This window comes from Triticum aestivum, chromosome 5A (assembly GCF_018294505.1).
Source record: "Triticum aestivum cultivar Chinese Spring chromosome 5A, IWGSC CS RefSeq v2.1, whole genome shotgun sequence".
In the NCBI taxonomy this organism is placed as follows: domain Eukaryota; kingdom Viridiplantae; phylum Streptophyta; class Magnoliopsida; order Poales; family Poaceae; genus Triticum; species Triticum aestivum.
Window position 1 is genome coordinate 545,601,581 of NC_057806.1, and position 71,826 is coordinate 545,673,406.

At 47.1% G+C, this 71,826-nt stretch overlaps 4 protein-coding genes across 5 annotated transcripts; 3 read left to right on the forward strand and 1 right to left on the reverse strand.

The window, feature by feature from the left end:
* Window positions 1-34,652: 34,652 nt before the first annotated feature.
* Window positions 34,653-35,929, reverse strand: LOC123107578 (uncharacterized). Its single transcript, XM_044529550.1, has one exon. It carries the CDS (start codon window positions 35,849-35,851, stop codon window positions 34,898-34,900), a length of 954 nt encoding a protein of 317 aa, XP_044385485.1. The 5' UTR covers window positions 35,852-35,929; the 3' UTR covers window positions 34,653-34,897.
* Window positions 35,930-39,410: 3,481 nt separating this feature from the next.
* LOC123107579 (uncharacterized) lies at window positions 39,411-41,130 on the forward strand. Its single transcript, XM_044529551.1, has 2 exons — window positions 39,411-40,155; window positions 40,810-41,130. Exons 1-2 carry the CDS (start codon window positions 39,457-39,459, stop codon window positions 40,888-40,890), a joined length of 780 nt encoding a protein of 259 aa, XP_044385486.1. The 5' UTR covers window positions 39,411-39,456; the 3' UTR covers window positions 40,891-41,130.
* Window positions 41,131-45,553: 4,423 nt separating this feature from the next.
* Window positions 45,554-46,573, forward strand: LOC123107580 (putative zinc finger protein CONSTANS-LIKE 11). The gene is made up of 2 exons (XM_044529552.1): window positions 45,554-46,168; window positions 46,305-46,573. The coding sequence occupies exons 1-2, from the start codon at window positions 45,704-45,706 to the stop codon at window positions 46,377-46,379; spliced, it is 540 nt and encodes a 179-aa protein (XP_044385487.1). The 5' UTR covers window positions 45,554-45,703; the 3' UTR covers window positions 46,380-46,573.
* Window positions 46,574-60,609: 14,036 nt separating this feature from the next.
* LOC123107581 (zinc finger protein CONSTANS-LIKE 15-like) lies at window positions 60,610-63,481 on the forward strand. 2 transcript variants are annotated; one of them, XM_044529553.1, is made up of 4 exons: window positions 60,610-61,127; window positions 62,211-62,408; window positions 62,524-62,882; window positions 62,978-63,481. In XM_044529553.1, exons 1-4 carry the CDS (start codon window positions 60,714-60,716, stop codon window positions 63,099-63,101), a joined length of 1,095 nt encoding a protein of 364 aa, XP_044385488.1. In that variant the 5' UTR covers window positions 60,610-60,713; the 3' UTR covers window positions 63,102-63,481. The 2 variants fall into 2 exon arrangements, with proteins under 2 accessions (XP_044385488.1, XP_044385489.1); XM_044529554.1 differs by having other exon boundaries at window positions 62,223-62,408.
* Window positions 63,482-71,826: the final 8,345 nt, after the last annotated feature.

The following is a 71,826-nucleotide window of genomic DNA, read 5'->3' on the forward strand; positions in this document are numbered from 1 at the left end:
CTGTTTTGTTTTATTTTTCTATTTTTATGTAACTTTAGGGCTTTATTAAAATACTTAGGCACTTACTAAAATCCTGAAAATAATTGTGGGCTCTGTTGGGATTATTCCTAACAGCCCTCACTTAAATCCAGAATTATTTGGGCATTTAAAATATTTTATAGCATTTAAATGCCCAAATTCAAATACTTATGATTTAATTCAAAGAATCCAGAATGTCCTAGAAAAAAGTGCACCATTTTTGCTAGGGGTTTTAACCCAATCTAGAAATGATGAACATTTTGTGAAGGGCATTTTGGGTTCATTGAAAATAATTTTAGTAAACCCTAGTTGTTTCCAGGGGGTGCTGGGGGTTCGGTCATCCCCATTTCAAGTTTCTGTAAAAGTAGACATGATGCAACACTCTAATGCATGAACCAGCTAGGGTGTGACATGGGGGCTGAAGCCGACGACTGCCATCTTTCAGGTTATATACATATATACATAAACGGCTGCACAGGAGGCATCATAGTACTTTCGGGCAAAAGTATAAAGACAGCCTTAATAAACTCAATAAAACATTGTTTTTACAATGGGAATACATCTCACTTAAACATAATATTCTTCGAGCACTGAGCCTCTATCAAATGAGCGCCTTCAAGAACTTCTTCGAAGTAGTGCTCGGCAGCCACTTGGCCCATGGCCGAACCCTGTGCCGCAACAGTGGTGGCATCCATCTCCGCCCAGTATGTTTTGACACGGGCAAGGGCCATCCGCGAGCCTTCTATGCAAGCCGACCTCTTTACAGCATCGATGCGTGGCACAGCACCAAGGAATTGTTGCACTAAGCTAAAGTAGCTATTCGGCCTTGGCCCTCCTGGCCACAGATGATCCACAACGGACCTCATGGCAAGTCCGGATAATCTATGGAGCTCTGCCCAACCGGTCAATCGCTCATTTAGCAACAACGGACGGACTGGAGCATGAAACTGTGACCAGAACAGCTTCTCCACTTCAGGACCTTTCTGATCCTTGAAGTACTCGGCCGCATCAGTAGCACTTGCACCCAAATCCATGTACTCGTCCGTAGAACTCCATAGCCGGTCTAGAGGAGCATATTTCGGATCTCCGAACTTAGTCCGCAACTAGAAGGGCTTCCCAGAAACGATATTCGCAGCTTGATTCAGCTCCTCCTTCGTCGCTCTAATTTTGGAGCGGGCTTCCTTGGCACCCACCCGAGCCTTCTCCAGGTCCGTCGCCTTCACCCGGTTTTCTTCTTCAAGAAGCCGGTAACGGTCAGCAGCATCTTTTAACTCCACGACCATCTTGGCAATTTTTTCTTTGCTCTCGCTATGTGCGGCCTGTTCGGCCCTCAACTCTTCGGCCGCCTTTAAAGCGGCCGCATTGCTACTCCTTGCTTGCTCCTTGGCTCAGGCAAGCTCCGCTCGAAGGGTCTCCACGGTGGAAGCTCCATCTGCAGTCACAACTTATTAAAGACACTGGCATCATGCTGCTCTTATTATGTGACAATCACCAGAAAAATCACTTACCCTGTGCCTCGTCAAGCCGCTTGTTAACAAGCACGATGTCGGCATCTGCCGCATCCAGTTGCCGCCTTAGTTCGGCAAACACATCAGTCCGGCTAGCCACCAAAGCTTCAACCACCTGCACATAAAGGCGGTCTGGTTATTACCTGGGACTGTGATCCTCTATTTGCCGCCGTTTTCGACGACAACCAGAGTCTCAGGGGCTACTATCTACATAGGGCACATCTAAAAATGTGCGGTACTGTCAAAAATGTGCATCACTTCACGTACCTCAAAACCCGTCAGTAGACTCATAAAGGCTTCATGCAATCCGCTTTCGGCAGACGAAATCCTTTCAATCACCGTACCCATCAACGTGCGGTGCTCTTCTGAGATAGCCGCTTGCTCTAGCAGATCCTTCAATATGTCCGACAGCACACTAGACGGTGCCGGACTCTTTCGATTGCTCTCTTTAAGAGCCGGATACTGAGGACTTCGGGTGGCCATAGGATTGCCTTCAGGCCTTGGATCAGGAGAAACCCTCCGCGACGACACCTCGGGGTCACCCGCCTTATGAGGCGGTATGGCAGGGGGAGGTGTTTCGCTCTCCATCATCTCTAGAAGAAGATCCCCTGAAGATGAGCTCTGCTGAGAAGGGCTAAGATCCGAACTGCAAGATAAATGCTTTGGTTATTTTCCTCGAAGGTAAAGCGAGGTATTTTTATTATTAAGTGCCCTTTTACTTACAGCTCGGTGGAGGGCTGGTCCCCTTGAGGGCATAGTGCGGCCAGGGTAGCCCCCAGGGCAGGACCTTCCGGCGAAGATTTCTTCCCCCGTTTGGAGACCATTGTCTCCGGGTCCTCAGAGGCAGTCCTCTTCCTTCTCTGGGGAGAGGAAGTTTCAGTCCCTACTCCCCGGCTAACCTCCTTCACGGAGGCGCTAGCCTCCTTGTTCCCCCCTTTATCTTCTCTTGAGGGCGCTTGATAAGGCGTGATCTCCAGCATCCTGGTTAGCATGGGATTTGGTGAGGTCTCAGGGAGGGGGGCGGACACCTGATCAACTTTGCCTTCGCTATCCAATCCTGGTCAAAAAGCGCCTTTTTAGGGCGACGTTGCGATAAATAAACGGACAGTGTGTTCGGATGCGGGGCTACTTACTTGGGTATCCAGGCGATTGCAGCTCAGACCTGCATCCTCAGTGATGTCCGGACACATTATTTATGGTCCGAAGAACAATTTGTACATCTCTTCGTGCGTCATGCCGAGGAAATGTTGAATAGCTCGCGGTCCTTCTGGGTTGAATTCCCACATGCGAAGGGGCCGGTGTTTGCAAGGCTGAACTTGACGAACTAGCATAACTTGCACTACCGTAACTAGACTGAAATCTCTCTCAAAGAGATCTTGGATACGGCTTTGCAGTATTGGCACGTCCTTGGCTGGACCCCAGCTCAGCCCCCTGCTGATCCATGACATCAGTTGCGGTGGGGGTCGAGAGCGAAAGGTGGGGGAAGCTACCCACTTGGCACTTCAGGGAGCTGTGATGTAGAACCACTCCCGCTGCCACAATCCGGACACCTCTGGGAAACAACCCTCAAGCCATGGAGCGTCAGCGATTTTGCTTATTGAAGCGCCTCCGCACGCTGCGTGTTGCCCCTCGATCATCTTCGGCTTCACATCGAAGGTCTTGGGCCATAGGCTGAAGTGAGGGGTAATGCGGAGGAAGGCCTCACATACGACAATAAATGTCGAGATGTGAAGAAGGGAATCCAGGGCCAGATCATGAAAATCTAGCCCATAGTAGAACATAAGACCCCTAACAAAGGGATCCAGAGTGAGGCCTAGTCCTCGGAGGAAGTGGGAGACGAACACGACGCTCCCGTTGGGTTCGGGAGTAGGGACGACTTGCCCTCGGGCAGGCAGCCGATGCGAAATTTTGGCGGTCAGACATCTGGCCTCTCTCAACTTCTTGATGTCCTCCTCCGTGACGGAGGAAGGCATCCACCGACCTTGAAGGTTGGATCCGGATATAGTTGAAGGTCCGAAGTGCCTAAACCTGAGCTTTGGGTGTTGGAACTCGAGGCGGGAGGAGGATTCGATTAAGATCGAGAGGAAAAAGCCTTGTCCCCTTTATAAAGAGGGTGAATATCAAGCGTCCTCCTCATAGCCGTTTGGGACATACCTAAGATCTAGGAGTCCTACCAATAGGCACGGTCGGGTTACCCACGTTCGTATTGATGAGAATCTCGTAATAAAGGGGACACGATCTCTGCTTCGACAAGATGTGCCAAGGAAACCGCCTCGCGAAACATGTTGAGATTGGTTATGAAAAACGATTCGAATAAAGACCTGGCTGTGGTGTGATGTCACGCTACGGGGTACGTCAGCAGATTAGATTTGTGAAAATATTATTCTCTCTACGGTTGTATGTGGAACTTGTTTTGCAGAGCCGGACACGATCCTCGTGTTCAAAATCTTCTATGAAGTATTCGGAGGAGGAACCCGCCTTGCAATGCCGAAGACAATCTACGCGTTGGACTCATCGTCATTGAAGCCTGGTTCAGGAGCTACTGAGGGAGTCCTGGATTAGGGGGTATCCGGACAGCCGGACTATATCCTTTGGCCGGACTTTTGGACTATGAAGATACAAGATTGAAGACTTCGTTTCGTGTCCGGATGGGAATCTCTTTGGCGTGGAAGGCACGCTTGGCAGTACGGATATGTAGATTTCCTTCCTTGTAACCGACTCTGTGTAACCCTAGCCCCCTCCGGTGTCTATATAAACTGGAGGGTTTTAGTCCATAGGACAACATACAATCATACCATAGGCTAGCTTCTAGGGTTTAGCCTCTCTGATCTCGTGGTAGATCAACTCTTGTACTACTCATATTACCAAGAACAATCAAGCAGGACGTAGGGTATTACCTCCATCAAGAGGGCCCGAACCTGGGTAAAACATCGTGTCCCCTGCCTCCTGTTACCATCTGCCTAGACACACAGTTCGGGACCCCCTACCCGAGATCCGCCGGTTTTGACACCGACACAGGGAGACATGAATAGAGCGCTCGATGTATCGGTGTGTGGGGGGGGAGGGGGGTGGGGGGAGGGGTAGGCAGAGGCCTAACTATAGAGGTAGAACGACTCGTATATGTGTTGAGAAGGAGAGACCCAGCTATGTCTTGAGGGAGATCGGTCGACATCCATACATAACTGAAGGACGGGAAATATGATGGGACAGAGAGAGAGGAGAGAGAGGGAGGGAGAGGGGTAGAGTGTTGGATGGGTGATGGAGGTGCTTCTCGAAGATGGTGGGAGAGGCCTACTAGACAAACTGAGGGTGGAACTGCAATGTTATCAATAAGAGTGGGGATGTGTTTCTGTGCGTGATAGATCTGTCGGGATGCATCCATGGATGATGAAGGGGAACCATGTGTTTGGTAAGCAAACCTAACTAGATCGGTAGATCAATTGTTGTTTGTCGGAGGAAGGGAGAGACACAACTAATGAGGTAGATCGATTGACGTGTGGGTAAAAACGAGTTATAAGGACCTAGCTAGCTATATGTATAGCGAGAGATCGGTCGGTGCACATCCATTTGTTAGAGGCAAATAAGGCCCAGCGAGACGGATAGACAGAGAGAATGGAGCTAGGAGGTGGTGGGAGAGGCCCAACTACTAGCTAGATAGGGGGAGGAGTGTGTGGTTGTGAGATCGATGAAAAGAGGGGCGAGATTTTACACGTGTGTCTGACCGTATGATAGACACGAGGCAAGGACACATAAAGGAGGAGATTGAAGGTGTGTGTGTGTGTATGTTGTAGGCAGGCATCACTGGAGAGGTTTATCGATCGGTGTGTGTCGGAAAGGAGTTGTGGAGACTCTGGGAGAACGACCTAAAGAAAAAAATGAATGTGCCCGGTGGATAGAATGCCGAGGGAGGGGGAGGGCGAGGAGGGCGTGTGCATGCATGAGAGAAAGTTAGTGGTAGCTACAAAGGTTAGAGGATTGTGTGGGTGTAAGAGACTAACAAAGATCATAATTTGATATGAAAGCGGATTCATATATTTGAATAGGAGATCATAGTGTTATAACATTGCATGCATGAATATAGCGGTGATACACGTGTTGTGCACATGTTATACCATAATGTGATAATGCATGGCGTTTGCAACTCACAGCTAAATGCCGAACAATCTAAACCATACTATACATCAAGAAATCTCACATTGTATTTGAATTTGTGATAATGTGTGGCGTTTGCAGCTTACAACTAAATATCGAACAATCTAAACAATACTATATATCGAACATTCTCACATTTTATTTGAATTTGTGGCAATGTGTGGTGTTTGCAACTCACATCTAAATACTTGTAGGCGTAGGGGGCGGGGCACCATACATAATGTGATAAACACATTATACATATGAGACATGGTTTAGATTATGAAGATCTAGCTAGAGCTACAAATGTAATGTGATTTGAAATCAAAATAAAGTGGATTCAAAAAATCTAGTTCGAGTTCATATAGTACACATAGTTCATATGTAACTGGAGACTAATCATGTGGTGTGCTGTGAAGATAATACACAAACAATGGTTTAACTTGACAATAATGATGATTGTAGATCTTATTAAAACAGAGAAACGAATTCAAATGCTTTGACTTCACAACAATCATTACTATAGATCTTATTCAAATAGAGAAACGAATTCAAATTTAGTTCATATTGAAGCGGTAGTATATACGTTTGGAATGCACTAAAACGTTCATTTGAGTAGTAGGTTGCATGCATTATACACGTAGCGAAATATTTTAATTGAACATAACATGAATTCAAAGTTTTGAATGACATTTGTAGTGCGCATTGATTTGGTACAGTACACGTTAGGCTTGTCTGGAAATTTCAACCAGCACGTTGTTAGCCCGAAATATTTAAGATATATCTTTGTCTCGTTGTGCTCTGACAACTCCCTCCATCTCAACCCGCGCCTTGCTATTCCTAAATTACAACGCGCGCGAAAACTCCCACCTCCTGTGAAATCCCGACACGCGAAATGCCCGTGGTACCCCTGAACCGAAAGAACCGCCTCAAATCGGTGGGGGTACTTTCGTAACTTACCCCACATTTCGGACAAGCGCGTCTCTAAGCCATGGTTCCCCACTGCCATCCCATCCGCCCACCCATTCGTACACCGAGGCCGCAAAACCTCGCGATGAAACCCCACACCCTGCTCTGTCCGCCACCCAGCCGGAGCCTCTTCCCCGACGACGTCGTCCACAGCAACACCTCGACGTCCCTCATCCACCGTACCGGATGAGGATCCGTCGTTGATCTCATCGTTCCGCCGATTCAGCCACCCCGTCCTCCACCTCCAAGGAGCTGCCCCGACGTTCCCCTCGTCTTTCGCGCCACCTCCATTCCCACACCGCCGTCTTCACCTACACCACCGGAAGAGCATCATCATCACCGTTTCCTCGGATGAAGTTGTGTCCTAATCGGCGCCACCAAAGAGGTTGTACACTAATTGCCGCATTTTCTTCTTGATTCGATCTCATGGTGCTGCCGGCGCTCGGTCCCGAGCCGACACGGCACGGCTCCATCCACTTCCTCCACGGTGTCGCTCCCTCGGCGGCGACGTCCACATCAGTAGGAGTTCTTGTTGCTTTAGCTCTCGCTCGCGCTGCTGCTCTGCTCTTGCTCTCGGTCCCCTGCCTAGTCTGCTCTTGCTATTGTTGTTGCTCGCGCTGCTGCTCTCGCTCTTGCTCTTTCTTGCGATGCTGCTCCGATATAGCTACACTTCAATCGACTGAATCGACTTTTGGGTCAGTCGATTTTCAGGGGGTGGGGGGCTCGCCGGGGTGAAGGAAGAACCAGCCACAACGGGGAGGGGGCTCACCGGAGAGGTACCCCACTATCTATCTTAGGGTTCAGGATGGGGGCGGTGGTCGCCGGCGGTGGCGGGGAGTTGGCGGGGCGGCGGCATGGGGATCGCCGGAGAAAAAGCTCGGCACGGGGGGCCTAGAGGGATGGTCGGGGCGGCGGCGGACCGGCGGTGGGGAGTGTTTTTGGGGCGGGCGGGGCGGCGCACCGCCGGCCGCGGGCGGCAGGGGGCTACTGTTTGGCCGGTGGTGGCTGGCGGCTCAGGGGGGTGGAGGTTGAAGATGAACCGCAGGCCCTTGATTTCATATCCAATGGCTGCAAAATCAACTGACCAGAGATGAAAAAGTCAGTCAACTGATGTGTAGCCTCACCTTGCTAGTGCGTTCAGTTTCGACAGCAAAACTCAATTTCGACAGTTAAGTTCAGTTTCGACAGTTAAGTTCAGTTTCGACAGTTAAGTTCAGAGATGAGCGGCTGATGTATTTTACATCTAGCACTTTGTGGTTATGTATTGTACGTCATGTATTGGAGATGCTATTAGAATTCCACTCAGGTTAACGTTGTTCGTTGTCTCTCTTATCCTGCTTCAGCCTCGGCGTCGTACAACTCACCGGAGCTGCTCCAACGACGAAACACTCCATCATAGCGGAGCAGTACCTCAGGCTCCATCTCAAGACGACTAAGATCTTCTTCCCCTCCTCCGACAGCAAAGTCAGCCGGAGCATCCTCACCGACCAACCCAATCATGCTGAGATCGACATGGCTTCGCCAAAGAGGTTGTACACTTGTTGCATCTCTTTTTTACTCTACATGTTATATATATTGTCCACTGAGCACACGGATTTGTTCCTTTAGTGTCTCCTTGAAAGAAAAAATGTAGGAATTTTAATTTTCACTTGGTATCCTTTTCAAATTCCTATTCATGAAGCACAAGACTAAGAGATAGTAGCATAATAGCATTATAACCGTACATTTTCTTGTGGTTTGACTTAATCTCACCATGCTTCTTTGCATCCTGTGATCTTGCAATTGTTGTGAATCAAACACCCAGAATGGCAGAAAACCTGTGTTTTTAAATTCTCTGTTTTGCACGTGCATTCCTATCCTATTCTTGTCTATTTCCTATCCCTGCATTGTTGGAATCCTCCAATTCAAACGAGCCCTTACAGAATTACTTCTCTTACAGATAGTTGTCAAAGAAAACCTTGTGTGGTTTGTCCCGCTCCTGCTGCGCCGTCGTCCACCCCAGCTCAGCTGCTCCAATGACACAAGGGTCCAGCACAGCAGGGATCCGGCCTCCAGACTGTCTTTCGCCGCCTTAGATCTTCTTCCCCGCCGCTGGCAGCCATGAAAACTGCATTACCATCATCAACCGAGCAGATGACCTCGAGGACTACACGGGTCCGCAAGAGAGGTCGCACTCTTTCGTGTCTGCTTACATTATGCATCGCTTAATATTACATGCTACTTTATCGTCCTGTTCATCGATTAGACTCTGAGTTAGCTCCAAACTAATGGTCAAACTTGAGTTTTTAAATGGTTGTGGGGTACATATCAGGGCCTCTATCAATAGTATATATATACTATCTGGTTAATCTCCGGTGTCTACTATGAGTTTCATGTTGGGTGGGAAACAAACAGTAAAGAAGCCATTATCTGTATTTTTTAACTGAAGCCACTATCTGCCTGCTATTATTGGTTTTGGGTCTATCCACAGGTTCCTACCATCACTCTGGATTTCTGCATGCACTCCTTACATAATCTCACTATGTTTTATTCCTATGCATGATAGTTATTGTAAACAATGGAACTAAACATGTAGAGCAAAAGAGACGAGCCTTGCATGGCAATAAAATTTCATGCAGACGTCGCTCCATGGTAGGCGCAAAGGCAGCCCCCTCCATGGATTTCGGATTGTAATCGAGAGGAAGATATTTGTTCTGAGGGGGATTCAGAAGGAGAAGACAACTCCTATTTACCCCTGAGGTGTTTGCTCTAACTTGGCATGCTGATGTTGGTTATATCATGCATATGGTGTCTTGCATTGCTTACTTTATACATCAAATATGTCATCTGCTTAGTTTAGACATCCTTTGTGCAAATGCCATCTGTTTAGTTTATTCATCGTTTATGTGAATTATGCAACGCCATCTTGTTTAGCCAGGCATCATATATGTGAATTTTGCAATGCCATCCTGCTTAGCCAGTCATCTTATATGTAAATTATATCAGGCCATCCTTTTTTTCGTTACATATTACATTTGTCAACAATGTTAGTACATTCAACTGCTCTTCGTGTGCATCAGCCATTTGACACGGTGATGGCAAATTCTGGAGTGAAAACAAGGTCTTCATAGCAGACTATGCTATCTGACGAAGCGCATATCTCATTGGTTACGGATAGCTCCCCAGAGGAGGATTCAGAGACAGATGACCAGTCCTATTCCCCCCCCCCAAGGTGTATGCTCTAACTTGGCAGGGTTATGTTGCTCATATCGTGCGTATGGTGTCTCGCATTGCTATGTCATTTGATTAGTTCAGACATGATTTGTATGAATGCCACCTGTTCAGTGTCTAATTACCATATATGTGAATTATGCATTGCCATCTTGTTGCAAGACATTATATATGTGAATTATACAATGTTATCTTGTTGCAAAGGCATTATATATGTGAATTATGCAATGCCATGCTGTTTAGCCAATCATCATGTATGTGAATTATATCATGCTATCATTTTTTTGTATTACGTGTTCCATTTGTCGACGACGTTTGTATATTCAACTACTCTTCTTGTGCATCAGCCATTTGAAGTGGTGATGGAAGTATCTGGAGTGGAAACAAGGTATTCAGAGCAGACAATGCTACCTGCTAAAGCAGACATCTTGCTGGTTACAGAGAGCTCCTCAGAGGAGGATTCAGAGACTGATGACCAGTCCTATTTCCCCCCTGAGGTCTATGCTCAAACTTGGCAGGGCTATATTACCCATGTCATGCATGTTGTCTTGCATTGCTTAGTTTTTACATCATATATGGATTGCCATCTGCTTACTTGCTTACTATATAAATCATATATTTGAATTATATCATGCCATCATGTTTACATAGTACATACACATCATATATCTGAATTATGGCATGGCGACCCATTTAATAAAGACATCATATAGTTATATCATCTCATCCTGTTTAGTGTTTACAGTCATCATATTTTGAATTATGGCATTCTATCCGTGAATGTATGTGAATTATGGCATGCCAACCTATTTAATAAACACATTATATAGTTATGTCATGTCATCCTGTTTACATAGTCTCATATTTTGAACTATGTCTTTCCATCTTTTTTAGTTAGCCATCATAATGTGAAATTGTGTCATGCTATCTTGTTTAGTTAGCCATCATATATGTGAAATTGTGTCATGCTATCATGTTTGGTTAGACAACATAAATATGAATTATTTCATGCCCTCTTTTATTCCCCACTGTCCATTGCACCTGTCTATCATGCAATGTCTATACTTTCAATTAATTTTCTTGTTTATCATCCATTTGAATTGGAGAGCGTGATGGCAGTATCTAAGGGAGTAACAACACGGTCTTCAAAAAAGATAGTGCTACCAGTTGATGCAGATAGAACCACGGTTGTACTTGCCCAAGGACCAGATCCACCACACATAACCCAGACTCTCGCAGATTGTACCCCTACCCAGTTGGACAGAGAACCAGCTACACCCCTTCTAACCCCAACCCCGGCAGATAGTAACCCAGTTCCAGTTGACACAGCACCCTCTCCACCACAAAGCACCCAAACACGAGCACTTAGTAAGGGAACTGCAGTGCCCAAAGCACGAGGACCACCACTCCGAATCCCAACTCAACGCTTAAAGGAGAAGAAGATTTTTTTTCTCAGGCCAGGTTTTGTAGCTATGGTTCATAATCCTTTGCTCTTGCATTACTATATTTACTCATACCAACTATTTTCAAATTTGAAGGATGGAATTGAAACTCCAATGGCGCAACAGGTATGTTTTAAACATGTTTCTTTAACTGGTTTGCTGTTGTAACCTGCTCTATGTTGATTTCAGTTTCAATTGAATAAACAGTTATGTTCTCATGTCATGCACATTACAAGTGTTGTTATTGCTCTATAGTTACCCACACTTATATTCTGTCTATTCTGCTTTGTCTTGAACAAATATTATTTGAACTGTGTCTCTATCTTGATTTGGCAACAAAAACTAGAATGATATAGACCATAAAGTGACCATGGTACATAGATATATGTTTGTTTCATGCTGTTATCTTGTCCACTTTACTATTGAACTCATTTACCAAAATGAGTTTCATATACAACATGGTAAACATGTGATGTGTCTGCTTGTTTCTCTTTTAGAATGCGGACAAAATATTGGAGAACAGTACCGTGTTATCCAATGGTAAAGGAAGTAATGCAGATAAGGTTCAAGATAGTGAGACATCCCTGTTGGTCTCCAAGAAAGCTGATAAAAACTATCTTGACGACAGTGAGGGAACCCAAAAGTCTTGTCTTGATGTAGTGTTCGAGTTACTGGCCACTACTGCTGGCACAAGCTCTTCGAACTCGCTGCCTGAATCAGTTCGTCTTCTTGAGTCTCAACTTCAAGTTGAAAGACATCGATCAAATGTGCTACGACAGGAAGCTGGAGGACTGAGGAAGTCCCTGCAGAATTCAGATGCATATTTTCTGGTGCAACAGCAAGCGCTGGAGGATTTAAGCGCCAAACAAGAGAAAGTTAATAAGCTTGCTAAGCATCTTGACAACATTATGGGTACCCAGGATATTGTTTCTTGAGATCTTCTGAAGTGGTTTCAGTTCTGGATTTGTTTTGTTGTGGCGTTTATTTGTGCTGGTCGCCAACTTTGACAACCAGTGTATATGATATGCTGCTTTGTTCCCTATATTTGCACTGGTGGCGAACTTTGATGCCCAGTGGATGTAATATGTGTAATAGCCGTGATAGCCTAGCGTTAGTTGCTTGCTTATTTATTTCCTTGTTGTCTTGTTTATTTGTTTGCTTGTAGTCATTGCAGTTCTTTTTTCGGGGTTAGCTAGTGGCTGCAATAACCTATTTTTTAAAACTAGGCCACAATAACCATGGGCTAATATTTACTGTAGTGACACTAGGCCTCCTACTGGTCGTAGAAACAATGGGCCTTCTGCGAGCCATAGAAACAATGGGCCTTCTGCGGGCCGTATCATCAATGGGCCTTATACGGGCCGTATGATCGATTGGCCAAACATGGGCCAAACAGACCGCATTATGGCCGTAAACGGGCTAGAGTTGGAATTGTCTGTTCACGGGCCAACCATAACGGGCCATCTTTAATAGGCCGTATTTTATGACGCTATGAAAACGGCCCAACGTATTAACGGACCACAAACGGGCCGACTGTAACCACGGGCTGAATTTGGCCCACAAGCAGAAAATGACAGTAATGGGTCGTAAGTAAATGAATGCTGGAAATGAGCCCAAGAATAAATGGGCTATGAGAAGGCCGAAAGATAACATGGGCTGGAAACGGCCCAACGGAATAACGGGCCATTAATGGGTATAAAGTGATACACTGTTCATTACGGGCCAGTTTCACCACGGGCCGTTAATGGGTGTAAAGTGATACACTGTTCATTACGGGCCAGTTTCACCACGCGTCGTTAATAGGCCAAGAGTTACATAGGGCCTCATATGGGCCGAAAGAAGTCATGGGCCAGAAGTGAAAACGGACTGGAATCATATTGGGTGGCCTAGATGACACTACTGGGCCTAATTTGGATAGGGCGTAACGGGCCTTGGGTTAGCGGGCTGTAAATGGGCTATATGAGAACAAGCCGTTAATAGGCTTTACATGGGCCGGCCCGCCACCTTTTGACCAAGTCAAACGGGCTAGCTTTTTCACAGGAATGGGCCTCTCTTGGGCCGTGCCACGTGTCGGCGTATCATAGGCGCCTTCTGTCCAATGAGTGGATGACATCTGTCCCAACGATGAGCCGACATGTGTTTCCTCCAGCCAATGATGATTTTACACATGGAAAATCCCCATTGGTTGGGGTTCTTAATGGGTTATCAGATCCAAAACCCGACCCGATAGCTTAACGGCATTCCGTTACGGTGGATGCCACGTGTCGGTCACCCTTGACGAAAGCATTTCTGTGATGCGGGATTTATCGTCATGGAAGTGGACACTTTCGTGAGGATAATTTTGGTAATGTCATGGAACACTTCTACGACAGCACAGGTATGACTATCTTGATTCTGTCATAAAATCGTCATGGATGTACATGCATGACAGAAAATGCGACCTGTTGTGACAAACACGTATCATCACGCAAGTGTATTTTTTTTGTAGTGTTGTTTGCTGTCTTGGTAGGCAAATTTTGAGATGAACACGGACTCGGAGACCATCAAGACCACGTGCAAAGATATTCTGCAGAAAAATTCAAAGAATAGACGCCATTAGATCAAGAAGAAGTATTTTGATATCGTAGCCGCAAACAAAGTCAGCATCAAGTCTCCGGTGCCAGATCTGACGGAAGATGAATGGAAATCTCTGGTGGAGATGTGGTCTACCCCAAGACACAAGGTTTGTCTCTGCTTTCTTTGCTGCTTTATGTTCTGCACATGATATGATAGTGCTAGATCATGCTGACAATGTGCATTTTGTTAGGAAACCTATGTGTCGAACAACATGAATCGAGAAAAAGTCATGTACAATCAAAGAACTGGTTCCAGGCACTACACAGCACACATTTTTGCCACTTTGAGAACTTTTCTCTAGAGACCTTACCGTTTGATCCTCGTTGAATAACATTTTTGATTCTTATCGAATAACATTTTGATTTTTGTTGAAAAACGTTTCAGAAAGAAGAGCGTAAGCGTGAGGAGCTGTCTGCGATTAACTTTTTCAAGGCCACCCACAACAGCAAGAAGCACGGGTTTTCGGAGCCAGTCAAGACTGCTATAGTAAGTCACTCCATGCTTTGTCTAGCCAGTTCAAACTTTTGTCTAGAAACCCAAGTCCTGTTTGATTCACAGCCAGCTTTCATGATGTTTGATTCTTTGATGTTGTTTGATTCAGAGCCAGTTGAGGGAGTCTTGGATTAGGGGGTCCTCAGACAGCCGGACTATATACTTTGGCCAGACTGTTGGACTATGAAGATACAAGATTGAAGACTGCGTCCCATGTCCGGGTGGGACTCTCCTTTGCATGGAAGGCAAGCTTGGCAATTCGGATATGTAGATCTCCTCCCTTGTAACCGACTCTGTGTAACCCTAGCCCCCTCCGGTGTCTATATAAACCGGAGGGTTTAGTCCGTAGGACAAGAACAATCATAATCATAGGCTAGCTTCTAGGGTTTAGCCTCTACGATCTCGTGGTAGATCAACTCTTGTAATACTCATATCATCAAGATAAATCAAGCAGGACGTAGGGTATTACCTCCATCGAGAGGGCCCGAACCTGGGTAAACATTGTGTCCCCTGCCTCCTATTACCATCCGCCTTAGATGCATAGTTCGGGACCCCCTACCCGAGATCCGCCGGTTTTGACACCGACATTGGTGCTTTCATTGAGAGTTCCACTGTGTCGTCACCATAAGGCTTGATGGCTCCTTCGATCATCGGCAATGATGCGGTCCATGGTGAGGTTTTTCTCCCTGGACAGATCTTCGTATTCGGCGGCTTCGTACTGCGGGCCAACTCGCTTGGCCATCTGGAGCAGATCGATAGCTACGCCCCTGGCCATCAGGTCAGGTTTGGAAGCTTGAACTATACTTCCGACATCCGCGGAGACTTTATCTTCGACGGATTCGAGCCCATGTCAGGTGCGCCACACAGTCGCGATGAGCATGATTTAGCTCTACCGCTGGACGGTGTTCAGGAGATCACACATGTGGCTACTCCGGTCCTCAATCCGGAGCAGATCGTGCCGTCCGAGGACGGGTGTATGGACCCCGCCACAGAGGCCGCACACCCAGCGGTAATAGAGCCGAATACTAACTTCACCTCCTGTGAGACCTGTGTTGCCGGACCCTTGGATTCGTCCCCGTCCACAGGCTCCGAGCCGCCTGCGTCCGTGCCTATCGAATCTGATTGGGCACCGAACATGGAGTTCACCTCCACGGATATCTTTCAGCACTCGCCCTTGGGCGACATGCTAAATTCATTAAGGTCTCTCTCCTTATCAGGAGGCCCTTGGCCAAACTATGTCCGGCTCGAGCGGGAAGCGGGCAACGAAGAAATTCGTCCCCCGCCCACCACCCACTTAATAGCCACTGTCGACGACTTAACCGACATGCTTGATTTCGGCTTCGAAGACATCGATGGTATGGACAACGATGCAGGAGAAGAACAGGAACCACTGGCCACAGGGCGCTGGAAAGCCACCTCATCATATGATATGTACATGGTGGACACCCCCAAAGAAAGCGATGGCAATAAGGCAACGGAGGATAATCCCCTCGAGAAGCAATCTAAGCACCAGCGTCATTGGCGCCTCTCTAAGCCCCGCCATAGCAAAAGCAGCGATAGCGGCACAAGAGACAATAACGCTATGCACAGTGTCGAAGACAATCCCCTCCAGCCAGGCTTCGAGCGGGAGGATGGGCAAGCTAGCCCTAAGGAACAGGCGACAGACAGAGAATAATAGGTTGACAATTACATGCCTCTCTCCGATGACGAGGTGAGCCTCGGCGATGAAGAATTTATCGTGCGTGAGGATCCCGTCGAGCAGGAGCGCTTCAAGCGCCGGCTTATAGCCACAGCAAAAAGCCTAAAGAAAAAGTAACAACGGCTTCAAGCTGATCAAGATCTGCTAGCGGATAGATGGACCGAAGTGCTGGCAGCCGAGGAATACAAACTCGAGCGCCCAACCAAAAGTTACCCAAAGTGCAGGTTGCTACCCCAACTCGAGGAGGAAGCATTAAAGCCTACACTACCAGCGTATGATGCGGCTGACCGGCCACCTCGTGGCCGAGACAAAGCGGCGTATCATCCCGAAGTCCAGCCCGCACCCCGTCGCCAATCAAACAAAGCGGGACATACAAGATCGATCTACGGATCACGGGGGCGCGCCCCAACGAGTGACGACGACCGTCACGCCGGATAAACTAAAAGCAAATCCGGCCAGGCCGAATATAGCAGACAAGACTCGTATGAACTGCGTCGTGATATAGCCCAGCACAGAGGCGCCGCACACCCCCTATGCTTCACGGATGAAGTAATGGATCACGAATTCCCAGAAGGTTTTAAACCCGTGAATAATTAATCATATGATGGCACAACAGACCCCGCGGTATGGATCGAAGATTTCCTCCTCCACATCCACATGGACCGCGGTAACGATCTACATGCCATCAAGTACCTCCCATTAAAACTCAAAGGTCCTGCTCGGCATTGGCTCAATAGCCTGCCAGCAAACTCCATTGGCAGTTGGGAGAACTTGGAAGACACATTCCTTGATAACTTCCAGGGCACTTATGTGCCACCACCGGATGCCGATGACTTGAGTCACATAACCCAACAGCCAGGGGAATCAGCCAGGAAATTCTGGACTCGGTTCCTAACTAAAAAAACCAAATTGTCGATTGTCCAGATGCCGAGGCCTTAGCGGCATTTAAGCATAACATCCGCGACGAGTGGCTCGCCCGACACCTCGGCCAAGAAAAGCCGAAGTCCATGGCAGCCCTCACGACACTCATGACCCGCTTTTGTGCGAGCGAGGATAGCTGGCTGGCTCGCAGCAACAACACTTCAAGATACCTTGGCAATTCAAATGCCAAAGATAGCAACAGCAGGCCACGTCGCAACAGACACAAGCACCGCAACAACGGCGACAACGCCGAAGACACGGCAGTCAATGCCGGATTCAGTGGCTCTAAATCCGGTCAGTGGAAGAGCCGTTCAAAAGAAGCAATCTGGGCCCGTCCAGCTTGGACCGCATACTCGATCATTCGTGTCAAATTCACGGCACCCCAATAAACCAGCCAACCACACCAACAGAGAATGCTGGGTGTTCAAATAGGCCGGCAAGTTAAATGCCGAAAACAAGGAAAAGGGGCTACATAGCGACGATGAGGAGGAGCCCCGGCCGCCTAACACAGGAGGACAGAAGAAATTCCCTCCCGAAGTGAAAACGGTAAACATGATATACGCAACCCATATTCCCAAGCGGGAACGGAAGCGTGCACTGAGGGACGTCTATGCGATGGAACCAGTCGCCCCAAAGTTCAACCCATGGTCTTCTTGTCCAATCACCTTCGATCGCAGGGACCACCCCACCAGTATCCATCATGGCGGTTCTTCCGCACTGGTCCTTGACCCCATCATTGATGGATTTCACCTCACTCGAGTCCTTATGGACGGTGGCAACAGTGTGAACCTGCTCTATCAGGATAGAGTGCATAAAATGGGCATAGACCCCTCGAGGATCAAACCCACCAAAACCACCTTTAAAGGTGGCATCCCAGGTGTAGAGGCCTGTTGTACGGGCTCAATAAAACTGGAAGTAGTCATTGGATCCCCGGACAACTTCCGAAGCGAGGAGTTAATCTTCGATATCGTCCCCTTCCGCAGTGGCTATCATGCACTGCTCGGACAAACCGCATTTGCCAGATTCAATGTGGCACTGCATTATGCATACCTCAAGCTCAAAATGCAAGGACCTCGCGGGGTTATAACAATTAATGGAAACACAGAACGCTCGCTCCGCACGGAGGATCACACTGCGGCCCTCGCAGTAGAAGCGCAAAGCAGCCTTATGAGGCAAACCGCCAATTCGGCGAAAAAGACCCCGGACACCTTCAAGCGAGTCCGGAGTACCCTGCAAGAGGATCGCTAGGCACATTTAGAGCTTTCCTAGCAATTCGGCCTCCGTCCTAGTCCCAGTCAAACGGCGAAATTTGCGCCACGCGTACATAATTACGCACTCAAGATACCATGGGCATAGGCGGAGGCACGGCCATGGCACGGCCCACAATGTGGCTCAACCGCTTCAGGACCCATATACCTTTAACATTTTCTTCCTTTCAGGCCCCTATTCTCTGAAGGCCCTCTCCGACCGTGTGATTATCGGACACGCCACGGGAAAGAAACACCAAGGAAGCAAGAAGCTTTGGCGTACAAGGGAATCCTCAGGTGGTCTCTGATAACGAACGATATACCTGTTTTGCATACCCACACGCAGCTTGACCTTGGATAGGACATAGTCCTATTTTTACTTATTGCACTACATGTATGCATACGCTTTGAAGTATCATTTAAATAACAATATACAGCATTAGCTCATTATTGCATTCCTTTATCTTTTTTTCCTGTCTGTTTACTTACGACAAGTCGCACCCGTACATTCTGATACGACCAGTGCGCCAGGGGCTTTAGTTTACCCCATAACGCGGCATGAAAAGTCCGAACACTTTCGACAGTGCGGCACCCCGAACTTATAGCATTATATGCATGAGCTCCGAATCATGTCTTGGGTCAATAGTTGGGTTTGCCCGGCTCCCATGTTTTGGTACCTTACGTTCCGCTATATCGGTTAAGGTAGCACTGGGAGAACTACTGCGATTGTGTCCCGGTTCTTCCGGACGAGCACTTCAGTAGAGAAGCCGAAAAGTGACTGTCATGATGCGGCGAGAGCTGGTCGCTGTTCTAGAGGTGTCAAATCCTTAAAGATTTTTTCCTCTTCGGGCGAGGAGTCGGCCTTGTCCGATTTAGGCGTGCATAGCGCCCCAAGTTCGGCCTTCCAAATACTAGGGGCTTCACCAAAATTTAAAATTGTAAACTTCTATGGCTAAGTGAGAGTGATAAAGCTTTATAGTCCGATTGCCTGGTTCGTTGCGCTGAACACCTCCTTTGAAGGACCCAAAACTGGGATAAAAAGTGATCAGGTTTATCCCGAACACCTCAGTACTAGTTACATGGGGGCAGAAGCCGACGACTGGCCAACTCTCAAATTTTATAAACGGTCACACAGAAGGTAATATTTTAAATTAACAAGCGTTACATAGCACACATGAACTCGTTTCACATTACTGGATCACATGAGTACATTCATTCAAATTTTACATCCTTAGCACATTCCTCTGCCACAAGGCGAGCACCCTTCAAGACACTGTCAGAATACTTTTCGGGATGGCGATGCTCCTTGCCCTCCGGCGGCCCCTCCTTCACCAGCTTTTCGGCGTCCATCTTTGCCCAGTGCACTTTCACCCAGGCAAAAGCCCTGCGCGCACCCTCAATGCAGACGGGCAGCTTTATGACTTCAAGCCGGGGGCAGGCATTCACAAGCCGCCTTACCAGGCCGAAATAGTTGCTGGGCAGGGTCTCATCGGGCCACATCCGGACTATGAGGCCCTTCATGGCCAGTTCGGTCGCCTTGTGAAGCTCGGCTAGTTGCTTCAACTGGTCGCTCAAGGGCATCGAATGTTCGGTCCTAGTATATTGATACCAGAACAACCTCTCCGTCGAGCTCCCTTCCTCGGCCCGGTAGAACTCTGCGGCATCCGACACACTGCGGGGTAGATCTGTGAACCATCCTGGAGAGCTCCGAATTCGGGTAAGTAAAAGGAAAGTTTCCTTCACATGCTTGCTTTGCATAAAGAATGCCTTACCCGCCGCTATCTTCCTGACCGCCTCAATTTCCTGGAGGGCCTTTTGGGCTTCGATCTTGGCATTTTGTGCGTTCTCAAGGGCCTTTGTAAGCTCAGACCCTTGCGTCTTAGAGTCACGCTCCAAGGACTCGTACTTCTTGACAAACTCCTAGAGCTCTTGCTGAACCTCGCCGACTCGGGCCTCTTGCTTCTCGCGCTCGGTGCGCTCCTTGGCCGCTTTGCCTTCGGCCTCGGACAACGCCTTCTTCAGGGCCGCCACTTTGGTCGTGGCCCCTAGCAAAATTCATGACGATCCTGTGATCTAACAACCAGTTTCCTTTTTCTTTACCAATAAACAGACGAGGTATCACTTACCTTATTTCTCTTCGAGCTGCCTCTTAGTAAGGCCGAGCTCTTCCTCGGACCGCTCAAGGTCCCGCTTCAGTGCGGAGACCTCCGCCATGTGAGCGGCAGCAGCCAGCAGTGAAGCCTGCTTATTCACATAGACATATTCTAATTAGACTCCTGTGATTATTATTTGATCCTCTGTTCGGCCTTTCTTCCGAACACCAAACAGAGCATCAGGGGCTACTGTCTATGCTGTAACATTTTCTCACAATTTTATTACTTACCTCAAAATCCTGTTAGGAGGCTAGCACAGGCTTCAGTCAGTCCGCTTTTGGCGGACTAAATCTTCTTGACCACCGCACTCATGATAGTGTGGTGCTCTTCGTCAATGGAAGCGTCGCGAAGCGCTTCCAGCAAATTGTCCAATGACCCTGGATGGACAGAGGCCATCGGCACAGACTTGCTGCCCCCGGCATTAGAGCCCATGGGAGTCTTGCCCCTCGTGCGCCTAGCATCCGGAATGTCGCCTTGGGGCGCTTTCGGAGCTGTCTCCCCTTGGTTCGGTACCCTTTGAGATAGAACCTCAACATCATCCGTAGGGCGGGGGGAGGAGGCGGTCGGGAGTGAATCGCTGTTCATCTCCGATGGGCCCAAAGACTCATCCGAAGAGGATACGTAGATACGGGCTTTGGAGGGGCTGCATGATCATGTTCGGCATGATAAGAAGTAACAAAATAAAACATACCAAGAATTATTACGGTATCCGGACACTTACGACTTCGCCAGGGGCTTGTCCCTGGGTAACCACTCCTCGTCACTAAAAGAGGCCACCATGGAGCAGTCCGGAAGGAGAGTCCTTCCCTTCTTGGACCCTTCGGCTTCCCCTGACGGGGCGGCCTTCCTTTTCTTGTCTCCCCTGCTGGGGGAGAACTTTCCTCTTCCTCCTCCTTGTTTCCCTAGGAGGAGGGCGCCTTGGTGTTATCATACGATGATTCCGATACGACCTTGCGCCAGAGACCTGTCATGGTCCCCGTGGCCTTCTTCTTGGCCTTCTTCTCCGGTGCCTCATAGGGCACCAGAACCAGCATCTCCGTTAAGAGAGCACTTGCTAGATCCTTGGGCAGTGGGGCTGGACAATCAATCCGCTGCACTATCGCGACCCATTCCTGTTAAATGGCGTGGAGGCTTAGATCCCCCACATGATTATACTGGGGAAAGAAACGTCTTATGAGATATAAGAAGCTTAGCGGATTGGCAGGGCGCTTTGCGTTGAGTCCACGATCCTCGGTAAGGGGAGGAGGTACCTCCGTGGACTTGAACATCACCCTCCAGATGTCCTAGTGTGTCGTGTCGAAGAGCTCTCGCAGTGTCTGGTGCTTAGCCAGGTCGAACTCCCACATATTGAATGCCCGTCTTTGACACGGGAGGATCCAGTGGAAGAGCATGACCTGGACCATGTTGACAAGCTTGATTTTCTTGCTTATCATGTTTTTAACACAGTTCTGGAGTCCGGTCAACTCCACTGATGAACCCCAGGATAGGCCCTTCTCTTTCCAGGAGGTGAGCCGCCTGGGGATGCCAGATCGAAATTCGGGGGCCGCCACCCAGTTGGTGTCACGCGGCTCGGTGATGTAGAACCACCCCGATTGCCACCTCTTCACTGTCTCCACATAGGAGCCTTCGAGCCAGGTGACATTGGGCATTTTTCCCACCATGGCGCCTCTGCACTCCGCTTGCTGGCCGACCACCACCTTCGGTTTAACATTGAAGGTCTTCAGCCACAGACCGAAGTGGGGCTTGATGCGGAGGAAGGCCTCGCACACGACGATAAACGCCGAGATGTTGAGGATGAAATTGGGGGCCAGATCATGGGAGTCCAGCCCGTAGTAGAACATGAGCCCACGAACAAATGGGTGGAGGGAAAATCCCAGCCCGCAGACGAAATGGGTAAGGAATACAACCCTTTTGTGGGATTCAGGGGTAGGGACGATCTGCCCCGCATCTGGGAGCCGGTGCGCGATGTCTGCGGCCAGGTATCCAGCTTCCCGGAGCTTCGTAATGTTATCCTCCATAACAGAGGAGACCATCCACTTGCCTCCCGCTCCGGACATGTTTGGAGTGGTTTTACAAAGAAAATTCGAACTTGGGCGCTGGAGCTCGAGTGCGCAAGAATGGATGGGCTGGGAAGAAGAAGGCGTGGACGAAAAGGAGAAGTCCTTGTCCCTTTATAAGGGCAGAAGAAGCTATGCGCCTCCCCACCTGCCTGGTAAACTCGCTTATTCCCCAAGCGCCGTAATTGATGGCACGGTTGGGTTATCCACACCTGTATTGATGAGAATCCCGTGATAAGGGGACACGATCTCTGCTTCGACAAGACGTGCCAAGAAAACCGCCTCGCAATGTGTGTAGTAGCTGGTTGAGAAAAACGGTTCGAATAATGAATGGGCCATAGCCTGATGTCACGTCATAAAAAGTTGTCAGCAGATTAGATTAGTGGAAATATTATAATCTCTACGGTGGTATGTGGAATTTGTTTTGCAGAGTCAGACACAATCCTTGTGTTCCAAATCTTCTATGGAGTATTCGGAGAAGGAACTGCCTTGCAATGCCGAAGACAATCTGTGCGCGGGACTCATCGTCATTGAAGCATGGTTCAGGGGCTACTGAGGGAGTCCTAGATTAGGGGGTCCTCGGACAGCCAGACTATATACTTTGGCCGGACTGTTGGACTATGAAGATACAAGATTGAAGACTTCGTCCCGTGTCCGGGTGGGACTCTCCTTTGCGTGGAAGGCAAGCTTGGCAATTCGGATATGTAGATATCCTCCCTTGTAACCGACTCTGTGTAACCCTAGCCCCCTCCGGTGTCTATATAAACCGGAGGGTTTAGTCCGTAGGACAAGAACAATCATAATCATAGGCTAGCTTCTAGGGTTTAGCCTCTACGATCTCGTGGTAGATCAACTCTTGTAATACTCATATCATTAAGATCAATCAAGCAGGACGTAGGGTATTACCTCCATCGAGAGGGCCCGAACCTGCGTAAACATTGTGTCCCCTGCCTCGTGTTACCATCCGCCTAGACGCACAGTTCGGGACCCCCTACCCGAGATCTGTCGGTTTTGACACCGACACCAGTCAAGAACACACACTATGTTCCATGCTTTGATGCTGTTTGCTAGAGCCTAAGATAGTTCAACAAAGATATCAGAACTTGTTGTAGCTATTTGTTGCATTTTTTATGATATGATGAAATTTGATCTGAATGTTAGTTTGATGATCGGCTCACTCGAGAAGCCATCTTATATAGAACCACCATTCTAGGCTTAATGAAGCGATCATATTGTTCCAATTGAATGTCTCCAGATCACATAAGTGTGTCCACTTACTATAATGAATCTGTTATTGGTAATATCTACGTGCAGATTCAAATAATGTTGTCAAGTTACTAGTCATCATCTTCTTCTGATTGAGTTTGAGTAAAATATCTATGTATAGATTTTGTGTGCTAGTTTGGTTACTTCAAATAATCCATTTCGTGTGCTGGTTTGGTTTCTCTTGCTTGTTTTTTTGCAAAATGTGAAATAGATCTGCCACTAATGCCTATTATTTTCCTCCATATGCTAGCTTGAGATGGAAAAAATGAAGGACGCGCTGGTACTAGAAGGTGAAGAGCCAAAGTCTGCTGCTGAAATTGTTGACGAAGTGCTCAAGACCGGAGTCAAGCAAAGCACATTCCTCAAGAATGTTGGGCTCCAGCCATCTAGGAACAACCCCGGCAAAGCAACTGCTGATGTGGCTGCTCATGTTCGTAATCTTGAGCAGAAGCTGGAGGGGTTGGAGCTTCAAGAAGAAGTGATGAAAGATGAATTGGCGGCAATCATGATGAAGGCTGAAGAAGCTAAAGCTGCACGCTACAAGGAACTTGATCTGTGGCGCAAGAAGTCTCAAGAGCAGGATGAGAAGTTAGCCCACTTGATGGCTCTCTTTGGAGCTAAGGTAGTTTGATGCAGTTTGTCTCTGGAGCTAAGTTAGCCCACTTGAGTTGCTGCTGCAGTTTGTCTTTGAATGTGAAGTTATGTCGTAGTAGGTCGTGAACTTATGTAGTTTGTTGCATTTTGCACTTGGCAAGTGAACCTGGGAGCACTTGTTGTTGAACCAGTGAATTTGTGATGGCTCATTTTGGAAGCTATGAAGTTATGCCACTTTGGAAGCTATGTGGTTATGAACCTCTGAAGTTGTGAAATTCTGAAGTTGTGTAGTTATGCATTTTTTGAATTATTTGTGTTTTGTTTGGATCACAGAATATTATTTGGATTAATTGGGTTCTAAACTTAGTTGGGTTGCAAAAAGGCCGAGGCCCAAACAAGAATTAGACTAAAAAGGCTTGGGGCTAAAAAAGAGTTGACTGTAAAAAAGATTGTAAAAGGCTACATCCCAGAAAATAAAAAGGCCAAGGTCCAAATTAGACCTAGACTAAAAAGGTTGTGGCCCAAAACAATAGTTGGCTATAAAAAAATTGATCAAAAAAAGGCTCCATCCTAGAAAATAAAAGGCCAAATTATTTGGTGAGGCCCAAGCAGATAAGCAAAATAAAGAGAAAAAACATTAAATGGGCTGAATTATTGGGCTTGGCCCATGAAGATGGTTGAAATGGACCAGGCTTATTCTATTTTACGACCTTTTCATTTGGTCATAATTCTGCCACGCCAGCTTGACACGGTGGATCTGACGTGGTGTGGGCGGATTGCTAGTGACCAAAATAATTGGTTGTTAAACCTACGACCTATTTTTAGTCATAAACGTCTACGACCATTCCAGAAGAAAGGTCGTTAATTTCAGTTTACGACGACCAGCTTTTGACCATCTGTTTTTGGTCACAAAATGGTCACAAATGAAAAAAAAATACCATTCAGTGACCAATAGTGATGGTCACAAGTTGACCTATTTCTTGTAGTGTGGTCGCGTGGCCATCGCTTGTTCTCCCCCATGACTCCCTCCCCCGCGACTTTCATGGCTTCTCCCACGAGCGAGGCCATGCGCACGAACATCCGCACTAACGGGGAAACCCGACGGGCGTGTTTGTGCCAGGGTCGCGCTGCGGTGGCCTCGCGAAGGCAACCGTGTATTTTCTTCTGCGGGAACAACTCCGGTTCCGCCTGAGGAGCCCTTCCCTTCTCAGCGGCCGAGAACCTCCTCACTGGCGCCATGGATATGCCCTGGCGAGATGGCGGCGTGGCGAAGAAGAAGGAGCGAGCAGCAAGGAGATGAAGATGGCTGCCCCCTCCCCCATTTATAGGCGAAGGAAGGCTAACCACCGGCCTCTCACGTTCCAAGCAATGATGGCCCCGCTGCATGCACCGGCCTCTCACGTTCCACTCAACCTCATGAGGCTACCATGACGCAAGCCATGACGACCAAGGCAGGCGGGCACCAGCAGGCGCAGAGAAGGCAGTTTCCTCTTTGGTGCTAAGGAGCCAAGGACAGGTGTGGGTTCCTGAGGAATCTGACAAAGGTTTCCATTCTAGTGCAACGAGACCAAGACCGCCAGCACGGTAGGACGGATGTCATCGCCGAGCCCACCGCTACGTCGCGACCAGAAGCTTTGTAGGCAAAGACCACCTTTCGTCAGGATAAGATGTACTACTTGTCCCCCTTCAAATTGGCCATTGTGCGAACCCTTCCCGCCTACATTTTGGGGGAAGAGGACCGAGGCCACTATAAATATAGGTTAGCCACCACCATAGAAAGGATCCAATCTGATCCGGTCCGGTCCGACTCTGGTGGACTCATTCCCTTACCCATAGACCTCGCTAGGTTGTTTACCCCTTGTACTAGTTCATCCTCAGCCCTCGTGAGGCCAATCCACCACAAAGCAGGAGTAGGGTCTTACATCGCAAGGTGGCCCGAACCTGGGTAAACTGTCGTGTTCATCTCCTTCCTTGCTCACGCGAATCGAGCTAGTCCATGGGGCGACGGGCTGGTAGGCTGGATAGGTTGAGTTCTTCACACACATCCCAGAGTTCGAACCTTTCTTGGGTCTGTGGAGCCCTGAATCCGACAGTGTGTATGAGAGTTGTCTCATCTCTCAAATGTGTTTCATCAACTAGCACTACAAGAAATACGGTCAATTATGACTCCCCATTTTGGTCGTTGATTCGTCATATTTATCGTTTATTGACCTTTTTTGACCAAATTCAGAAGGTCAACAGTTGGTCGTCAAGAACGAACAAACTTGACCTTTTTGAAATTTTGGTCATAGCTAGACTAGAGACCAAAATTTTAGAAAGGTCACTACCCATTTGCCTGAGCCACATATGATCTGACGTGGCTGCACTAACGTGGCATTTCTAGTGACCAAATGGAATCATCATAAATTTCATAGCCTAGTCCACCAATCTAGCCTACATGGGCCTGGCCCAATCATCGTAAATTTCATAGCCCAATCCACCAATCTAGCCAACATGGGCCCAGCCCAATACCTATTTTCTTAATTGAATTGGTTCGATTTATTTGGGATGATGCATTATTTTGTCAAAAGCATGCACATTTAAGGGTAGGACCATTAGAAAACAAATACAACATAATACAATATTTCATATATTTCATTTCAGTAACACATCACATGAAATACAATACATCATTAATCGACTCCTCTACACAACAAGGTTCAAGGCCCAACAAGTGCACAAGCGCACATCAACATAGATTGGACGAGAAGCACAAATTCTAGCTGATCACACATAACATCAATGAGAAGCACGAATATCGTGTACCATCACTAGTACACATACTTCGCCCCATCACCCAAGCACCAATGTTGTGTCAATCTACTGGATTTGCCACATGGTGATGTTACTGCATTAGGGCTGTCACAGCTTCTCCCTGCCCAAATGGCAGGATGATCTGTTGATCGATGTACTGCTCCGGCATCACCTACTGCTACCACTGGTGGAAGAAGATCAGCTCATCAGTCATCTGCACGCGAACAAACCAAGAAGATTAACCTATTTAGCCTGTTGTAATTTGTTTCTAAACATGGGCATCAAATCAACACCAACACTGAATTAAAATGCACAAAAGAATTGATCATAGCCAAATGTACAGCCTAAGAACTTCAGGTTTGAGCCATTCCCGATACTACAATAAATACATAACAACCAAAATTTTGATCCATGGACACCAGAGATGGAAAAGGTACTAAGGCACTACTTGCTACTGAAAACCAAAGCAAGGTATGAAGCACAGGCCAGGCCAAAACTGGTACCAAATCCAGAAATAACCATCTGATGCAATATAGCACTAGTTTCACTTTAGCATATGTGCCTAATTATGCAGGTATGTAGGATGACTTCAAGAAAAAACGGAACTGCAGGGGAATGGAGGATGGAGAGGGACAGGGGGTGCTACCTGCAGGAAGACATTGGCAGTTCCAAAGATGGCTTCGAAGTGTTCCACAGGCTGGCAATAGATGCCGCGGGAGGCCGATGCAACCAGCAGCTCACCGATGACGGCCGTCGTTGGTGAGAGGTTTAACCTTCCGAGGTTAAAAGATCGTACCAGATCGAGCACCTTGAAGATGGCCTTGTCTTACCATGCCTTGGCCTCCTCCGCGAGCACCTAGCAGGGGCAGAGCAGAGCAAGGAACTAGTTATCAAACCTGGATGAGCAGAAAATACACACTACTCAACGAAAGAACTAACGTGCAGATAATACTCAAACAAATCAAAGAGGCAGGAAACCAGATATATTCATTGCATGTACCATTTAATTAATAGGAAACCAGAGAATAAGTTGTCAAGTGCTAGCTAGGAGTTCAGCTATGCATAAACAAAATATTTGCATTGTATACATAAACAAGTATTTATATTATAAGCAAATATAGGAGTGCCACTTCAAGTGAATGCCAGACATCACATTACACACACTCAAAATTAAAAGCCAGGCATCCAATGTACATCAGTACACAAATAGAGTGTTCGCAGATCATAAGCATGGGTTGTTGAAGGAAATTTACTAATTAAGGGCATAGTTGTATCTGGTATCCAAGAATTTCTAGATGTGGCAGACTGTACATGCTCTGGGTAGAGTACATGCCCTGGATCACAGTTCATGGTTATGTTCATTTGAATGCTAAAGTAGCTCAAAACACATAGCACCGTTTCATGCTAAATAGACCTACAGAAAAACTTGAATGCATGCACACTGAATCACATGAGAACAGGTAGGCAAATTCACAAACAAATGGAGTGACAACGGCATTTCATTAACATATCATGGGTGACCAAAGGAATGAAGCTTCAAGATTTTAGATTTATATATTAGATTAGATGGAGTATGCACACATAATGTGGTGGGGAAGAGCTTTGAGGTTTATATTTGCTATTACTTTTGCATGCTTTGTTCTGGAGTAAAACTACAAAAGCAAGTTGTAGAGAATTTAAGAAATCAAAGAAGATTGATCTTTGGTTCCATCTCATCTGAAAAAATATCCATCAAAATTGCATCAAAATATCACCTAACTAATCCATCAAAACTGCATTCAAATAATATTGCTGACTACTGTAATATACAGATGCAAACTGATGAACATGTGAATGTACGGAAGATGGGTGGAGGGACGTGGGGAGGGGAACAGAGAACAAATTGGCCCGGTGGTCGCTGGAGGAGCTGAGCACCTTGTGTCCAGGTCAAGTTCCCGTGTCCTTCTCCTCGCCGAGCACTTTGCAGCGGGAGGAGCTGAACCTGGTGCAGAGAACACGGCTGGTCAGAGAGAGAGAGAGAGAGAGCGAGAGAGAGACGTGTCTGCCGGTGGAGGGACGGTGGTGCGGCGGAGATGGCCCGACAATGGCCGATGGGAGGGCCTGCTCGGGAGATCTCATGCTCGGCGGGGGTGGGGTCCGTGGATGATGACGAGGACGCCCCGGAGATCCCCTGGCCACCGCGGATGATGACGAGGACGTCGTGGAGATCCTCTGGCCACTGCAGACGGCGACGAGGAGGGCGCGAACTCGGATGGCGCGGGGTCCGTGGCGAAGAGGGAGCCCCGCTCGTCTGCGGGGACCACCGCGGGGGTGGCGGGGGTCGAGTCGGACGAGGCCTTGGATGAGGCGAGGAGGGCGGCAAGCGGGAAGGAGGTCGCGGCACCCTGAGTGCGGCGGCGGCGGCGATCGTGGTGGCGGCGAGCATGCGCGAGCGGGACAGGATGGAGTGGCAGCGAGATTGGATCTGGGGGCGGCGACGATGGAGTGGGAGGGGATAGGGTTTGGGTGGTTGGGCTGCCCGGGGGGTGGGGGTTCTTTTTCTTTCTTTCTTTCTTTTTCTTTAGATAAATGGGATGGATGGATGGATGGATGCCATGTCATCAATCCATGACACAAACATTTCAATCAATAAGAACAAGGCTTTTTTAGGGATGAAAAACTGCTTTATTCATCAAACTCCACATGGAGTGGGATACAAACTTGGTCGTGGGGAACACCAAACCAGACATGGTGACCCAGACCTCTAAATAGTGCGAACTTTGCTAAACGATGTGCTTCATAATTTGCAGCACGGTTTTCAAAAGAAAAATTACAAGATAATGTATCGGCTTTGATATTGATCTCGCTAATGACAGCGCCATACACACCTCTTGCCCTTCTGTTGATGCCCGTCGTTTTGACCGCATTTTGAAACGGGCATGAAAAATTCAAAAAAAATAAAAAAAAAATTGGAAAACCTTCGCATTATGTCATTATATGTGACCTAGTTTTCATCGTATTGAAGGGGCTCAGTTGCAACTTGTTTCCTGCTACTCATTGGAAAGTACAAACAAATGATATCTTAAGCGGCATATAGTTCAGAACCTAAAGTAAAAAACATTTCTAGCTATGAACGGCCATACCCGTCATTTGAATGCATTTTGAAATTGGCATAAGAAAATAAAAAACAGAAATATGTAAAATATTTGCATTGTGTCACCTAGTTTTCATCCTATATTTTCCGTATACGTCGAGAACATTTTTCTTTCTTTCTGTTGGTTTTCATTCTACATTTTTCATATACGTCAAGAACATTTTTAATGCATGTTTAATATCTTTTATATACTTGTTTAATATTTTTTTCAAATGCTTGCTTTAACACTTTCTAAATACAAGATTGACTTTGTTCACACACATTATATATTTTCTGTAAACATTTTTCTTATACATCAGACACAAATTTTTTATACACAATTAACAATTTCAAGTGCTTGGTTAGAACTTTTTTAATACATAGTTAACATTTTTATATATAACATTTAAATATTTTTTAAAATACAAGACTAATATTTTTAATAAATGGTTAATATCTTTTTATTTACGCATTTTAACATTTTCAAATGCTTGATTTACATTTTTAAATACAAGAATAGTTGGAAGTATAAATAATAAACAAAAATAAAAAAAGAATGAACGAACAAACAAAAAACAGACCAAAAATGAGCCGCGGCCCACGGGCTGGTAGCTAGTTCGAATCACGTGGTGTGGTTTCTTTTTTGCTTTATTCACCTTTGTGGAATGGGTTCTTTTTTTTCTTTGAGAGTGACGTTTTGGATCTTAGATATAGATACACCTATTATGAAATATGTATAGAAAAAATCATGTGTGTACATCTGGACATCCTATGTTCGCACACAAAATTTTGGTGAACAAGGGCATTTTTGTTGCATCTGTAAAAAAGATTAAAAATGGCTTGTGAATAGCTGTAATCAAGCATCGAAAATTGTCTTTTTTACACAAGCCACAAAAATGTCATTTTTCATCGAAACTTGGTGCACACACATATAGTGTCTGGATTTACACGGGGGATCTTTCCTCGAATTTTTTTTAACTTTTTAAAATATGTATTTAGACAATGGGTGAGCCAAAGTGAATTTTCGCCTTTTTTGCTTCATTCACCTTTGTGGGACGGGTCCGACATGTCATTTGTATTGTGTTAGTTGGCCCCGTTTGTAAATGTAGACCCAGTTTAGTCAACAAGTCAATCTTTGGGCGGACTGACGCTACAACCGACACATAGGCCAAAATGACACAACACATAGGTAAAATTGATGATGTGGACGTCCAGTCATCCATGTTACAACACCATGACCATCTGGATTGGTCGTAATCAGCAACAAATAAGGTTGTCGATCATTGTTGTCTGTTTATGACCATTTTAAGTAAGGCAATTATGACCTTTTTGACCAAAATAGTAACTAATGTTTATGGTTTCGACTCTCCTAAACAGGCCACGACCAATTGGATCAAAATGGTCATAGATTTATGACGATTTCTTCCACAGTCACTACCAGAAGGTCACAATTGAACATATTTTTTATAGTGTAGCCTGGCCTCGGTTTATATAATGTACTTGATGCCTAGAACAACAGGAGTCCTAGTCGGCTACGTCGGTGGAGAGGATTCCTTGTCTTGTATGTCAAGTCTTGTCGAATCTTTCTTGTATGCATCATGGGCTACCCGAAGTGACCCAGGACGGAACCGACAAAGGGTTCCTCACCCTGTCCTTCCTGGATGGGATCTGACAAGGTAAGTACCCCCTGGTCCAGGACACCGTCAAGATGGTGCTCATGCTGACCCTGGGTCTCGTTTAAAACCAGACCTGGGACCAATGGCTCATGTTGTTCATTGACTCGGCGTGACACCAAGTTCATGAAAATCAGCTCTCGACGTTAACCCGTGGTGTATCCATGCTGCCGAACCTAACGGTTTGACCTCGAGCAAAGAATTCAGCCTGACTGAGGTGGCCAGCCGAGTTGGCCATGAGGGTAAGGTCGTCGAAGATGAACAATTGGCCCGACATGAAGAGTGCGCCGGGTTTGATCTGAGTGTTGATCTTGACTCCCATCGATTCACGACGATCGCCTAGCAGGACCCGTATGGGCCACCACTAACGGAACTAAATCCAGCGGATCTCGGGATAGGGGATCTTAAGCTAGGCGTCTTGGAATAATGGTAACAAGGACACAATGTTTTACCCACATTCGGGCTCCTTGAGGAGATAATACCCTACGTCCTACTTATTGTATTATTGCGTTGGGGTGTACAAAGTACAGGTACGGTGATCTACCATGAGATTGTAATGTGTCTACTACGGGCCCGACCCCTCAGTTTATATTGGTACCAGGGGTTCCTAGAGTTACAGGATCCTAGTCGGCTACGTATGAGGAGACAAAATTCTCCATAAGTCCAAAATCTAGGAGAATACGTCACGTCTTCCTGACCTTCCTTGGGATCATCATGGGCCACCAAGAAGTGACCCAGGACGGAACACACATGAGGGTTCTCAGCCGGGCTCACCATGTCGGGAGTCGGTATGGCGAGAGGGAAAACCGTATAGGACGCGCGTTGCGTCAAACTATCGAGGATTCGCACAGAGAGCTAGCCACCAACGAATCAGGTGGGTCGTCCCAGTTACGAGATAAAACGCACTACAGTTTCCAGTTTTGGGAACCTCCTAGAAGTTTTCTGATCGGTTTTGGGAAGCTTCTAGAAGGTTCCTGAACTGGTTTTTATTGGTTTTCACTTTTTTATTTATAGTTTTTTATTAACCTGTTTTTCTCTTTTTCTTATCTTCCTTTTTCTTTTTTCCGTTACATTTTTTTCTTTTTTCGTATTTCTCTTTCTTTTTCCCGTTTTCTATTTTTTTGTAGTTCCCTTTTCTACTTGTGTTTTTGTTCCTATTTTTCTTTCTTTCCCTTTTTTCAGTTTTCTATCTGTTTTTTCATTTCTTTTGAAAGTTGGTCGGGAAGTTCAAAATTTGTTCGTGTTAAAACATTCAAACTTCCAAAAAATGTTCATGTTTTAAAAAATTGTTCATAAATTAAATAATGTTCCCATTTTTCAAAAATTGTCCCGACATTTCGGAAAATGTTCTTGTTTTACAAATATTGTTTGGAATGTTTTTGTTCAGCTTTTCTACAATTTTTGAAAAATGTTCCCGTTTTAAAAAATGTTCTTGTTTTCATTTTTCAGTAGTTTCACAAAATATTCCAGTTTTAAAAAAAATTCACGATTTTTATAAAATCATGTTTGCAAAAAAAATTCAGGAATTTAAAAATATGTTCACGTTTCTTTTTTTTTTTGAAATTTGAAAAAAAATCTCGTTTAAAAAAATCAAGATTTTCAAAAAATGTTCTTGTTTTTTGAAATGTTATAGTTTTAAAAATTTTGTTCACAAATTTAGAAAGTGCTTGCGTTTCACAGAACATTCCGTTTTTCGAAAAAACTATTGCTTCCGAAATTCCTAAACTGATTCAGAGCTGCGCAGCATGTATGGTTCTTTAGGTCTAATCAGTATAGCGGTGCGTCATGTGTTCGAATCCCTGCTACCACATATATACTTTTTTAGCCTCAGTGCGCGTTCGATTTCGGTTTGCTGTCTTCATGGGCCGGCACAGTCGAAGCCCCGCCTGTGCGAAACGGCAGCAATTTGACGCAGAGAGCGTCACATAGGAGGTCTCTGGCGAGAGGCCCACTAGTCGAGACACCGTCAGCTATCACCCATCACCCAAGAGAGTTGCTGAGCGCACCTGGAGCACGCCCATGGCGCCTTTGTAGTGAGCACCCTCCTCTGTCCGAGCAAGCTTGTCCAGGAGATTTCCTCGTGCCTTGCTTCCTCGCTGTCGACGCCCACGAGCTAGGACCACACGTTCGCCTTATAATCTTCCTCGTCTTCATCTTCTGTCACCGGCAAACCTTCATCAAATGAGGCATCGTCGGTCACTGTCAAGTTTGTACTACTGAGAGTCAGGTCATTATAAGGACCATGAAATTTTCTACAAACACGACCAACAAACCTTCCGAGAATCTGGTCTTTTCCTACAATACTTAAGATTAACCTGTAGCTTTTAAAATGCTACATGCATAAAATGTGATGGATCAGGCCTAACTTTAACATTAGCTGTAGTTTGCTTCCTGCAGTATTTATCTAATATCCTTATTTAGCGCAAACCATCTTCATTTCTACATTTTCCAAATCCAATTTTGCTTAGCAAGCATACATTCTGCGACCATCTATAACCCCGTGGGTCAACAGACGGCCAACTAAGCACATGATATCTATGAGATGGTTTTTGCCATCTTGCGCATTAGCCTTTCTCTAAAAGAAACATATTTCAACGGAGAGAAGATCATACAGTTGTTTTTTATTCTCCCCTACACAAAACTTTATCAGTAAACCCACCTCAGCGCAAGTATATGCTTCATAGTCAAACTGAGCTTCTCCAAAACAAGCAATTTCAATTTTATGAAAGTATCCTGAAGACCAGACTAATGTTCACAACAGATACAAACAGTTTCAAGTTTATGAAAGTAATCTGAAGAACAGATAAATGTTCAAAACAGCAACAAGAAACAATCCAACGAACTGAACTTGTAAACATCTGAAATTGTTTGCCACTTGATGCCTATGGGCAGGCACACATGGTCCTCTAGCTAGGATCATCACGATAAACGGCAACTTGAGGAATTGAGAACCTGGGACGACGACGCCATGGCCTGTCCACAGCCCACCAATGCAGCTAGGTTACGCAAGCTTCGATCGTAGGTGGCCATGGCAGCTGGTACGCGTACTCCGTGGCATGGCGCTTGTCCCGGAGCAGGGCGTACTGTGCGTCGCCCAGCACGACACCAGAGAAGAGCTCGGCGTTGTCCTTGTGCAGAGCAAGAACAACGTTGTCTCCGACCGTCCAGTAGGCGGCCCGTTTGGTGCTCCCTGCGAAATAGATGGGGGCGAACTCCCTGTCGCGGCAGACTGGTGTGCTGCTACGTGCGGCCCCGGAGGTCCAGCCGCCGCCGGCAGACGAGAAGGCGCAGGCCCTGGCGTTGCGGTCCCCAAAGCGAAAGAGCGCGCACGTCACCCTGAAGTTTGCCAGGCTGATGCCCGCGGCCGCGTCCTCGTCCTCGCCGTCGAGGAGGAAAGCGCCCAGCATGTGGCAGCCGTGGAACCACGCCGAGCGAGGGATTTCCCTGTAGCGTCGCCTCAGGGGATCGCAGATGAGGAGGCCTGGCGCCAGCTCCGAGTGGAAGAGGAGCAGCAGGCCGCCCCGGATGTCGGCGAGCTCCCAGCCGCAATCGCCAAACTGCCCCCGCGGGAGGAAGTCGAGCGCGAGGTTCCGAGCGGCGACGGCGTCCGCCCACGGCGAGGAAGAGGAGGAGGACGGGACGAATACGGGGTTCAGGCCAGGCGGACGCGGGTGGCCGTGGCGCTCGTTGACGCGGTAGTGGCCGACAACGTGGTCGGGCGACGCGCCGTGGAGAGAGCCGAACCGGCGGAGGAAGCCGCCGCCGTCGCCCGCGATTACGTTGCGCCATCGCTTGCAGGTGCACGCGGCACGGATGAGGTGGGCAGGCGAGGGGAGGCGCAGGAACACCAGCTCGAGAACCTCGCCCGGAACGTCGTCAATATCTCCCTCCCGCGCGGGTACCCGCCGGGAATTCTTGCGGCGGCGGCGGCGGCGGCGGCCGTCCCCCATGGCCACCCGGATCTGTGGGATCTGGTTTCGCCCACGAGGAGGATCACTCCGCACACGTTTTTCTTAACGGGCAAGGGTCTCGAAGGAAAAAAGGAAAGAAATTACAAACCAGTCATTCCATCTTGCAAAGAGGACCCAGAACAAAAGAGAGTAAAATACATGCGCAGTGCTAATTACTTTACGAAAATGTCAAGTCAGTCCCAAATCTATGAAAAATGCAATCGCAGTCTTAAATCTTTGTAAGTGGTCCATTGCTATCGGCCTCTGACCTGTGTTGACCGGCTAGCCTGATGCTTTGACCACCGCCATGTAGGCATTATTTTGCACGGATCCTCTTTGTGAAGATGAACCTCTTTGTTTTTATTTAGTCCGCCCATTAACTTTGATCAAAGTCAAATTTTATAAACTTTAACAAATTTTATAAACAAAAATATGAACATATACAATAATGAATCAATACCATTAGATTCATTATTGAATGTACTTTCATGCCGTATAAATTTGTTATGTTAAATGTTTACATATTTTTTTATAAACTTGGTCAAACTTTATAAAAAATTATTGAACCTCCTCCTCCATGCATATGTTGGCCAGACCAAGCAGCGTGATGTGTCGTTGCGGGTGCTGGAGTAGGTTTCTCGGTCGGTGTACCTGTTTAATGACGGCAGGAGGATGAACGGGCAACCCATTTGATTGTGGTATATATCCACCCCATCCAGTCACGTCACTCCGACATTGATCAGACGCGAAAGACCGGGATGCGGCGCGGCGGCGCTCTTGGCCGGTGCGTGATACGTCTCTGACGTATCTATAATTTTTTTCTTGTTCATGCTATTATATTATTATTGCCATATACTTTTGTTACCATTTTAGATCATTTCATATTATTTTTCTGGACAAACATATTAAGTTAGTGTTCAGTGTCAGTTGATGTTTTGTGTTTGTTTTTTGGTTTACAGAAAATCAATACCTACGGAGGTCCAAACATGATGCCAATTTTTGACAATTTTTGTTGGACCAAAAGAAACATAGGAAGCTTCGGAAGTCATCGAGAGGATGCTCAGGGCCCCACAAGGGTAGGTGGCACGACCGGGGGTGGTCGTGCCACCCATACTTGTGGACCCCGTGAGGCTCCATTTGATCTAATTCATGACCTATAAATTCACATAATTTTCAAACCCTTGGAGCGAGACCTGCAACAATTTTATTGCTGGTAGAAGCCTATGTTCCGAAGCGAGAAAAGTTCAGATTTATTATAAAAGTTCACCGGAAGTACGAAGCACCTCCAACATAATGAAAAATATTTTTAAACTTTTAGACCATCAAACGACCACTATCGCCGTCAAAACGAACTGCCGGCGCTCCATTGTCCCCATTACCCTGCTGGAGCCGACTTGACCTTGTGATGATAACCGGGAAGTCTTCATGCACGTGCCCATGAGGACCAAGGCTATGTAGCCACGGTTGTCAGCGTTAAACCCTTGAATATAATATCTGAACCACCTGATAATATTAAATCTCGCCACACGACAAGAAACTCTGACCTCGTTGCCCTAAGAAAACAATAGGAATCTACATTGGAGCTCCATCTACTATGCCCAAATGAACAAACTCAAGGAGAACCAGAGCACGGAAGACAAACTCAAAGAATAAGCGCCACTATCTCCCGAAACGCCACACCTGCGAGAGCTAAAAAACCCTAACCTAAACTAGTAGCTGGAACGAAGGCACCGGGATTCCCTTCCCATCAACCAGCTATTGGAGCGATAGGCAAAGGAGAGGAAAATCTACGGGCTGAATAACAAAGTCTTGAGGAGAGAGTTTGCCCTAGCCAAGAAATAGGGGAGGAAACACCAAAGACTCCACACATGGTGCAGACACTGATTGATTTTTGTCCCACAATACACAAGGAAACCCCAAAGTGCTCATTATTATTGTTGATAAAAAGAACTTAAAGGAAGAAACCTGCAGATGTGTTGCACATGTCTGCCACACAGAGAAAGCAATAATGAGAGAAATACAAATAAGAGAAAGGCGTGTTTAAGTCTTTTGTCCGTACACTTGTCTGAATTTTCCCGTCAATTCTTGCTACAAAAGTTAGGCAGACAACAAATATACAATCTTCTAACATATGAACTCACTAATGAAATGCTTACAGTCCACTAACTTATATATGCAGATTTTTTCATTAGAGTTTACTAGTACATAGCTACCGGTCTATTACTCCAGTCAAAAAAAAAGTTACCAGTCTATTACTCCAGTAAAAAAAATTGCCTGTCTATTACCCCATATGTATGTGATAGCATATCTCAGCAATAACGGTAAATTTGGCAAGTACTCCCTAAAATATACTCTTTTTGCATGATAATACGTGTCTCATTCATACCATAAAGATCAAAGTATAAGTCACGTAATGACCGACATGACAAAACTGAAAAGATAGCAGAACATCTCTGAGCTTGACACCAACGCCCGTCACCTGCCTCCGGCACCACCACAGCAGCCATCGAAGAAAAGAATGACAGATCACCTCCTCACCCGAGCTCAACGCAGCTCCATCGCTGATATGCAGCTTTGCGGACCTCCAAGATGGCTCACCAAAAGTGAAGCCGTTGCCGTTGAACGAATCAGACCGGGGCAACACCCCGGACACGCCATCGAACTCCAGATCTAGCACCCCACCACGACTAAGACGCCGAAGGAGGAAACCATACCTGTCATCCACGAACCACGAACTCAGCACACATTCCGTCTTCCAGATGTTGTCGATGCAGACCACAATCTGCATCCGTTCCTAGACTACCTCCCAAGCTCCGCGCCGATGCTGGAGCAAACATCGTCGCAACGGCGGAGCCCGAGGACACAAGTCCACCACAAGGATGCCGTCGCTGCCACACCATCCTTGCTTGAACAGACTGATTTCCAAATCCATCTCCAACCATAAGACCGATGGCCTTGTCAGGGAGGATCCGAAGAATCTTTATTTAACACCGTCATCGTCGCCGTCGAAACCAAGACGATAAATTGTGTAAAAACCTAAGCTACGAAGATGTAAAAACGATCCACATGCATAGATCCGGTGACCCCCTCACCACCGACGACTGAGGTCGCCGGCGGAGGGGAGCCGCCGGAGGACGGTGCTAGAAAATTGGCGGTCCCTGGCGGCGGCTAGGGTTGAAGCCGCCAGGAACAAGAGGAACGCGTTTCGCCTGAGTCGTCGTTTGCCAACGTGCACTTGGTTCCTAAAATGTACTCCTAAATCACTTTTAACATTATGCCAGTGTAAAAAATACTTTTACATTGTGAGACGGAGGGAATAATTAGCACCTGCAAGCCAAATGATAACCGAGGGAGTACTCCCCGGAAACGCATCCTAATTTGTTCAAAGAATAAACATTTTTTATATATTTTTTTCCCAAAGGAAAATCACCCTTTAACCAGGCGTGCAGGTTTGTAGGGTCTAGGCCACCGCAGTCCGTCTCCTTCTCCACTCCGAATTCGTCACGTATAAAACGGCCAGCACCTCCCTCCCGTGGCCTCCCTCTTTATTTCCGCGGAACGGCGGCGTGCGGGACTTCGTTTCTTGCGCCTTATTTCCTTTCCCCATGGCGGAGCACGGAGAGGAGGACCTGGCCGTCGCGGCCGCCAAGATTCTGCTCAGCCTCCGGAGCAGGACGCTCGTGCGGTGGCCGGAGTGGATCGCCCGGCCGTCCGACGGTCTCCAGCGGCCACAGGAGGAGGAGGGGGAGGCCGAGCTGCCGCCGATCCCGGAGGGATGGCCGAAGCGGCCGCGGTCGCGGTCGCGGCTCCGTGCGCGGGCGGAAGGAACTGCGTCGCTGCTGTCGCAGAAGAGCCCCTTGGCGCGGCCGGGGCGCCCCGTTCTCGGCGGATCCGGCGCGTGCTCCGGCGAGGAGGAGGAGAGGGCGTGGTCTGCCCCGAAGGCGAAGCCCGCGTCTTTGACCGGGCGGAGGCCGGAGGTGCGGCCGCAGTACGGCTCGGCCTCGGCAGCCGGATCCGGCCCTTCCACCAGCGGCGCCGACCGGGCGCGGTCGCGGCGACGGGCGCGCGTGAGCGAGAAGGCGACTGCCGGCAGGGCGGAGTCGAGCCCGGAGACGCCTTTCGACTTCGCCAACGCCGCCGGATCGGGAGCGTCCTCGAGCGGCAACGAAGCCGCGCGGCCGACGGCGGAGCTGGGGTCAGACGGAAGGCCGTCGGATAGCCACGAGGGGCACGACTCGCCGGCGAAGCGCTCGCGGACGGACCTCGCCGCCGGCGAAGCTACGGCGACCGCGGCAAAAGTGGAGGTGAGCTTTCTTATTCCGTTCTTGTTTCCAATTCCTCGCGGCGTCTCCATATCGCTTCTGGACTCTCTCTCCGATCCTTTGACGGTTTGCTTTTCGCGTGAATGCTTCCTCCGTCGGTTATCCATCTCGCGTGTGCCGCTCACTTTTGCCCACGAAACTAGTGGGAAAATGATTTCGCTGCATGTTTACCTGAAAAAAATGGTTTCGCTGCCTTTTTCCCATCGATGATTCTTTCCCACGTGCGACGTGGTGTTCTTCTTTTGGAATTGCACGTCGACATGCTGTTGGTAGATAAATTTTTTTTTCGTTCTGACTTGCTTTGCAAGACAAGTACCTTTTCCTGGCTCTGCTTGCGGTAGGGGTTGTTGTAGGCTCATCGAATGCCTGCTGGCCGGCAAGGGCTCGTGGGCCGCGGGTGGCGGTATCGTGCCGCCGGGCCCACCATGGCTGCCGGTCCTTTGGTTAAATTTTTTTTAACTGTCTGTATTGTCACACACATGAATTTCGTCTTGTTTCCTGTCATCCTATATTTGAACCAGCAGTGCCTTTTCTTTTTAATTAAACTCCCCGTTGCGTGCATCTTGGACCAGTTGAGTTTTGCAATGTTGTTGCTTCATCATGGAGCTAAAACCCGTTTTGACTGATGCTGTGCAGGAGCAGAAGACCAAGGAGGATTACCGGGACGAGAAGGGCCACCTGCTGTTCGACCTCAACGAAGCTTGGGGTGGTAACTAACACTAGCAGGCGATCGAGCAGAGGATTTTTCAAGCTAGTTCCTATTTCGTCTGCTCTCATGTGTACATACAATTAGCTTAGACAAAGGGGGATTAGTGAGTGAGTACACTCGTCAGCACTACTAGATTTGTCAGGTTGGTTTAATCAGTCTGCTCTGTTCGCCTCTGCTGTGCTGTGCTATATGCACTGGATATTGTTTGTCATTCAGAAAGTCGATCAAGAAAAATATGATGCACATTATGTATTGCAGCGCACAACAAAACACAACGCTGATGTACGTGGAATTGTGGATGGTTTTGTGAGTTGGATATGTCTCCACTAATCGTCCATGAATGATTTTAGCAATCTAAAGTCAAGGTACACATGACTGTCTAGAAAAAAACACCAAACTTATAAACAATCACTGACAGCCACTTAATCAGGCTCCTCTGTCGAAATGAACTGACTACACAATTCCTGGAACTGCTGGCACATATAATCACTTTCACCCCAAAGTATTATCCTAAATCAAATACTGCGCCAATCTTTCTCAAAAAATATTGAAACTACAATGTCACTTCTGAAATGCAGTGAATTGCGAAAAAACCACCATATTTGAAGTTCTCGTCCGGAATTGCCACCACATTTCTTGCGCGCCCCAAAAATCTACCGGTTTTCTTACTAATTTTCTCAATAAACACTGATGACCGTTTTGAATTGTTTTAAATCCGATTTCTGACATGTCGGGTCCACCTGTACTCACTGACGTGGCACAAAACGGCCACACAAACGGCATTGACCGTTAAGTTGGACATGGGACCCACCTGTCAAAGCTTGTCACCATATTTATCTTTCTGCCATTTCATCGAACAACTTGTGCAGAGAACGGCAGCGGTTCTTGGAGCTCGTGTTGGTTCTCGTCGGCGGACTGTGTTGTGGCCTAGGATGGAGGTGAGGTGGTTTGTGGGGTCGGAGTCGCTGGGGTTGAACGGGTCTCGCCGGCGTCGAGGATCATTGTGGCCTCCTGCCATGGCCTCCGGCCACAAGCTCATGCCTCCACCGCCTCAGCGTGAGACGTGGCCTGCACCATCGAGGCCATCTGACGCATCACGCGCGTCATGGCAGTGCCCTCTGGCTTGGCAGCCGACTCCGTCCAGGCGTGTCCTGCTGCTGACCCGCTCGCCCATGACCACGCTGCACCTGTTCGATGGAATGCCTCCAAAGAGAGGAAGAATATTTGGGAGAGACAAGGCTGCTGACGGGTGGACCCCTTGTCCAACTTAAGAGTAAACAAACAGTTTTGATGTTTTTGTGCCACATCAGTGCTTATAGGTGGACCCGACATGTCAGGACTCGGATTAGAATGGTTCAAATCGGTCATTAGTGTTTATTGAGAAAATTGGTAAGAAAAAGATAGGTTTTTTAGGCGCGTAAGAAATGTGGTGGCAATTCCGGATGGGAATTTCAAATGTGATGATTTTTTTGCAATTCACTCTCTAAAATGTAAGGTTATACTATGACAATTTCCAATCTTTTCTCTACGAAAACTTGTAGAGGAACAATATGCAAGAAAAATGTGACTGGTTAGGTCTAGTTTTAGCATTAACTATGTTTTCTCTCTTACAATATCTATCTGATACCATGCTTTCCCACAAACCATCTTAATTTTCAATTTTCTGTACCCGTTTATTAAGCAAGCATAATTCAGTGACCTTCCGATCTATAGCCCCAGACCACCTTGGTATATAAGTTGGCAGCCAATTAACCAATCAACAAGATGATGTCTAAGAAAATGTTGGAGTTCCTCTACCCCCCGCCAGCGCCGCCGCTGGTGCACCTCCTCTCTAGTGATCTTAGGGCCATGGCAGCGCGGTGGATCTTGGCCCTTGCCGGTGGAAAGGCTCTATTTTTATATGTTCTTTTGAGTTTTGTTAGGTTTTGTTCTTCTTAGGAAGACGAGACAGGGCGGCTCCCTAAAGATGGAATAAGATTCTCACCGCCTAGCCTCTGTCCTGTTGAAAATATGCCGTAGAGGCAATAATATTATATTATTATATTTCTGTGTTCATAATTAAGAGTATATATTCTATGCTATAACTGCTATGATCATGGAATATGTGATTCAGTGGAAAGCTCATATGTACGTGTTGAATGATAAACGGTAAAATAAGATTCATAGTCTCGCCTCTAAGACTAGCTTAAGTGTTGTTGATGATCATGTTTTTCCGGATATTAGGATATCGTTAAGTGTAAGGATAGTCCTAAAACAACATTGAGAATATGACATTGGAAGAACGATTGTATTGAATCGACCCAAACTTGTTTGTTATACTTTGAGATATAAACATCAGAAGTCAAATATTATAACATGGGGAGTTAACGTGTGATTTAGTTCCTTAGACCATGAGAGTATCGTAGTCTCTTCTTACCGTACGATACACTTTAGGGTTGCTCAAACGTCATCTGTAAAACGGTGATCATAACGACAAGTTACAGCTTCATCGGAAAGTTTGACAAGGGACTAGATAGCTCGAGAGGGGGATTTACTCCTCCGACGATGGAGAGATATTCATAGGACCCTCTCAGTGTGACGACATCCGTCATCATTCGGCCAGACATAGGTGACTTTGTCACGGGGATGGCAGAACATGTCAACAAGGAAGAAGAACAAAATCGGTAACGAGGGGACCGGTATAGTGAGCATGTGTTCTCAAGAGGATACCGATTTATCTCACCTTGGGTTTTGCATAATATCACGATGCAAAGTGAATAGCACATGATAACCAAAGGCTCACTCGAATATCATTCGTGTACTCATAGGGATCGATACGGATGTCCACGGTTCCGCTATCGGTCATTGAACGAAAGGGGTTCTGTTCATGTCTATGTTTTACCGAACCTACAGGGTCACAAGTTTAAGGAAATTACGATGTGTTGAGTGTTAGTAGGGCATGACTAATGAGAAAATATTTGTGAAATAGTTTCACTGATATTCGAAATAGTTTCGAAAGGAACTGGAAGCGTTTTGGGGTCATCACACACACACACACACACACACACACACACACACACACACACACACACATATATATATATATGGAAAATGTTTTCGGAGATTTTAAATTATAACAATAAAAGAATCTCATAATAGTTAGGAGCCTTTTATATTTAATTTACTATCAACGGGTCTTAAAAGGCTCTCAGGGGCAAAACTAAGAATAGTGGCGTCATAGGAAAGGCGTCTGTAACTGCTTGATGGATGATCTTCGGTCTATTGGACGGTTCATATGGCCTGTCTTGGGATTGTCTCTATGGATTTGGCGGTGTTCGTGGACTTCGGTGGAGGTGCTCTCATTAGGGGTTTCTTTGTTATATACTCCCTCCGTTTCTAAATATTTGTCTTTCTAGAAATTTCAAATGACTACATACGGATGTATGTAGACATATTTTAGAGTGTAGATTCACTCATTTTGCTCCGTATGTAGTCATTTGTTGAAATGCCTAGAAAGACAAGTATTTAGGAACGGAGGGAGTAGTAGTTTGGAGGTTGATGGTCGTTTCGTGTTGGGTGTGTTTGTAGGGCTAATCGTGCGCTTTTGAAGTTGCATGCTCTCTGAGTAGTCCGCATGTTATTGGTTTGTATCGGCTTTCGTCTGATTTTTCGTTTATTAACTCACAATTCTCTTCGCTTAATTAATCGATGTGGCAAATCTTTTGCCTCTTTTTTTAAAAAAAATACGATCCTCACTGCGACAGAGCGGAGCGCTCACGTCACCCTGAACTTTGACATGCTGAAGCGCGCGTCCGCGTCCGCGCCGTCAAGGAGGAAGGCACCCTGGAGCAGAGGGCCTCACGCCGCTGCCACGAAACCGCGCTGACGCCAACCAGCAGAGGGCCTCGCCAGATTCGCCGCCCGCCGAGGACCCGCCCGTGAGGTCGTGGCCCACAGCGCAAACCAACCGCGCGAGCAGCACGCTCTCCGTCGCCCGCATTGCCTTGGGACTCGGCGCGCCCGTCTAACCGCCAACCAACCGCGACCTATGGGTGTGTTTGGTTTGAGCCCCAGCTAGCCCTACCAATTTTTGGTATGACCAAATCAAGGGCATGACCAATATATTGGTAAGTAGTTTTTGTTTGGATTGTAGCCCAGTTGCTGCCCAAAATTTTGGCAAGTCTTCCGTTTGGTTTGCACCGCTGACCTGAATGACTACACTAGACTTTGGAATACTTCACACGTCTATTATCTAAATAAAAACAAAGATGCATACAAGAGAAAAGAAATATGCTTGCCAACAGAATGACACGAGACAGCCACAGCCGGAAGTTTTTAGTACACTAGTCCTCGCCCAGCGCAGGAAAATATCACGCTGCATGCACTTTATTTTTTTTAAGCACCAAACTGCATGCCCTCACTAATCGTTGCGACTAAAACGACTAATTACAGGCCAAAAGATGCAAAACGCCCGGCTGCATGCACCGCATGTGACATTACATGGACAAAGTCGCGACGCCAATTTATTGGCGGAGCTTTTCTCCGCCCATGGCTCGCCCGCGTGTTGGCGCGATTTACACGGGCCCGCGGCGGCTGTGCTGGGCACGCCAATTTTTTGGTAGTGATCCAAACAGCTAACAAATGCCATGGGCTAGCCAATTTTTTGGTGTGGTCAGATTTGGTGGTCATCCAAACACACCCTATTTCTTCACCCCTCCCGGCCTCTCCTCCCGCAGCCCCCGCGACCTATTTCTTCACCCCTAGGCCCCCGCGTCGCCGGCGCAGCCGCCCCATCCATCCGTCGTCCACCCGTCATCGCCGCCCTTGGCACGTGCAGTGTGGATGCGCTGGTTGATGAATGCAGTGTGCCATCACTCTGCGCACGCCATCATAATGGCGGACCACCACCAGCTGCCCCCGCCGTTCGCGTGCAGCAACTGCGTCACCGAGCGCGCCATCGTCTTCTGCTTCGCCGACGGCGCCAGGCTCTGCCTCCACTGCGACGCCGCCCTGCACGGCGCCAGCCCGCTCGCGAGCCTCCACCGGCGCGCCCCGCTCTGCGACGCCTGCGATGCCGCGCCTGCCGCGCTCCGCTGCCAAGTCGGCGCCCACCTGGCCGCGCTCTGCGCCGACTGCGCCGACCACCTGGCCCCGCCGGACGGCGGCGCCTCCCTCGTGGAAGAGTACACCGGCTGCCCCACGCCCGCCGAGATCCTCCGCGTCCTCTCCGTCGAGGCGCCGTCGTCGCAGGATGACTTCGACGCCTGGCTCGCCGACGTCCTCCCACAATTCCTACAGGAGATTCAGGTACCACATCTACTTGGTTAATTTCTAAATTTCACTTCCTTTTTGCGCCAGTATATTATGCAATTGACGGAGACTCTTCTTGATGATCTTGTGTGCCAAATCTTACATGGTCGGTGATACATTGTGTGTGATCCAGTGGCTGAATTCAGTGGTTAGTGCTGCTCCGGCTATGTATCGATCAAAGGGGAATGATATAGAGAAGAGAGAATGATGACAATAAAGTGAGTCAGAGAGAGTGTGAGTGATTAATGAAGGGATATGAGGAGTACATTGTGACAAACAAGGAAGTGGGGAGTGTGCTATCTTTGATGTAAAAAAGGAAGATTTCTTTCATGATACATGTAATGGTGGATCGATGATCTAAGGATCATATGAATGATTAATGAAGGATAGCATGCATATTCAGTTCTCCTCTCAATTTTTGTGGTGCCAAGCTTGATCTTTATCCAACTAACTGATTAACTGATTCACAGTACCTTCTAATCACTATTGAATGCATATGTTAGTTAGTTTGACTGTATACACCACACAAAAAGCAAAAAGAAAATTAGACAGACACTCCTACAGAACCAGTGAACCCTCAAGACACAAAAGGCACACCTGAAGGATTTTTCCTTAACAAAATGTAGTATTTTGACTATTTGAGTATGAAAAATGTGCAGTTGCAATCTTGCTTTTTCAATGAAAATAGGGGACTGCTACATACTCAATATGGATCGGAGGCTAATTATCGACTTCCAAGTAAAAAAAATGAAAATAACTTTCATTTAGTAATATATAACTGAACCAACTAAAAACCTTCCTTCTTTTCTGGCACACAAAGCCAACAATGCTAGCTTATAAGTGCCAAGATAGGTTTCACTGCCTCGATGAATCGACAGGTAATTACGATTGAATATCTCTCTTACCGATTAAGTAGGATGGTGCATGAGTGGTGCTCTCAATACATTCATGGAGGATGGATCTCAAATCTGCGTTGCGAATGGGACAACAACAATAGTAGGAGATCAAAGAGGCACCAGCACCAGCAACTTCAGCTGTGATGGTTGGAACAATGCCTGCTCAACTACCTGTGCTCCACAATGTTCTGGGCTTGAGAATACTATAATGGAGTATTTGTTGGTCATCACTCAGCTGGACCTTCACTTACTTTTGAGGTACATACATACTTACTTCCTCCATTTCAAATTACTCGTCACAGAAATGGATGTATCTAGAACTAAAATACATCTAGATACATCCATACCTGCGACAAGTAATTCGGAACGGAGGGAGTACATACCGCTCACTCGCACTGCTAATTAACACAATTAATTTGCATCCCAGTTATTTGACAAAGACAGTAACATTGCTTGGCGGCAACAGCAGCTGCCACCATCGATCTTCCACATCTTATCATCATCATACATTCATACTCATCTTATAACCCATCCACATCGTCGTGCCAGCCGGTCATGACATCGACTACTCTTCTACAATCCATGGGCAACGATTATTATACAGACATAAAAGTATGCGAGTTTGAATTTGAATTTGAAACAATGTTGCAGGTTCTGCAAGCAGATCATGTACGCATCCCGAAAAGCGAGTGCGGACACGCGAAAGCGAATTAAGGGCAGATTCGCCAAGGCTACCAATGAACACCAACACATACTACACTCAGATGCAGCATAAATTCACGATTGAATAGATCAGATAGATCCTTTTCTTATTTTTTCTCTTTTTTATATATATTCCTTTTGCATATAGACAGTGCATATAGACAAAAATCAAACATTTTTTAGTTACATCATCATTTTTTCGCTGTAAATAATGCCTCAACACATTACAGTGGGTCATGCCTAGGTAGAACACTCTTGTATACAGCACACAAATACATACCTCTTAATCCTTTTCTCATTTTTCTGTTATTTTTTCTTAACCTTTTTGATAGTTTGTGGCTCACTCTTTTTAGAGAGATAGTTTTGGGACACATTGTATTTAGGGAGGTACTTATGGTAGCTGGTACCAAGATGTAATAATATTTTTTGGCCCGGATAAATAAAATCATGGATTTTCATGTATTACCAATGCTTGTATTCTCTGATACTACTGGTTCTTCAAAAATATAAACAAGCGACGGTGTGTGTGCCTACGATGTCAACAAAACAACTGCCCCCCCCCTCCCCCCCTCCCAAATGTTTATATTGTAAACATGTAAGAGCTCTAAATAAGAAGAAAAATAGAGACAAGATACGCTCATTTGTGATCTGTTAAAAAAAGCAAATTCATGCATAATTATTCCCCTTTTCCCCTCAAAATAATATGAATATTTAAAGGTGTTTCTGAAGATGACATTTGGACGATATTTATGGCATATACCAAATAAAAAGGGACAGCGATAAGTCCCAAACGTTCAGATTTTGCCCATGGCAAATCGAATGCTTTTTAAGGCAATTTTAGTTGACGCGAGGATGACAAGTTTAGCTGGCTTTTCCAGAAAATTGTCATGCAAGCCAGCTAAACTTGTTATCCTTGCGTCAACTAAAATTGCCATCGAAAACATTCGATTTGCCATGGGTAAAACCCGAACGTTATGGGTTTATCTTTTGCTATAAAAAATTGGCCATATCACGAAATCCCTAGTGTTCTCTCCCCAGAAGTCACCAATGATAACACTGCACCACCGGAGCCGGACTAGATCTTCTCTGTCCTCCCTGCCGCCGCCTGTGTTTGTGTGTTTTTATTATGTCCTTTGGGCTTGTTGTGGTGTGCCCTCAGCAGAACCCCTCCCTGTGATGTGTGTTTTGTTGTGTTATGAGACTATGTGTGCGGTGGCGCGGTATGTGTGTTTGCTTGTTGGAACCTTGTTGGACCTTGTGCTCGGTGGTTTGCTTTATATATAAAGCGGGGTAAAAGTCTTTTTCGGTAATTCCAGCCTTAAGCTGGTCACTACACTCCTTGCTGACTGACGGCAGGACCATCCCTCGTTTGTATCCAGCAAAAAAAGGAAACTATCGTGCTTAAACTTAATTTTGGAAAGGCCTCGTGACACATTGAGCACAACACTATCGTCGGGGTTTTGGAACATCTGGGCTTTGGTGGGCATAACTCCATCCTTTCCATGGGTATACATCTTTTCCGCTTCTTAATAGTGTCCTTGAAAAGAAATTTCATTGTCATCGTGTGATCATACAAGGTAAAACCCTCTCACATCCCCTCTTTGTCACTGACTGACCTCCAACCCATCGCTAATAAGGCCTATCAATGGAACTTGCTCAAGCTCCCTTTCACAATCCCAAACATTGAATTCCCCATGATCTGGTACATTGATGACAGTCTGCTCATGTTGAAAGCTTGCCCCCTGGCCATTATTTTTCCTCAAAGACATTCCAGAATCCTACTATGGTCAACCCACTGTTCTCAGAGTCAAGTTTCAAAAGTCATGCCTCCTTTCCATCAACGTCTTTTATGAAAAACACTTAATCTTACTAATCTTTTTGTCTGGCGGTGGGTAGTTTCCCCTTTACATAGATTGCCTCCCTCTTGGTCTGAATAAGCCACGAACTAGGTATCCTTCTCAATTCAAAAGATAAATGCACAGTTCTTCGTCCCCCCTCCCCCCACCCCCACCCCCATCACCACCAAAATAGGATGGAACAACATAGGCCCGCAGATCTAATACTATCATCCTTTGCACAAACCATCTTAATTTTCAATTTTCCATACCCATCCATCTGGTACTGAGCAAGCATAAATAAAGTGACCTCCAAATCTATAGACCCCAGGCCACCATTGTATATGGGCTGGCAGCCAATTAGCAAGATGATATCTATGAGTGTTAGCCTTGTTCAATGTATTTTAGCATTAAAAGGTTCTTTAGAAATCACAAACAAAGAAATCATATAACAAACAAAGAAATCATATATTATGGATGTTGCTTAAGCTGGACCTTAATAAAACTAATCTACCAACTAAGAAATAAATTTACCGTGCAAAGTATCCAACTTGTTTTCTACTTTAACTTCACTTTTTCTACTTTATAGATTCTAAAAACTATAAATATGTTTTTGCCCCACTGTCCCTTTACAGAGCAGATCAATGAATAATTAGACAATAAATATAACCCAAAAACAACGCTTAAGTGCACAAAATAATATGACTAAGCAGCCGAGCATACATAAGGGCCTGAAGTCAGTGCCACTCCGTATGACCTAAGGCATCTGAGCTCCACGACAGCGCCCTTTAAGAGGATAACGATGCATAGCATCGCTTCCATCGAGTCTGAAGGAACGGGTATTCATCTCGAGCCCTGACATGGAGAGGATCGCGTAGGCGTCCTCAAGAGAAAAACAACACTGCGGGAGACACCAAAGAGTAGAGTTTCCACTCGGTAGACACCCACGCCACGGCGAGGTATGTAGGTCAGCATGCCCGACCCAAAAAAAGGCTCGCCGCGCCAAGTAGAGATCTCCATAACTATATTTGGGTGCCGCGGTGCCGCCACTGCCTCCAACAAAAGGATAAGCCTGGGTCACCCATCACTACACATCTGGAAGAAGCGTAGCCACAACCGCAACCACGAGGCCCATCGAAGTGCCAACTGAGGTAGCCACTCCTACATTGATCTTTGAACCTCTCACATACGCCCCCCACTGAAGGAAAATTAACTGCCTCGCCACTGTGACCACCATGAGGCATGGACTTAGAAAGGCCATAGTGTTTAGCCGGACAGCTCCATCGACCAAGACAGTGTTGGAAATATGCCCTAGAGGCAATAATAAAAGGATTATTATTATATTTCCTTGTTCATGATAATTGTCTTTATTCATGCTATAATTGTGTTATCCGGAAATCGTAATACATGTGTGAATAATAGACACCAACATGTCCCTAGTAAGCCTCTAGTTGACTAGCTCGTTGATCAACAGATAGTCATGGTTTCCTGACTATGGGCATTGGATGTCATTGATAACGAGATCACATCATTAGGAGAATGATGTGATGGACAAGACCCAATCCTAAACATAGCACAAGATCGTATAGTTCGTTTGCTAGAGTTTTCCAATGTCAAGTATCCTTTCCTTAGACCATGAGATCGTGTAACTCCCGGATACCGTAGGAGTGCTTTGGGTGTACCAAACGTCACAACGTAACTGGGTGACTATAAAGGTATACTACGGGTATCTCCGAAAGTGTCTGTTGGGTTGACACGGATCAAGACTGGGATTTGTCACTCCGTATGACGGAGAGGTATCACTGGGCCCACTCGGTAATGCATCATCATAATGAGCTCAAAGTGACCAAGTGTCTGGTCACGGGATCATGCATTACGGTACGAGTAAAGTGACTTGCCGGTAACGAGATTGAACGAGGTATTGGGATACCGACGATCGAATCTCGGGCAAGTAACATACCGATTGACAAAGGGAATTGTATACGGGGTTGCTTGAATCCTCGACATCGTGGTTCATCCGATGAGATCATCGAGGAGCATGTGGGAGCCAACATGGGTATCCAGATCCCGCTGTTGGTTATTGACCGGAGAGCGATCTCGGTCATGTCTACATGTCTCCCGAACCCGTAGGGTCTACACACTTAAGGTTCGGTGACGCTAGGGTTGTAGGGATATGTATATGCAGTAACCCGAATGTTGTTCGGAGTCCCGGATGAGATCCCGGACGTCACGAGGAGTTCCGGAATGGTCCGGAGGTAAAGAATTATATATAGGAAGTGCTATTTCGGGCATCGGGACAAGTTTCGGGGTCACCGGTATTGTACCGGGACCACCGGAAGGGTCCCGGGGGTCCACCGGGTGGGGCCACCTGCCCCGGGGGGCCACATGGGCTGTAGGGGGTGCGCCTTGGCCTATATGGGCCAAGGGCACCAGCCCCAAGAGGCCCATGCGCCTAGGGTTCAAGAAGGGAAGAGTCCCAAAGGGGGAAGGCACCTCCTAGGTGCCTTGGGGAGGAGGGATTCCTCCCTTGGCCGCCGCCCCCCTAGGAGATTGGATCTCCTAGGGCCGGCGCCCCCCCCTTGGCCTCCCTATATATAGTGGGGAAGGAGGGCCTCTCAACCCACGCCTTTGGTGCCTCCCTCTCCCTCTCCAACACATCCTCCTCCTCCATAGTGCTTGGCGAAGCCCTGCCGGAGTACTGCAGCTCCATCACCACCACGCCGTCGTGCTGCTGCTGGAGCCATCTTCCTCAACCTCTCCTTCCCCCTTGCTGGATCAAGAAGGAGGAGACGTTACGCTGACCGTACGTGTGTTGAACGCGGAGGTGCCGTCCGTTCGGCGCTAGGATCTCCGGTGATTTGGATCACGTCGAGTACGCCTTCCTCATCCCCGTTCTTTGAACGCTTCCGCGCGTGATCTACAAAGGTATGTAGATGCAATCCAATCACTCGTTGCTAGATGAACTCCTAGATGGATCTTGGTGAAATCGTAGGAAATTTTTTGTTTTCTGCAACGTTCCCCAACAGTGGCATCATGAGCTAGGTCTATGCGTAGTTCTCTTGCACGAGTAGAACACAATTTGTTGTGGGCGTTGATGTTGTCAACTTTCTTGCCGCTACTAGTCTTATCTTGCTTCAACGGTATTGTGGGATGAAGCGGCCCGGACCAACCTTACACGTACGCTTACGTGAGACCGGTTCCACCGACTAACATGCACAAGTTGCATAAGGTGGCTGGCGGGTGTCTGTCTCTCCCACTTTAGTTGGAGCGGATTCGATGAAAAGGGTCCTTATGAAGGGTAAATAGAAGTTGACAAATCACGTTGTGGCTTTCACGTAGGTAAGAAAACGTTCTTGCTAGAACCCTATTTCAGCCACGTAAAACTTGCAACAACAATTAGAGGACGTCTAACTTGTTTTTGCAGCAAGTGCTTTGTGATATGATATGGCCAAAGTTGTGATGAATGATGAATGATATATATGTGATGTATGAGATGTTCATGCTATTGTAATAGGAATCACGACTTGCATGTCGATGAGTATGACAACCGGCAGGAGCCATAGGAGTTGTCTTTATTTTTTGTATGACCTGCGTGTCATTGAGAAACGCCATGTAAATTACTTTACTTTATTGCTAAACGCGTTAGCCATAGTAGTAGAAGTAATAGTTGGCGAGCAACTTCATGGAGACACGATGATGGAGATCATGATGATGGAGATCATGGTGTCATGCCGGTGACAAGATGATCATGGAGCCCCAAGATGGAGATCAAAGGAGCTATGTGATATTGGCCATATCATGTCACTATTATTATTTGATTGCATGTGATGTTTATCATGTTTTGCATCTTGTTTACTTAGAACGACGGTAGTAAATAAGATGATCCCTCATAATAATTTCAAGAAAGTGTTCCCCCTAACTGTGCACCGTTGCGACAGTTCGTTGTTTCGAAGCACCACGTGATGATCGGGTGTTAGATTCTAACGTTCACATACAACGGGTGTAAGACAGATTTACACATGCAAACACTTAGGTTGACTTGACGAGCCTAGCATGTACAGACATGGCCTCGGAACACAGAAGACCGAAAGGTCGAGCATGAGTCGTATAGAAGATACGATCAACATGAAGATGTTCACCGATGTTGACTAGTCCGTCTCACGTGATGATCGGACACGGCCTAGTTAACTCGGATCATGTTATACTTAGATTACAGGAGGGATGTCTATCTAAGTGGGAGTTCATTGAATAATTTGATTAGATGAACTTAATTATCATGAACTTAGTCTAAAATTTTACAATATGTCTTGTAGATCAAATGGCCAACGTAGTCCTCAACTTCAACGCGTTCCTAGAGAAAACCAAGCTGAAAGACGATGGCAGCAACTACACGGACTGGGTCCGGAACCTGAGGATCATCCTCATAGCTGCCAAGAAAGATTATGTCCTACAAGCACCGCTAGGTGACGCACCTGTTCTCCCTGCAGAACAAGACGTTATGAACGCTTGGCAGGCACGTACCGATGACTACTCCCTCGTTCAGTGCGGCATGCTTTACAGCTTAGAGCCGGGGCTCCAAAAGCGTTTTGAGAGACACGGAGCATATGAGATGTTCGAAGAGCTGAAAATGGTTTTCCAAGCTCATGCCCGGGTCGAGAGATATCAAGTCTCCGACAAGTTCTTCAGCTGTAAGATGGAGGAAAACAGTTCTGTCAGTGAGCACATACTCACTATGTCTGGGTTGCATAACCGCTTGACTCAGCTGGGAGTTAATCTCCCGGATGACGCGGTCATTGACAGAATCCTTCAGTCGCTTCCACCGAGCTACAAGAGCTTTGTGATGAACTTCAATATGCAGGGGATGGAAAAGACCATTCCTGAAGTATTTGCAATGCTGAAATCAGCAGAGGTAGAAGTCAAAAAGGAACATCAAGTGTTGATGGTGAATAAAACCACTAAGTTCAAGAAAGGCAAGGGTAAGAAAACCTTCAAGAAGGACGGCAAGGGAGTTGCCGCGCCCGGCAAGCAAGCTGCCGGGAAGAAGCCAAAGAATGGACCCAAGCCCGAGACTGAGTGCTTTTATTGCAAGGAAAGTGGTCACTGGAAGCGGAACTGCCCCAAATACTTAGCGGACAAGAAGGCCGGCAAAACGAAAGGTATATGTGATATACATGTAATTGATGTGTACCTTACCAGTACTCGTAGTAGCTCCTGGGTATTTGATACCGGTGCAGTTGCTCACATTTGTAACTCAAAGCAGGAGCTGCGGAATAAGCGGAGACTGGCAAAGGACGAGGTGACGATGCGCGTCGGGAATGGTTCCAAGGTCAATGTGATCGCCGTCGGCACGCTACCTCTACATTTACCTTCGGGATTAGTTTTAAACCTTAATAATTGTTATTTAGTGCCAGCTTTGAGCATGAACATTGTATCAGGATCTCGTTTAATTCGAGATGGCTACTCATTTAAATCCGAGAATAATGGTTGTTCTATTTATATGAGAGATATGTTTTATGGTCATGCTCCGATGGTGAATGGTTTATTCTTAATGAATCTCGAGCGTAATGCTACACATGTTCATAGTGTGAGTACCAAAAGATGTAAGATTGATAATGATAGTCCCACATACTTGTGGCACTGCCGCCTTGGTCACATAGGTGTCAAACGCATGAAGAAGCTCCATGCTGATGGACTTTTAGAGTCTCTTGATTACGAATCATTTGACACGTGCGAACCATGCCTCATGGGTAAAATGACCAAGACTCCGTTCTCAGGAACAATGGAGCGAGCAACCAACTTATTGGAAATCATACATACTGATGTGTGCGGTCCAATGAGTGTTGAGGCTCGCGGTGGCTATCGTTATGTTCTCACCCTCACTGATGACTTGAGTAGATATGGGTATGTCTACTTAATGAAACACAAGTCTGAGACCTTTGAAAAGTTCAAGGAATTTCAGAGTGAGGTTGAGAATCAACGTGACAGGAAAATCAAGTTCCTGCGATCAGATCGTGGAGGAGAATACTTGAGTCACGAGTTTGGCACACACTTAAGAAAATGTGGAATAGTTTCACAACTCACGCCGCCTGGAACACCTCAGCGTAATGGTGTGTCCGAACGTCGTAATCGCACTCTATTAGATATGGTGCGATCTATGATGTCTCTTACCGATTTACCGCTATCTTTTTGGGGCTATGCTTTAGAGACTGCCGCATTCACTTTAAATAGGGCTCCGTCGAAATCCGTTGAGACGACACCGTATGAATTATGGTTTGGGAAGAAACCTAAGCTGTCGTTTCTAAAAGTTTGGGGATGCGATGCTTATGTCAAGAAACTTCAACCTGAAAAGCTCGAACCCAAGTCGGAAAAATGCGTCTTCATAGGATACCCTAAAGAAACTATTGGGTATACCTTCTACCTCAGATCCGAAGGCAAGATCTTTGTTGCCAAGAATGGATCCTTTCTAGAGAAGGAGTTTCTCTCGAAAGAAGTAAGTGGGAGGAAAGTAGAACTTGATGAAGTATTACCTCTTGAACCGGAAAATGGCGCAACTCAAGAAAATGTTCCTGAGGTGCCTGCACCGACTAGAGAGGAAGTTAATGATGATGATCAAGATACTTCTGATCAAGCTCCTACTGAAATTCGAAGGTCCACAAGGACACGTTCCGCACCAGAGTGGTACGGCAACCCTGTCTTGGAAATCATGTTGTTAGACAACGGTGAACCTTCGAACTATGAAGAAGCGATGGCGGGCCCGGATTCCGACAAATGGCTAGAAGCCATGAAATCCGAGATAGGATCCATGTATGAAAACGAAGTATGGACTTTGACTGACTTGCCCGTTGAGCGGCGAGCCATAGAAAATAAATGGATCTTTAAGAAGAAGACAGACGCGGATGGTAATGTGACCATCTATAAAGCTCGGCTTGTCGCTAAGGGTTATCGACAAGTTCAAGGGGTTGACTACGATGAGACTTTCTCACCGGTAGCGAAGCTGAAGTCCGTCCGAATCATGTTAGCAATTGCCGCATTCTATGATTATGAGATATGGCAAATGGACGTCAAAACGGCATTCCTTAATGGTTTCCTTAAGGAAGAATTGTATATGATGCAGCCGGAAGGTTTTGTCGATCCTAAGAATGCTGACAAGGTGTGCAAGCTCCAACGCTCGATTTATGGGCTGGTGCAAGCATCTCGGAGTTGGAACATTCGCTTTGATGAGATGATCAAAGCGTTTGGGTTTACGCAGACTTATGGAGAAGCCTGTGTTTACAAGAAAGTGAGTGGGAGCTCTGTAGCATTTCTCATATTATATGTAGATGACATACTTTTGATGGGAAATGATATAGAACTCTTGGACAGCATTAAGGCCTACTTGAATAAGAGTTTTTCAATGAAGGACCTTGGAGAAGCTGCTTATATATTAGGCATCAAGATCTATAGAGATAGATCAAGACGCCTCATAGGTCTTTCACAAAGCACATACCTTGATAAGATATTGAAGAAGTTCAATATGGATCAGTCTAAGAAGGGGTTCTTGCCTGTGTTGCAAGGTGTGAAATTGAGCTCAGCTCAATGTCCGACCACGGCAGAAGATATAGAAGAGATGAGTGTCATCCCCTATGCCTCAGCCATAGGTTCTATTATGTATGCCATGCTGTGTACCAGACCTGATGTAAACCTTGCCGTAAGTTTGGTAGGAAGGTACCAAAGTAATCCCGGCAAGGAACACTGGACAGCGGTCAAGAATATCCTGAAGTACCTGAAAAGGACTAAGGAAATGTTTCTCGTTTATGGAGGTGACGAAGAGCTCGTCGTAAAGGGTTACGTCGACGCTAGCTTCGACACAGATCTGGATGACTCAAAGTCACAAACCGGATACGTGTATATTTTGAATGGTGGGGCAGTAAGCTGGTGCAGTTGCAAGCAGAGCGTCGTGGCGGGATCTACATGTGAAGCGGAGTACATGGCAGCCTCGGAGGCAGCGCATGAAGCAATTTGGGTGAAGGAGTTCATCACCGACCTAGGAGTCATACCCAATGCGTCGGGGCCAATCAAACTCTTCTGTGACAACACTGGAGCTATTGCACTTGCCAAGGAGCCCAGGTTTCACAAGAAGACAAGGCACATCAAGCGTCGCTTCAACTCCATTCGTGAAAATGTTCAAGATGGAGACATAGATATTTGTAAAGTACATACGGACCTGAATGTAGCAGATCCGTTGACTAAACCTCTCCCTAGAGCAAAACATGATCAACACCAGAATTCCATGGGTGTTCGATTCATCACAATGTAACTAGATTATTGACTCTAGTGCAAGTGGGAGACTGTTGGAAATATGCCCTAGAGGCAATAATAAAAGCATTATTATTATATTTCCTTGTTCATGATAATTGTCTTTATTCATGCTATAATTGTGTTATCCGGAAATCGTAATACATGTGTGAATAATAGACACCAACATGTCCCTAGTAAGCCTCTAGTTGACTAGCTCGTTGATCAACAGATAGTCATGGTTTCCTGACTATGGACATTGGATGTCATTGATAACGAGATCACATCATTAGGAGAATGATGTGATGGACAAGACCCAATCCTAAACATAGCACAAGATCGTATAGTTCGTTTGCTAGAGTTTTCCAATGTCAAGTATCCTTTCCTTAGACCATGAGATCGTGTAACTCCCGGATACCGTAGGAGTGCTTTGGGTGTACCAAACGTCACAACGTAACTGGGTGACTATAAAGGTATACTACGGGTATCTCCGAAAGTGTCTGTTGGGTTGACACGGATCAAGACTGGGATTTGTCACTCCGTATGACGGAGAGGTATCACTGGGCCCACTCGGTAATGCATCATCATAATGAGCTCAAAGTGACCAAGTGTCTGGTCACGGGATCATGCATTACGGTACGAGTAAAGTGACTTGCCGGTAACGAGATTGAACGAGGTATTGGGATACCGACGATCGAATCTCGGGCAAGTAACATACCGATTGACAAAGGGAATTGTATACGGGGTTGCTTGAATCCTCGACATCGTGGTTCATCCGATGAGATCATCGAGGAGCATGTGGGAGCCAACATGGGTATCCAGATCCCGCTGTTGGTTATTGACCGGAGAGCGATCTCGGTCATGTCTACATGTCTCCCGAACCCGTAGGGTCTACACACTTAAGGTTCGGTGACGCTAGGGTTGTAGGGATATGTATATGCAGTAACCCGAATGTTGTTCGGAGTCCCGGATGAGATCCCGGACGTCACGAGGAGTTCCGGAATGGTCCGGAGGTAAAGAATTATATATATAGGAAGTGCTATTTCGGGCATCGGGACAAGTTTCGGGGTCACCGGTATTGTACCGGGACCACCGGAAGGGTCCCGGGGGTCCACCGGGTGGGGCCACCTGCCCCGGGGGGGCCACATGGGCTGTAGGGGGTGCGCCTTGGCCTACATGGGCCAAGGGCACCAGCCCCAAGAGGCCCATGCGCCTAGGGTTCAAGAAGGGAAGAGTCCCAAAGGGGGGAGGCACCCCCTAGGTGCCTTGGGGGGGGGGGGGGAGGGATTCCTCCCTTGGCCGCCGCCCCCCCTAGGAGATTGGATCTCCTAGGGTCGGCGTCCCCCCCTTGGACTCCCTATATATAGTGGGGAAAGGAGGGCCTCTCAACCCACGCCTTTGGTGCCTCCCTCTCCCTCTCCAACACCTCCTCCTCCTCCATAGTGCTTGGCGAAGCCCTGCCGGAGTACTGCAGCTCCATCACCACCACGCCGTCGTGCTGCTGCTGGAGCCATCTTCCTCAACCTCTCCTTCCCCTTGCTGGATCAAGAAGGAGGAGACGTTACGCTGACCGTACGTGTGTTGAACGCGGAGGTGCCGTCCGTTCGGCGCTAGGATCTCCGGTGATTTGGATCACGTCGAGTACGCCTTCCTCATCCCCGTTCTTTGAACGCTTCCGCGTGTGATCTACAAAGGTATGTAGATGCAATCCAATCACTCGTTGCTAGATGAACTCCTAGATGGATCTTGGTGAAACCGTAGATTTTTTTTTTGTTTTCTGCAACGTTCCCCATCAGACAGAACTGCCACGACTATCCAAAGAATACATATTGGGCGACATACGGGGAGAGTCCGCCACTCTCAGAGGTGCAACGCCCCACCCTGCACCCACTCCTATGGAGCAACATCTAGCGCCCCGTCAGGTCTGGTCCTCGAGCTCTCAACGGAGGCACGAGAACATGATATCACCCTGTTGGCTAGGCCCGCAAGGAGCATGCTAGCTCATCCAGGTTCGAGACTTGAGTGACCCGTGGTGTTTAGAGTTTCTTCTACAAAAATATGGAACTGTTGTGCGGACGACGACTGTCTCCACGTTAGCTGCACGATGGTAATCCAGCCGTTTGCTGCACTTTAATACATGCATGGATGAACAAATATCTACTGCCATGCAGATACTTTCTTCGTTCCAAATTACTCGTCATAGAAATGGATGTATCTAGAACTAAAATACATCTAGATACATCCATATAAGCGAGAAGTAATTCGGAACGGAAGGAGTACCTTTTAGTCATGGGTGATCTTTTTTTTTTTGAGAGAGAGGCACCATTAACTCCAGCCGCACACAACCTCCCTCCACAGTACCGGCCATGACCACCTTCAAAGCCCCGTTACATGCTAGCCCCAGCCGACGGTCGCCGTGGACAGCCGCCTTGCCGCATGCTCGAGTCCAATATGCGTGCAGAAATGGGAGGGGCACCGCCGTGGCCTCACGCCGCTGCCAGAGACCGCGCTGACGCCAACCAGCAGAGGGCCTCGCCAGATCCGCCGCCAGCCGAGGACCCCCACGCGAGCCGGGGCCCGCAAACTAACCGCCGTGGCCCGCATTACGTGGGGACTTGGCGCGCCCGTCAACCGCAAACCAACCGCCAAGACCCCTCCCGGCCTCTCCTCCCCCAGCCCCCGCCGCCTATTTCTTCACCCGTAGGCCCCCACCTCGCCGGCGCCGCCGCCCCATCCGTCCGTCGTCCACCCGCCATCGCGGCCTTTGTCACGTGCATTGCGGATGCGCTGGTAGATGAATGAGGAGTGCCATCACTCTGCACGCGCGCCATCATAATGGCGGACCACCAGCAGCTGCTCCCGACGTTGACGTGCAGGTGCAGCAACTGCGTCACCGAGCGCGCCGTCATCTTCTGCATCGCCGACGGCGCCAGGCTCTGCCTCGAGTGCGACGGCGCCGTGCACGGCGCCAGCGAGCTCGCGGGCCTCCACTCGCGCGCCCCGCTCTGCGACGGCTGCTGCGCCGCGCCCGCCGCGCTCCGCTACCAATTCGGCGCCCACTGGGCCACGCTCTGCACCGGCTGCGCCGACGGCCGCGGCGGCGCCTCCCTCGTGGAGGTTTACACCGGCTGCCCCGCGCCCGCCGAGGTCCTCCGCACCCTCTCCGTCGACGCGCCGTCGTCGTCGTCGCAGGAGGACTTCGACGCCTGGCTCGCCGACAACCTCCCCCAAATCCTACAGGATGTTCAGGTACACATCTACTGGGTTTATTTCCAAATTTCACTTCTTTTTTGCGCCACTATGTGCAATTGAGAGAGACTCTTCTTGATCGTCTTGTTTCTTGTGTGCCAAATCTTCCTTGGACAGTTTGATTGTGTGATACATTGTGTGTGATCCAGCGACTAAATTCAGTGGGTAGTGCTGCTATGTATCGATCAACGGAATGGTATATAGAAGAGAGACTGATGACAATAAAAAGTGAGTGAGAGAGTGTGAGTGATTAATGATCAAGGGAATGATATAGGCTTGGTGCTACTACCTACATTGTATATACTGTAACAAAAGGAAGTGGGGAATGTGCTATCTGTGATGTAAAAAAGGTGGATTTCTTCCCTGATACATTTAATGGTGGATCAATGATCTATGGATCATATGAATGGATAATGAAGGATATGGGATCATATGAATGATTAATGAAGGTTACCATGAATGTTCTGTTCTCCTCTCAATTTTTGTGGTGCCAAGCTTGATCTTTATCCAACTAACTGACTAACTGACTGACAGTACCTTCTAATCACTATTGAACGCATGTTAGTTAGTTTGACTGTATACATCACATAAAAAGCAAAAATGAGTTCTAGAAAAATTACACAGATACTACAGAACGAGTGAAGCCTCAAGAAACAAAAGGCACACCTGAAGGGGTTTTTTCTTAACAAAATGTACTAACTTGAGTATGAAAAATGTGCAATTGCAATCTTGCTTTTTCAAGGAAAACAGGGGACTGCTAAATATGGATCGAGGCTAAGTATCGATCTTCCAAGTTAAAAATCTGAAAAATAACTTTCATTTAGTAATGGAGTATATGGTAAAAGAAAGGATGTCTTTCTCTAGTCGAGCGAATTGTACAGAGGTAATTATAAATGAATCGTCTAAAAAACTTCATTTTTAGCACACAAAGCCAACAATGCTAGCTACAAGTGCCAAGATGGCTTCCGCCGCCTCGATGAATCGACGGCTAATTACGATTGAATATCTCTCTTACCTCTTAACTAGGATGGCGCATGAGTACTCATTGTGTTAATTTGTGGTGCTCTCACTACATTCATGGAGGATGGATCTCAGATCTGTGATGCGAGTGGCACGACAACAATAGTAGGAGATCAAAGAGGCCCCAGCAGCAGTAGCTTCGTCTGTGATGATTGGAACAATGGCTGCTCAACTACCTGTGCTCCACAATGTTCTGTGCTTGAGAATACCAATGGAGTACTTGTTGGTCATCACTTAGCTGGGCCTTCACTCACTTTTGAGGTACATACATACACACCACTCATTCGCTCACTCACACTGCTAATTAACACAACTAATTTGCATCCCAGTTATTTGGCAATGACAAATTACATTGCTTGGTTTAATTTCTTGGCAGCAACAGCAGCAGCTGCCACCGTCAATCTGCCACATCTCATCATCATACTCATCTTATAACCCATCGACATTGTCGTGCCAGCCGGCCATGGTTCTGCAATCCATGAGCAACGATCATCATCCATCGCTGCTCCTTGATGGCTTCCCTACTTTCTGCCCTGCCTTGCCCCTAATATCGCCGCCACCACCACCGGAGAATGGCACTGACTGTCATGATGCCATCCAGCTATCACAGATGCTGGCCGCGGATGAGCAAGGAGCGGTGGCTCATCATCAGCAAGATCCGAGCACCGTTAGTAAGAAGAGAGAGGAACGGGACAGGGCCAAGCAAAGGTACAACGAGAAGAAGAAGAACAGGAAGTAAGTCTGAATTAATTTTTCATTTGACAACTCTTCTTACAGACAAAAAAGGCAATTGATGCGAGTTTGAATTCGAATTTGAAACAATTTTGCAGGTTCTGCAAGCAGATCATGTACGCGTCCCGAAAAGCAAGGGCGGACACACGAAAGCGAGTCAAGGGCAGATTCGCCAAGGCTACCAATGAACACCAACACATACTACACCCAGATGCAGCATAAATTCACGATTGATTAGATCAGATCGATCCTTTTTCTTTCTTTTCCCTTTTTTGCATATTACATTCCTTGTGCATATAGACAGTGCATATACACAAAAATCATGTCTCAACACATTACAGTCAGTCATGCCTAGGTAGACCACTGTTCTCCACAGCACACAAATACATACCTTTAGCCCCTTTCTCAGTTTTTTTGCCATTTTTCTTTCCTTTTTTGATAGTTTGGGGCTCATTCCTTTTAGAGATAGTTTTGGGATGCATTCTTTTTAGGGAGGTACTTCTGGTAACTGGTACCAAGATGTAATAATTCAGCCATTGTCTATGTGTACATACATAATAATCTCTTAAGCCCGGATAAATAAAATCATGTATTTTCATGCATTGCCAATGCTTGTATTCTCTGAAACTGCTGGTTCTTCAAAAAGATAAACAAGTGGCGGTGTGCATGCCTGTGATGTAAATAAAAAATGGCTTTTTTCATATATGTTTATATTCTAGGGTTTTTATCACTTATGCCACTAGTTGTGTCCCACTGCTCAATTTTGCCACTAAAAGTTACAACTGCTCAAAAATGTCATCGTACCGTGAGATGCTTGCTCGAAAATGCATTAGATATCTAAAAAAATCACCGTTCCGTTAGATGTTTGCTCAAAAATGCCATTGGACATAGTTATTGTCAGGTCAAACCCGTTGGCCATGTTATATGACAAAAATATCCATAGACCCACATTTATGTTCTTTCTATCTCACAATCATATGTATGGGCCCCACTTGTAAGAGTAAGCAAGCGAGCAATTTTACAGGAAAATAAAAACGTTGTTGGGATCAAGTGAGACCCATACTTTATTGTAGTGAGATAAAGGGAGAGCTGACATGTTGGTCCATAGATATTTATGTCATTATAATAGGGTAAACGAGATTTGAGCTAGCAGTAATGGTGTATGGTGGAATTTTTGAGCATGCACCTAACGAAGCGATGGCATTTTTTAGCACTTGAAATTTCTAGTGGCAAAACTGAGTAGTGGGACACAAATAGTGGCATAAATGATAAACTGAAGAAGAAGAAGAAGAAGAAGAAGAAGAAGAAGAAGAAGAAGAAGAAGAAGAAGAAGAAGAAGAAGAAGAAGGTATACGGTCATTTGTGATCTCTTAAATAAAATGCAAATTCGTGCATAATTATTGCCATTTTCCCTTAAAAATAATATGCACATTTGAAGGTGTTTCCGAAGATGGCATTTGGACGATATTTATTGCCTATATCAAATAAAATAAACAGAGAGACTCTCATGGGCCATGGTGTGGACTATTTTTTATTTTTGGTGTGGATTATTTTTCGAGGGAAGGGCAGCAATGCCACATATATATATTAAGCAGGAGTAAAAACAAGTACAATGAGTTGGGTGGTGGGGGTAGATGGAATGAGAAGGAAGGGATTATATCGAAGGCATCTTCTGGGCCGTAAAGTATGCCCGTGAAATAGATGTGCATATTATTTTTGGTGTGGATTATATTGAAGGCATCTTCTGGGCCGTAAAGTATGACCGTGAAATGGTCACCTGGAACACCTTCCACCGTTATATTCCGATGAACATTTCGTTTGCTCAATAAAGCACAGCAAGTTCCTAGAAAAACATACGATGCATTTTAACCTCAATCGCCATGGCCCATGAGAGTCTTTCTGTTTTACCTGCGCCTTTTCACCAGAGATGTTTTTTTCAAAGTGTCCATAATATCCCCATTGATCGTATCCTGGGCATGATGGCTTCAACTGCCTATTCCTAAAGAAGGGCCGAAACAGGATAAAATGGGACTTGTTTGTGACGACTTCCATCAGGTCTTAATCAACCTACAATGCCAAAATCCCTAAGGTTCTCCCTAGAAATCACCAATGATTAGATGTTTTTTAGGGCAACCAATGATTAGATGTTCATTTCCCTCCTAAATTCTAGCCTTAAACTTTTCACTAAACTCCTTGCCAGCAGATTGCAGGGGTTCATTAACCTCGTTCACAAAAACTAGTATGGTTCACCCCGCAAAAAAGGGGGTTTCGTCACTGGTAGGACCATTGATACGTTCATTTTGCATCATGCTTTTATATCGATATTTATTGCATTATGGGATGTTATTACACATTATGTCACAATACTTATGCCTATTCTCTCTTATTTTACAAGGTTTACATAAAGAGGGAGAATGCCGGCAGCTAGGATTCTGGGCTGGAAAAGGAGCAAATATTAGAGACCTATTCTGCACAGCTCTAAAAGTCCTGAAACTTCACGGAAGCCATTTTCAGAATATATAAAAAATACTGAGCGCAAGAAGTTCCAGAGGGGGGGCACACCCTGCCCACGAGGGTGGGGGCGCGCCCCCTACCTCGTGGGCCCCCTGGTGGCCCTCCGATGCCCATCTTCTGCTATATGGAGTCTTTCGATGAGGAAAAAATCATAAGCCAGCCTTCGAGACAAAACTCCGCCGCCACGAGGCGGAACCTTGGCGGAAGCAATTTAGGGCTCCGGCGGAGTTGTTCTGCCGGGGAAACTTCCCTCCGAGAGGGGGAAATCATCGTCATCGTCATCACCAACGATCCTCTCATCGGGAGGGGGTCAATCTCCATCAAAATCTTCACTAGCACCATCTCCTCTCAAACCCTAGGTCATCTCTTGTATCCAATTCTTGTCTCTAAGTCTGGGATTGGTACCTGTGGGTTGCTAGTAGTGTTAATTGCTCCTTGTAGTTGATGCTGGTTGGTTTATTTGGTGGAAGATCATATGTTCAGATCCTATATGCATATTAATACCCCTCTGATTATGAACATGAATATGCTTTGTGAGTAGTTACATTTGTTCCTGAGGACATGGGAGAAGTCTTGGTATTAGTAGTCATGTGAATTTGGTATTCGTTTGATATTTTGATGAGATGTATGTTGTCTATCCTCTAGTGGTGTTATGTGAACGTCGACTACATGACACTTCACCATTATTTGGGCCTAGAGGAAGGCATTGGGAAGTAACAAGTAGATGATGGGTTGCTAGAGTGACAGAAGTTTAAACCCTACTTTATGCGTTGCTTCGTAAGGGGCTGATTTGGATCCATATGTTTCATGCTATGGTTAGGTTTACCTTAATACTTTTATTGTAGTTGCGGATGCTTGCAATAGAGGTTAATCATAAGTGGGATGCTTGTCCAAGTAAGGGCAGCACCCAAGCACCGGTCCACCCACTTACCATATTATCAAAGTACTGAACGCAAATCATATGAACGTGATGAAAACTAGCTTGACGATAATTCCCATGTGTCCTCGGGAGCACTTTTCTCTATATAAGAATTTGCCCAGGCTTGTCCTTTGCTAAAAAGGGATTGGGCCACCTTCCTGCACTTTATTTACTTTTGTTACTTGTTGCTCGTTACCAATTATCTTATCACAAAACTATCTGTTACCTATAATTTCAGTGCTTGTAGAGAATACCTTGCTGAAAACCACTTATCATTTCCTTCTGCTCCTCATTGGGTTCGACACTCTTACTTATCGAAAGGACTATGATAGATCCCCTATACTTGTGGGTCATCAAGACTCTTTTCTGGCGCCGTTGCCGGGGAGTGAAGCGCCTTTGGTAGGTGAAATTTGGTAAGGAAAAATTTATATAGTATGCTGAAATTTGAAGGAAATATGCCCTAGAGGCAATAATAATGTTATTATCTATTTCCTTATATCATGATAAATGTTTATTATTCATGCTAGAATTGTATTAACCGGAAACATAATACATGTGCGAATACATAGACAAACAGAGTGTCACTAGTATGCCTCTACTTGACTAGCTCGTTGATCAAAGATGGTTATGTTTCCTAACCATAGACATGAGTTGTCATTTAATTAACAGGATAACATCATTAGGAGAATGATGTGATTGATTTGACTGTCGTGGTTCTAAGTCTGACAGTAATGTAGGGGGTAAGTATGGAGAGGCGAGGTCTTAGCTATGGAGAGGTTGTAAGGACGCAGGGTTTACGAGTTCAGGCCCTTCTCGGAGGAAGTAAAAGCCCTACGTCTCGGAGCCCAAAGGCGGTCGACTGGATTATGTGTGTATGAGTTACAGAGGTGCGAACCCTTGTCTCGGAGGAGGGGGTGGCTTATATAGAGTGCGCCAGGACCCCGGCCAGCCCACGTTACGAAGTGTTCAATGTACATTAAGGTAGGGCGTTTCTGGTAAAGCTAGTAATAAAGTGCTACGATGACCATAAAAGCTACTTAATGACTGACCGTTAGCGTGCGGGGCGCCTTTAGGTCTCCTGGCCGTCGAGTGGTTGGGTCTTGGTCGAGTGATTCCTTCTTGGTCGAGTGTCTTCGAGTCTGTCGAGTGGGACACCTTCAAGTCGATTGAAAGGCGATTTCTTCTAGAGATGTCCTTGGATAGGGAAGTTAGGGCAGGTCTATGACCCTACCCTAGGTTCATAGCTTCATCATTAGCCCCCGAATGGATCGAGGTTTGAGTGGGGAAGGAGTTGAGGACCTCTCCGACTCGTTTTTCATGCCGTGAGCATATCTTGCTTCAGATCAATGGACCCGAGTGATGACAGCAACTTCTTTTTCAGTCGCCTTGATCCATTCTTAATTCTTCGTCGAGTGAGTTTCTTTACCTGTAAGGTTCCGAGTGATGGTGCGGAGGAGATCTTTTAGTCTGACAAGTTTGTTTGCTGCCTGCGGATTTAGTGGGATCCGAATTTCGGGAAGCGTGCAGGACGGGGGAGGCCGCAGTAATCGGATGGGATAGAGCGGAGCCGCCTCGATCCCCGCGCCACCTTTTTCGCCACGTATCGCTCGCGCGGTCATTGCGGGATCTGACGGAGCCATCTGGGCCTACCTGTCAGCCACTCAGAAGTGGCCTCATATAAGGCGTTGGACCGGAGTCCCCCGAACAGTGTGCCCCATTACTTCTTCTCCTCCTCACGCCTCTCTGCTGCGCTCTCTCTCGCCCCAGCGCCACCGCACCACACGCGTCTCGTCGGCGACAATGGTGAAGGAGAGGATAGTGGCTCTGGAGCGGGCAAAGAAGGTGACGGCGAAATCGAAGGGGAAGGCGACGAGCCGGGGCGGATCTTCCTCGCGGACTGGCCTGCCGAGGGGTTGGATCCAGGGCGACTGGATCCACTCGCGGATCTCCCAAGAAGACCTCGACGACCTGGCCGAGGGAGGGCTGATCCCTTACGACTTGGCGCGGCTTCCGGGGAAGGAATCCGAGCCGCAACCACAGGAGGGTGAGCGCGTTCTTCTTGCCACCCACGTCGACCGTGGGTTTTCCTTGCCTCCTCATCCTTTCTTCCGAGGGTTTCTGAACTTCTTCGGGGCTCAACTCCACCACTTTAACCCCAACTCAATCGTTTATCTTGCCGCGTTCATTTCCTTGTGTGAGAACTTCTTGGGTTGTCGACCTCACTGGGGTCTTTTCAAGCATATTTTCACTTGTCGCTCCCAGAGACTGAAAAAGGCTAACCCGGGTGACGAGAGGACCCAAGTGATCCAGATGTGTGGGGGTCTTGGCATCCAGACTAGGGGAAAAAGCTCCTTTCCGGCCATGATTCTTCCCGATTCAGTTCGCGGGTGGCAGTCGACCTGGTTCTACTGCAAAGACCAGTCGACGCCAGGGCAATCGACTGGCCTCCCTCCCTTCACCATGGACCGAGTGGAAAAACCCTCCCCTTTGAAGGTGCTCCCGGAGGAGAAGGCGCACGTGAAGGTGTTGGTCAACCGAGTGGTCTAGCTCATTCGTGACGGGGTCATTGGTATGGATCTCTTGGAGGTCTTCCTTCGGCGGCGCATCCAGCCTCTCCAAGCCCGAGACCACCCGATGTGCATGTATTCAGGTCTAGAAGACTCCACTCGGATCCACCCGGAGGAGGTCGATGACGACACGCTGGAGAAGTGGCTGTCGAGCATTACCGGGAACAAGGACAACCCCAGAGGAGCCAGGAGAGTTCCCCCATTCGACCAGTCGCGCACACCAGAGCAGGTCTGATTCTGAGTTTTTGCTTGTAATCTGAATTCACTCGCGCAGCTGTCTGTATTGCATCGACTGACTTTGTTCTCCCTGCTTTCTTTTAGGCCATTATTGAAATGTATTCGATGCCCAACGGGGAGCAAGAGCAAGCTCTGGAAGGCAAGGCGAGTGGTGGCGAAAGTGGCGAGTGGACTTCCGATGGTGAAGGGGATGGAGGAAGCGACGACTCGAGTGATGAGGAAGAAGTCGAGCCGCCTCCTCGCATAGAGAGACGATCTAAGCTTGACCAGGATCGGCCGAGTGCCCGCGACAAGGCGACTGCTCAGGCTGGCCAGTCTTCGTAGCGTCCTCGGATCTCTTCACCAACCACGACTGAGAAGGCGCCAAAGCATCCCAAAGTTGCAGAACCGAAGACTCGGAAGGCGCTGCCGAAGATCAAGATTGATATCCCTGTCGCCTCCGCGTGAGTGTCTCTCCTTGTATTCACTCGACGCCCCGCGCTATTTGTTCTTCTTGTTTTAAGTGGACGAACTTTGGAATTGTTAGCGCTGCCACTTCCGGGACCTCAGCTTACAGGGATGATGACGAGGTGATGGAGGATGCGGTCACTTCTAATCCGGGTATGATTTCTGCTATACTATCTTTCTTTGGTCGATTCAACTGCATCGTGCACCACTGGGTGACATGATTTTGGCAATTTGAACTTTGTACAGCTCCCAACATTATTGACCTCCCTAACGATGATGAAGAGCCCGAGAGGTCTTTGACGAGGAAGAGTAGGCGAGCTCCTGTAAGTGAGGCGCTACAGTCGACGCCGAGGGCGGAACCAGTCGTTCAGGACACTGGTGACGTCAATCGGGGTTCTGTTACCTTCGCGGAGCCCTTGTCGAGTGCTTTGCCTTCTTCTTCGACCGCTCAGGCCCCTGTCGACCCGCCTTCACTTTTTGCAACCCATCATGTCCCGGAGGACGAGGTGAATGCTGCTAGGGAAGCCATACGCCAGGTGGGCATTATGATGGAGAAGATGGAGATGGTGCGGGACGCCAGCCAAGCCGCCTATGATGCCAGCTCGGCTCTCCAGAGCAATGTTCAGGTTAGTTGGTCGCCGCTTGTTCTGTTAGGATATGCTATCTGAAGATTCTTTCTGAAAATCTTTTCACCTGTACACCCAGTGGGTGTGTCGATTGAATTTTTTGGACTAGTGGGGGCACGCTGAGTGCACCTACTGGGTGTAGTCCCCGAGGCTACGGTGGACTGCTGGCAGTCGACCGTAGTCTTTGTATTTTGTCGAGTAAAACCGAACTGGTAGTTTATTTCTTCCGCTCGATCCGGTCGAGTGGGATCAGAACCGGTGGGGCACGCAAAGTGCACCCACTGGGTGTAGTCCCCGAGACCGCGGTCGACTGCGGGCAATCGACTGTGGTCTGAGTTCTACTTTGTCTCTCTCTCTTTTTTTGAACTCGACTCCGGCGGGCCGGTCGAGTGGAATCAGAACCGGTGGGGGCACGCAAAGTGCACCCACTGGGTGTAGTTCCCGAGACTATGGTGGACTGCGGGCAGTCGACTATAGTCTTAGTATTTGTCGTTTTTTGCTATGGAATAATTTCTCCCCTTTGATTTCAGAAATCTTGTGATCTTGGAGCTCGCTTCGCTGATTTGGAAAGTCAGCAGATTCAACTGAAACTTGACTTGGAGCTGGCCAGGACAGAATTGCAGACGGTCAGAGACGGCGCCGCCGGTAAGACAAGTCTGTCGGCTGGTCAGTTTTAGGCCTGAGCACCCTTCTGCTATTTCTGAATCAATCATAATTTCTTTGCAGAAAAACTAAGAGAGGCTTTGGTGAAAATGATCAGGATTTGTCTGCTGCTCAGAAGGAGGCTGACGGCAGGACCGCTCTGGCCGAACAGAAGCTGGCTTCAGTCGGCCAGTTGGAAGAAGACCAGGCTGAAGACTGCTCTGAATGAAGCCAACAGGGAGTGCACACGTTGGAAGAAGGAGAACCTCAACCTGACCGAAAAGATGGAAGGCGTCGCTCGTAGGAGGGACGATCTGGAGAGCTACCTGAGGAGCTTTGCCAAGAAGTTGTATATCAAGCTTGAAGGTGCACATTTAGTTCCGACTGATTTTTTTGTGTCGACTCAGTGTATGAAAATTGACTTATCTTTGGATCGTGAATGCAGAGTTTTGCCAGAACTTTGAAGAGGAGACTGGGCGGATCGAACCAGGTTTGGATCCAATCAACTCTCCCGTGAAAGATGAAGCTGCCATGAATTTCCTCCGACTGGAATCTCGCATTGACGGTGCCGTGGACTACTTGGCTCGGCTGAAGGTCGCCATGTCACGGATCGACCCGGCACTTTGGCCAGAGGCTACACTCCAAAACGATCTCGAGTCTCTGATGACTCAACTTAACGGAATCCCTTACCGAGTGCAGGAGTGGAAGAAGTCTTCTGCTCGGTGTGGCACTGATGTGGCTCTGTCCTTGCTTCGTGTCCACTGCAAGGAGGTGCGACAAGACAAGCTGGCAGCAATCAAGGTCGCCAACACCCAGAAGCATGACTTCGGAACCTTTATGGAGACTTTCATCGCTGCAGCCACTCGGATAGCCGATGGCGTCGACCTGAATGAGTTCGTCGAGCCTGCTAGCCCTCCTCTCGTGGAGTGAACAAACTCTTATGTCCCACCTTAAATTTGCCTCGGAATGCCGAGTGGTTTTTGTAACCGTTAAAC

Bases quoted from the DNA above. Each gene is read 5' to 3' on its own strand.
- LOC123107581 (XM_044529553.1), top strand. From the start codon at position 60,714: ATGGCGGACCACCAGCAGCTGCTCCCGACGTTGACGTGCAGGTGCAGC. The intron at 62,409-62,523 runs GTACATACATAC...ATTTCTTGGCAG, and splicing joins GGCCTTCACTCACTTTTGAG to CAACAGCAGCAGCTGCCACC. The intron at 62,883-62,977 runs GTAAGTCTGAAT...ACAATTTTGCAG, and splicing joins GAGAAGAAGAAGAACAGGAA to GTTCTGCAAGCAGATCATGT.
- LOC123107580 (XM_044529552.1), top strand. From the start codon at position 45,704: ATGCGCTGGTTGATGAATGCAGTGTGCCATCACTCTGCGCACGCCATC. The intron at 46,169-46,304 runs GTACCACATCTA...TGTGTGATCCAG, and splicing joins AATTCCTACAGGAGATTCAG to TGGCTGAATTCAGTGGTTAG.
- LOC123107579 (XM_044529551.1), top strand. From the start codon at position 39,457: ATGGCGGAGCACGGAGAGGAGGACCTGGCCGTCGCGGCCGCCAAGATT. The intron at 40,156-40,809 runs GTGAGCTTTCTT...GATGCTGTGCAG, and splicing joins CGACCGCGGCAAAAGTGGAG to GAGCAGAAGACCAAGGAGGA.
- LOC123107578 (XM_044529550.1), bottom strand. From the start codon at position 35,851: ATGGGGGACGGCCGCCGCCGCCGCCGCCGCCGCAAGAATTCCCGGCGG.